We start from the raw sequence: 72,089 nt of genomic DNA, 5'->3' as shown, positions 1-72,089 counted from the left end.
GATCTACTTTCCAGATTTTCCTTTTTCCTATCCATTTCTCAGTTTTTGCATTTTTGACATCCTTGTTATTCCTCTCTTCACAATTTGCCCTTCCTAGTTTCAAAGAACAGCTCTATGATACAATTATATAATTATCATTTTATAAATCAAGATTAATTTCATATTATTACCCCATTCTTAAGGGTCTTTCACTTCATGTGGACTCTCTCTTGTACCAGTGGAATTAGCTCTATAGCCTAATAATTATTTCTCCTCTTTCCTGCCTCAAAATCAGGAAAATTAGGGAGATCTTATACTGATCAGTAAGACACAAGAGCTTCCATTTATGGTTCTCTGCTGCCCTCACTGGGCCCTGCCCACATTAGATGCTATGGCCTCTCTCTTTAATCCCAGATTCTCTTGGGATATGACACTATATTAAAATGTCTTGCCTAGGTGCTACTTGTCTCATTTCTTCTATTATATTTCTCTTAAACTGAGTCTTTGACCAATTCGTCCCACATCTTCCCTTCATTTTCACTCTATGTTCTTTTCTTCATAACCTTATCACTCTAATATCCTACTTCTAATTTGGACTTGATACATATGATGATTCCCAGTTTCATTCCATTCCTTCAGTCTCAGTCCTCTTTTCTTTTCTATGAGCCTTGCATTTATTTACCATATGTCTACATCTGCTGTAGCTAGAACCAAGTAATTTTATTCCTTTACAATAGCACCTTTATTATTATTATTCCTTGCCCTGAATCAGAAAATTATTCATTTGTAATCATGGGCAAGCTGCTGTGGTTTTCATAGACTGCTTTCCCTTCTACAAGTTGGAAATAATAATAGTTTCACTTGGGGTTATTATAAATCCAAATGAGGTATATTTAAATTGCCTTGCAAGCATTAAAGTTCTATATAAATGCCAATTATTGTCAATGTACTACAATTCATTTCTAGTAGAATATAATTTCCTTGGAGACAGGAACCATGTTTCATTTTGTTGTTATATCTCCAAGCACAGTGTTTTGCACATATTAGACTTCTTAAATTTAAGACTTTGAAAACAAGACCTTCCAGAGAGGGAAGATTTCTTCATTCAGCATGTTGCTTAGAGAAAGAAGACCCCAGTACATGTACTTTCCATTCACTAATCTACTTGAAGAGCATGAGGGAGGTCTCAGTTGGAATGTTCCAAGGGTCTGTGCTTGACCTTATACCTTTATTAATATTTGTAGCAATGACTTAGTTTATAAAGACATATATGATGTAAAAATGAAAGTGACAGCCCATATGTTGTATGACAGAGTTGGGACTGAAAAAGATCTTGGTCTTGTCAAGGTAGAATTTTGGGTTAAAGCTAATAAGATGAAATTAATAGGGATAAATATAAAATTTTACATTTGTGGTCAAGAAATCAATTTACAAATGTAATAAAGGATAGGTGTATATAAATAACAGTTTGATAAAGATCTAGTTGTTTTACTGGAAATAAGCTCAGAAGGAGTCAACAGGGTCATATGGCTAATATGATCTTGGGCTGCACTGAGAGGACTAGGAAGGTGATAGCTTCACTAATTCTGCCCTGTTGGAATACATAATGTTCATTTCAAGGTGCTACATTTTAGAAAGGACATTTACAAGCTAAAGAGTGTCATTTAATCTTGGTTTTTAGCTAGGATTGCATAATTAACCATTATGAACCATAATATCACTTACTTATATTTTCTCATCTTTCTTGGCTCCTAATGTAATTTTAACTAATTCATTCCAGGATTTTTAATCTTTTTGTGCTGATTTATTTTTTTAATAGTTGGGAAACATTTTTCAATGGATACATCATATTGATGTGGAAATTCCCTGCAATAAAGTACCTTGCAACTCATCTAAACTTACACATCCTATATAATTCTTCTTCATTAATTTTCCTTAAAGGATTTATCTAATGATAGAAGCACTAGGGTTGTCCATCTGTTATTCCTAGGTCTGCATCCTACTTCCACCCACAATTGGTTTTTGGATGACCTGCAATTTTAATTCTTGAAAGAGTATGGTTTTCTATATTTTGCAGTCATGGAGCATCCCCAGAAGAATATTGGAGTGAAAAGATGAAGATTATGTGTGTGTATGTGTCAGGAAGCAGCTTGGACCTGATAAAAATTCTGTCCAATTTACAAAATGCAATCCAGGCCTCCCTGTTCATTGAATTTAATTCTGAACTTTGTTTGTTTTCCCTCTGCAGTGCCAATCCAAAATACAGCCAGTAGTGTATTAACTCAATGAATTATATACCCAACTGAATATAATTGTCTGAATAATAGAGTAGACATTCTTCATTCTCTCAGTTTTTGCTTTATGGATTGTCTTTGTGGATTGCTTGGTCATTATTTTTTTCAGTGGTAGCAAATCCCTTTTAGAAGTTCCTATAATATTCTGGGGCTTGATAAAATTAGCACAATATTTTTTGCAAGCAATAGCATCTATAGAACCTTGCCATTTATAGTGGATCTTTCTTCCATTTGGACTCTGTACAGAAACTCCTTCATAACAAAGGTGAACAATCTTGTTGAGCAAATAAATTTTTAGAAAAACTATGACCCCTGAGCAGTTGTTTGCATTTAGGTAGTGTCTTCCAGTCTCATAGATTTGCGTAAATTACATTATAACAAAATTCAAAGTGTTAAATTTAGAAACAGATAAAATAATCTTCATAAAGAGGAAAATGAAGTCTTGACTAGATCAAAGAAAATATGCCAAGATGAATCCCCAAGCGAAAAATGATGGAATAGAAACCCTCTTTAGGCTTGGAAACCAATTTGCCAGTTGAATTTTTAAAGTATCCCATTAGGTAGCCTCATTTGGTAAGATAGTGTGGAGCTTGGAGGGGGAATTTGGCTGGCTTAAAAATAGGGATCTTTCTTCACCCTTTCAAAAAAGAATAAAAAGAATTTTCAGGAAAGTTTTACATTCTGCTCAAACAGACTTATAAAATGAGTGATTGAATGTATTCTGACCCTAGATTATAGCTTTCTTTTTTTAAAAGTAGATTGCAACTTAAAAAAAATTCTCCATTAAAAAGAGAAGTTTTGAAAATTAACCTTGTACAAGCTGAATCTTTAACCAGGGGAAACTGTGCTCAAGTTTAGATGGATCAATGACTTCCTTCATGCAAGCTAGCCATGTCTTCTCATTGGTATGGCTAATTCATGGCCCTCTCCCATAAATATTGTATAATGTATTCTTTCAACATGCTTCATCAGAGTAACTCAACATCACATGGGTATGTATGTATTAGTAATAATAGTTTACATTTGTATAGCACATGAAGGCTTGCAAATTACTTTATTTGATACAACACTGTGAGGTAGGTGCTACTAATATCCCAATTTTACAGACAAGGAAACTGAGGTTAAATGAGAGAGAGGTTAAATGATTTTCTGAAGCTCTCCTATCAGAGATAGGATTCAGATTCATGTCTTCCTTATTCCAAATTCATCAATCTATTGATTATACTACCTAACACTCAAGCCATCCATCCTCCTTAAGTTGCTTTTGTTACATGACTAGCCAAACTCCTTTTCCTATTATATAACTCTGGATAATATATTCTACACCACCACTTGCTCATAAGTCATTATTGTTAATATGTGTATTGTTAATATACCTACAATATCTTTCCATTGCTTTTTGCATCACCTAATGGTGGCTCAAGTTAGTATAGACTGTAAATTCAATGGTTATAGGTTCTCAGAACTCTCTTCTGTGAGTTTCTACTTAGTATCATTTACTTAGTAAAACTGCAAGTAAGGGCCCAATTGAATCTACTTTCTCTATTTATCTGTTGGGGTCCTACCAGTTTTGTCAAGTACTTCTTGGGAAGTACATAACTCCATGAGAACAAATGAACCCCAGAAAAAATGAAAGTGATATGCATATCCATAACTAACAATTTTTGTGCCCAGAACAAGAAGCAAAAACAAGGGGAAGTTCTGAGCAATGGGCTAGGGGTGGGGGTGACCTACGGTGATTATTCTTGCTAATTCACTGATAAGCTCAATTATTTCTAAGCTTCTGAAGTCCTGAAAGTGATTTCAGCTCCCTCAAAAATTTGGCACATGGGGACAAAGATTTGGATATGCTACTCTAGTTCGAACTCTGGTAATAGGCTTTTTAAAAAGGGCATTTAAGGGGCAGCTAGGTGGCGCAGTGGATAGAGCACCGGCCCTGGAGTCAGGAGTACCTGAGTTCAAATTCGGCCTCGGACACTTAACACTTACTAGCTGTGTGACCCTGGGCAAGTCACTTAACCCCAATTGCCTCAATAAAAAAAAGGGCATTTAACCCAAAAAGACACATCAAATGTAGAATCTATTTGTGCCTTCATGTTATTATTTCTTATGTAAATTAAATTATAAGAATCTAACTGCTTTTTACTAATAATCAGCTTATTTATCTTTATGATTATCCTTGACATGATAGGTAGTTGCTCTTGTGTAAAAATACATTTCTACATTACTATTTTCCTTTGTATATAGATGAGAAGTCAATGAATATAAATGAGTGATGTTACTTAGAAACAATTTTCAAGTGAAAAAAAGAACCTGAGGAGAAAAGTACTTAAAAGGGTTTCACTAACAAAAACATTTTGCAACTAACAAAAGGACTGATGCTCCCAACAAGATCAGTTTTTTCATGGTCTGAAAATATTAAAGGGAAAAGAAAGAACCTTATTTCTGTTTAAGTAGAGCAAAACTTAAATGAATAAAGCAATAGATATCTTTTGGGTTCAGAAAACCTAAATGAAGAAGCAAACTCAAAACAGGACCTTGTCCAGTGTCAGTTTGCAGGAACCTTTTCTATGTAATTAATATTTGTGTATAGGTTAAAAAGTGATAGGGAGCTCTCATTTCAATATATAGAAAACTCTTGATTATCCATGATAATGAGGAATAATATTCTAGATTCACAGAATATGAGAGTTGCAAGGGACCTCAGCAGTTATCTAGTCCAATCTATACACCAAAGGAATTCTCACTATAACATACCTGACAAATTGTGATCTAGTGTCATAGCTCATTCCACTTTTGGAAAACTCCAAGTAAGGAGTTTTTACTGACATCAAACCTAAAATTGATCTTTTCAAATTTCCACCCACTCCTGATTCACCTGTCTGGGACCAAACAGAATAAATTCACTATATGACATAACTCTTCTTCAAGTACTTGAAGACAGCTATTACATTCCTCCCTCTACCTCCCCCAAATCCCTCCAGTCATCTCTTCTCCAGACTAACCATGCCTAGTTTTTTTATTCTCATTTTAGTCAAGGTTTCAATCTTTTCCCAAATAAAACATCATTAGAACTACTAATCCATGCCCTAATACTCCAGGGGCTCTGTGATTTCATTGTTGTGGGTGGTCCCTAAAACAAGTAGATTGCTGCCCATCCATAATTGCTTGTACTGTGAGATGTTCATCCATATCCTCCTATAAGTTCAACACAAAAGGTTGAAGCAACATTCTGGGTGATTTTGCATTCTTTTTATATTGTGTGGAAGCCATTGGGACGTGTGTGTTATCTGTTATATAGCCATTGGACTCATTATGCAACTTGCCCATTTTTTTGTCTTTGATCACATCTTTTCATTATTTCTCCTGTGCAATTCCTTGTTTGTGATGTGCTAAAGCCTGCTTGCATCTACCATCTACCTCTCCATAGCACTTTGGTTCTGATTAACTTCAATTCTTTGAAGATTATAGTATTACATGACTTGAAGCTAAAAATCACTAGAGGAATTCTGGTGTTAAAAAGATAGCTCTGGATAAAGCACTGGCACTGAATTAAGGAGGACTTGAGTTCAAATCTGGCCTCAGACACTTGACACTTACTAGCTGTGTGACCCTGGGCAAGTCACTTAACCCTCATTGCCCCACAAAAATAAAATAAAATAAAAAGTTGGCTATTTGTTTCAGGAAGAAGTTTGAGGCTTTAAAAAAACTTGCAAATTTTCAAAGGCAATATTGTCTGCTCTCTTCTCCTCCTGTTCAATGCTAAGCCCAACTCATTGCTTATTCACAGTATCTATCCATAACAAACACAGACTTACACTCAGACTTTACTTCTAAACATACACACAGTAGGACAAGTACTATAGGTTGTCTGTCCATCCAATTGTATGTCATAGTCCAGACAATAAGCATTCTTAATCCTTTTAGCATTTCCTATATGGATGGTTGGGCCAGAATGTTTTCTATGATAATGGATATACTTTAGGAGGCTTTTCAATATTTCTGAACTTGATGCAATCAGTATAACATAAACAGAAGCATCTGAAGGCTGTCACCAATTATAGCAAGAGTTTTTCAACTTGGGGTGTGTAAACCTAAATGGGAAAAGTTGTTTTTATTTCAATATAATTGGTTTCCTTCATAATCCTATATATTTTATTTCATGAATTAAAAACAACAACACACTAACAAACCTCAATATCCTGAGAAGGGACCCATAGTCTTTACTAGATTGTGAAAGGGCTCTATTGCACAAAAAGGCTAATAACCCCTTGTTTACAACTTCTATGACTAGGAGTATGGGCTAGATTTTGACTGTGATGTCATGAACATCTTTGGCAATCAGATTTCTCATGGCTTTATATCTTGCTTGATACAAATAATCGGAGGCTTAGCTAACAAGTTCTAACCATATATCCATTTCCAAAACCCTACCTATCATCTAGCTTCTTTGTCCTTATCCACATTCTGCTGATGGTTGATAGAGGAAATGATACTATTTTGCTGACTAGGTCTACTACAGACCCAGTTAGGTAATCTTATCTGGCTCCTACAATAATGTTTCCAATAATGGTTGGGCTTTTGTCAACTCTCTGTTCTACTCCTTAGTGTCTGTTCTGTACTTTCTCTTTTCTTCTCAAGTCACCTAAAAATCCTTCTCCTTTTCCTCTCAGGAGAGGGTTTCACTGAAAAAAATTAAGGTCCTCCATTACAAGCTCCTCTCCCTTCTTTAGAATTTCACCTTTCAGTTGTCCCTGAGCCTTCTTAATTTTCAATTCTTCCAAAGCTACTGGCTCTTTGCTCACAAACATACCCATTTCTTACAAACATACTTAGGTCGCTTATCCTTAAAAATCATTTGATCCTACTCTCTTAAACCACTGTCCTATAATCTCTCTTCTCATTCACAGCTAAACTCCTAGAAAAATCTATTTATATTCATTGCCTCTGGTTCCTCATCGCCTATTCACTTCTCAGCCTTTTGCAGACCTGCATCTGGCTTCATTAGTCAGTTGAACCTGCTCTCTCTAAATGATCTGTTTTCAGTGATTTGTTAATCACCCAAACCTATGGTCTTTTCTAAGCCTTGATTTTCTTGATCCTTCTGTAGCATTTGACACTATTGTCCAACCCCCACTCTTACACAGTTTCCTTTTTAGGTTCTCTCTTGGTCCCATTCCTATCTGGTTGACTCCTCCTCTTCGTTCTCTTGTTATGGAATATCACCTACTCCATTCTCTATGTGTGAATATACTCCAGAATTCTGTCCTTGCTCTCTTCTCTTCATTTAAACTCTGTTCCTAGGTGATTTTATTTACTCCTATCAGTTCAACTACCGCCATTATTAACATAACTTGCAAGTCTTTACATCTAACCTCTGCCTCTCTTGAACTCCAGTCCCTTATCACCAGGTATTTATTAGCTATCTCCAACTGAATGTCCCATAGTTATCAAGAGAATGCTGGCCACCTGATGATGACTTATCTTTGCTCACAGGAATTCACACACACACACACACACACACACACAATACATATACATATATATTAAGTTGTGCAAAACTACCTATGTTTGTTGAGGAGGACCCAAATACTTGAAATCATGACCACTTTCATGTTTTGAAGTAAGATTTTTAAAAAGTCCAATCATTGACATTTATGAGAGGCATATGAATTGTTAATTTTACAAATTATATAACCAGATTCTAGGTAATTAAACATGTATACCTATTTCTGCCAGGATTAATTACATTTCCTAATGAGTCAGTCTTCATGTCCAAAGACCTTTATTCTTACTACACTATGTCCTTTTGTTCTTGATTGGTTATGCAAAAACTGTTTTCCTTCATAATCATCAAGACTGAGTCATATGTCTGGTCTCTTTTCAAAACAATTCCTTGATTCCCTTGAAATAGAACTGCCACATGTGCACCATTATTAGAAAACTTACTTTTGAGGGACAAAAATAATTACTCTAAATTAACTCTAATGTGACTTGCAAAATGTTCATTTCACTATCCACTTACCCCTAATCTAGACACTCTTTATTTTTATCCTGATTATTCTATTTTGATTCATTTTTGGTAATGTCTTTATCATTACCTTCTGGTGTTCTCCCCAAATAGTGTTCATTTGATCATACCTTTGCTTAACAATTTCATTGGATGTTGATTCCACTCAGCTACTCATCACCCACATAGCTACACCTTGATTCTTTCACCACTCACAATGAATCATAGGAAAATATTTACATCTGGAAGAGAAGTTAGAGGTAATGTAGTCCAGCTTCCCCTCTCATTTTATAGATGAAGAGACTGAAATTTAGAGTCAAATGATGTCAAACCAACATTATCTCATTTGATTCTCATAACTTCTCTAAGATGTGGGTGTTCTTATTACCCCTATTTTACAGTTGAGGAAACTGAGGCATATAGTGATTAAAGTGACTTGCTCGGCATGACACAGTTAGTAAGTGCCTAAGGTCAAATTTGAATTCAGGCCTTTCTGACTTCAGGGTCAGCCCTTTATCCATTCTGCCCCCTAGCTGTCATGACAAATATGCATTTTTAAACCCATACTTTGTCCCAGACACTCTGCAAAGTTCTAGGGATATAGAGAAAGGCAAATATTATCCATTCCTTTAAGGAGCTTGCCTTCTAATGGGGGAAACAATATGAAAAGAACTAAGTACATACAAGATAAATAGGAGGGGCACATCTGGAATATGACGTTAGGTTATCTGACTTAAAATGCTGTTTCCTCTACCCTGAGCCTGAGATCCCTAACTCAGGGATCTTTTTCTATGACTGCAATTTCCATCATTACAGTCTTCCTTTTTTTCATTCTCATTGAACCTGCAGTCCACCCTCTTTCCTACTTCTAATAATTCCCCCTTACTTGTCTATGCTATCAGTCCTCTTAGAGTTTCATATGTTTACCTAACCAGCCTGGTCCCATGGTTAGATGCTTAGATTTCAGTATCTTAGCAACCCAGACTTTAGATCTGGAAGGTGCTTTGGAGATCATCTGTTCTAATCCCTTTATTTAACAAATAAGGAGACTGAAGTGCAGAAAAGATCAGTGACTCACCCTGGGTCATATGGGTAGCAAAGCCAGGATTAGACCTTGGGGTCTTTTGATTCATCATCTAAGACTTGTTTTTTTGTCCTATGTTGGCTCGTCCCCTCAAACACCTTAGAATCCTTTGTATCCTTTATGTTTTGCCATTTCCACCTTGCCAAACTACAATTTTGTGTAAACTCCACCATATATTTTCTGTTACTCTTCTCAGGCTGCCAACTATATACATGGAGAAAGTCTATTGATTGGATCCAGTATAATAATATTAGTGATAATTATGGTAGTAACTAGTATTCATATAACATTTTAAGGCTTTCTATCCATACATTATTTCAATACATATGTAGGCATATACATACACATGCATATATATATATATATATTCATATTATTTAATCAGAGTTGGGTTTTTGCCATTACCTAGCAATCCTTCTAGTAAACTTTTTTTTGGCTGCCAACTACATTCTTTTTGTTTGTTTGTTTGTTTGTTTTTTGGTGAGGCAATTGGAGTTAAGTGACTTGCCCAGGGTCACACAGCTAGTAAGTGTTAAGTGTCTGAGGACTGATTTGAGCTCAGGTCCTCCTGACTCCAGGGCTGGTGCTCTATCTACTGCACCACCTAGCTGCCCCAAGCCAACTACTTTCTTGAGAGAGGCCATTGTAACCCTTTCCCATTCTTCTTGAGCTCCAAATATGCCTTTGCATTCCTTAATATCCCTCAACTAGAAAGAATTGAGGCTCTTTTTTTCTTCTTTGGTACCAGTGCTCTGTTTCCTGGGTGTTTGAACCTCTATAAACACTTAACATTTTCTTTTTTCCATTTTTCTCCAACATCAACCACTTCCAATCTGTTCCCCAGATGGAAATAGTTCTACCTATTGCCCTTTGTAATCTCTGTCTCTTGTTAATGATTCAAAGACTTAAGAATAACAATGTTATATGTTGGGTGGATAAAACTAAGATTTTAAAATGTACTAAGTGGCAACTCTTCAGTTTGGCTAATAGGGGAAAAAATCTACCAATGGCATTCCCTTCTCTCCCTCTTTCCCCATTGACTAGCATCTACCACTGAGAATTCATTTGCGGTCTATGTGCCTTGACCTAATAAGGATATTCCACAAGTATTTCATGAACTGTGTCAGCAAGTGGGTCAACTATAATATATTGGAGCCTTTGCACTAGCCCTGAAATGCATTCTTTCTTTAACTGTACCTCATGGAGTCTCTTTCTTCCTTTAAGATACAACTCAGTCTCCATATTCTCTATGAAGCCTTTCTTGATTCTCCCAACACTTAGCATAGATCCTTCCCAAACTACAAAGTATTTAATTGTCGTATATATTTATATTAAATAACTTTCTTTTTATGTTATGTATATTTTTATGTCTTTATATATAAGCTCATTGTGAATAAGGAGTGGTCTGGTCTTCATCCACCAGAGTTTGGGTGGAAATCAAGCTGAGAGTGCCAGGATGCCAGGGCAGGGGCACTGGGGGTGGGGGTGTTGTGTACAACTGATGACTTGGGAGTGGTCTAGCTAAAGGCGCTAAAAGGTGAGTCAAGGGATTGGTGGTGTGCCATATGGAGGAAACACACCTTCTGAGCTATTCTTTAGCTGCTGCTGCTAAGAAATATACAGACATAGACACAGACTGCTTTACTATAGACACATGCAAATGTATCTTTTGGGGTTCCTAATAAAAACTAAGGAAATTCATCCTTTGGGGTTGCTAATTAGGTAATGACACTACTGTGGTGGGGAAGGTGGCAGGGGTGATGGTTTAGAGATGAGATAGTGAATAAAATTGTTTTTAATTTGGGATGTTGGTAAGATATTTGACAAATAATTAGAAGTAGAAGGATCAAATGATAACTTATATAAAATAACTTGCAAACCTTAAAGTACTATGTAAATCGTAGTTGTAAGACTAGCAATAGGCTAAGTGGTCAGGCATAGATTATGGAATCATCTGAATAAAAATACTTAGGGGAAATATATAAGTGAAAGAGTTGTATAAGTGAGTATGTATATGTATGTATATGTATGTGTGTGTGTGTATGTGTGTGTGTGTGTGGAGAGAGAGAGAGAGAGAGAGAGAGAGAGAGAGAGAGAAGTCCTAGTTCTGTCCCTCTGTAACCACATGGAATGTATTTAATTCTTCTTTCTCATGACAATCTTCAAAAAATTTGAAGAAATTATGTCTTTTTCTGTCTTTTCTCCCTAGAAAAAGGCTAAGTGGTCAGACATAGATTTTGGAAATCATCTGGAGATTATACACACACATATATACATGCATATACATATATACATACACACACATATATACATATATATGGAGAGAGAGAAGAGAAGGGAAGGGAAGGGAAGGGAAGAGAAGAGGACACAAACGAGTTCTTAAGGGATTTCAGTTGTAAGTGATGGCCATATCATGGTGGCAGATGTCGACTGATAAAACCATAGGTTTATGGATTTAGAGTTGATAGGAACTTCAGAGATTACTTAGTACCTAAAATATTTACTAGGGTTCTTCCTCATCTCCCCCCAGAGTTAAGCTGGTTTTTCCCTCTAATGCTACTAAGGTCTTCTGAGAATTGTTAGCTTGGGGGATGAGGCTTAAACTGTACTTTCCTTGCTCCCAACTTCCAGGTAGCCTCAGGCCTATTGACAGTGACTACCTGGCAGGAATGTACTGCTCCAGAAAAACAAAATAAAATGTATATATACATATACACATATACCTACATCTAACATCTACATTTACACACACATACACATATACATATATACAAATGTATACACACATGCATGTATGTATATATATTCCCAATATACTATTAAGTTTAATCTGTATTATATACATTTTTATCACTTTTTTAAGTCTAAACAATCAGCAAAGCAATAAATCAAGCCTTGATTTGCAGCACTGGGGAAGTAAGGTGCCACTGAGCTTGGAATCAAGAAGATGCATTTTCCTGAGTTCAACTCTGGCCTCATACACTTACTCGCTATGTGACACTGGGCAAATAACTTAACCCCATTTGCCTCAGTTTCCTCATCTGCAAAACGAGCTAGAAGGAAATGGAAAGCCACTACAGTATCTTTGCCATAAAACCTCAAATGCAGCAATGAAGAGTCCAATATGACTGAAATGACTGAACAACACATTATAGCATTGGTAATTTCCAAGGTTTATGTAAATGTTCACAATGGAAAATTTAACCAAAAGTTCTCCATAGGAGCTGGCTCCCACACGTCCAAGGGCATAAACTAGCCTGCCATTTGAAGTCAGCACACATTAGACTTGGTATATTTTCTATTGTTGATTAGCCATTTCAGTCATGGCGGACTCTTCATTACTGCATTTGCAGTTTTCCTGCCAAAGATACTGGAGTAGTTTGCTATTTTCCTTCTACAGTTTATTCTACATATGAGGAAATTGTAGCAAACAAGGCAAAGTGACTTGCTTAGGGTTACGCAGCTAGTAAATGACTGAGGTTGAATTTGAAGTTAGGTCTTCCTGACTCCTGGCCCTGTGCTCTATCCACTGCACCAGCTAGCTGCCCTTCAGGTTTGCTTTAGACTGAGACAAAAAGAGAATAGTTAGAGATGCAAACCAAAAAGTGTTCTATTTTGAAGCACAAATTAGGTAGTGACTAGGAGAAGAATAGTCATTATGGCAAAGATGATGCCTTATTTTTCTTTGTGTTTTGTACATAGTTGGCACTCAACAAATGTCAACCAAATAAACAAAAGGTCCAAAAGACATTGAATAAATTATCAAAAACTCAGAAGATAGCCAAAGAAGACATGGAGATGGCCAGCAAGAGGGAGGTCACTGTATTGGGATATTATCAGGAAAGCATTGTATCGTGGCAATCACAGAAGTCAGATTCTGTGGGGGTATCAAAAATGGTGAGAAAATGGAGACCACAATTAAAGAACTTCAGAATAGTTTGAGTAGTATTTTGCATCATGGATCTCAAGACCTAAGGTTATGTATAGCTTTTAACAATATACTTGCTTTGGGGTCATCATTTAACCTTTCACTTCCTACAAACAACTCTCTGAGATGATGGTTCTTAAAAGTGAGGTCTGGGGAGTCTTGGGGATCCCTGAAAAGTTTCAGGCGTTCTGTGAGTTCAAAAATATTTTCATAATTATACTGTGATTTTAATTTCTAAAGTGGTGAATATTGATAGGTATAACACATAAACAAAGGTCTTTTGAGGGGTCCTCCTGAGAACAAAAAGTTTGAGAACCGAAGAATTACCAAAAGTAACAGATGAACTGCTTATCTATATCCATGGATGAAGTTTCCTTATCGGAGGTTCTCATCACAGTGATGGAGTTATAAGTCTAGACCGCAATGGATCACATTATTGTTGAGAAAGCATGTTCATCATAGCATCTGAGAACTGTTAGCCTGGGGGCTAATTTGTTTGGAGACAATAGGAGGCCCACAGACTAAATCAATATTGTACCAAACTAAGTGTTATGTAACCAATTAAAGGCATGTAGTGCTAAATGAGGCAGTGTTCATCATAATTGCTCTTGGGACTGTTTTATAATTCCCACTGTAAGCAGCAACCTTGAAAGCCATGGTTCTTGTTTGTCCTCGGGGAGATTTCTTTAGAATTATTAAATCAAAATAATCTATACATATTTTGCTTGTATGGGCTTCACTGTCCCTTTGCTTTCACCTTTTCATTTAAAATTTTGGACATGAAAGTAGACACACTCTTCCTAAATTCTAAGTACTGTTATTATTCCCAGAATTCATTCAGCAGAGTAACCAGAATCCTTCACTCTTCAACGATGTTATCTATAGGGAGTACAGATTTAGTGGAAATTAAAGTAAACCGGGACAGTGGATTTGGTTACTTTGCTTCTCTGTGAGGTTACAGAGCAGAGCTATGTGTCCTACTAAGAGCCAGCTTTGCTATCAAGGGAAAGCTATTTTTAGCAAACTCTCTTTTAATTGCTTAGAAAGATCTCCATGAGTAGTGGAGATCTTGTGGTTATTTGAAACTTTCACTTTTCACAGGTTCTAGTGCTTTCTGTAACAAGTTGATTTTACTTAAGAAAACAAAACACACTGATAACAAATGTTGCTACATGTTTAATTGCTGTGGCTATCAGAGTTTTAAGATTGCCTTTGGAAAAATGAAAGATAATTGGAAATAATTTAGTAAGATGAATGTATTTTCACTTTCAATCTTACCTGTAAGACTATGAGGGCAGGAACTACGTCTGTATTTTGAACACCCTTGGGAATGATAACCATAAGGTCATGTGAATGAATAAATATTTCTTATTGATTGATGGTGATAATAATAATAATAAAACCATAAACTATTATTATTTTAGTATATTGTAATACCACAGAGAGGCACTATGGTGTAGTGGAAAGAACACTGGACTTGGAATCAGAGAAGATGGAAAATTCTACATATAGTTTCATTATGACCTTAGACATATAGCCTTATCCCTTTAAGCCTCAGTTTTCTTATTGGTAACATGTTAGATTTGCTGATTTCTAATTCAATAAACATTCAAAAGCACTTATGTGTAGGGCATTGTTAAGTACTTAATGTGTACTCAACACTAGGGAATCATGATTGTCCATGACCTCAAGGAGTTTACGTTCTAGTAGTGGGGAAACAACATTTTTAAGGAGGATTGTCCAGGGATAAGCAATTTAGTTTGGAAAGTTACAGGAACAGATTGGAGTCATATGGGAGTACATTGATACATTCCTTCTAATAGCAATTACACTATTCTTTTGAATGTGGTTCCAAGACTGGAATGGGGGGAAAGGGTACTGGCAACTGGTACAAAATATATGGAGTGTAAAGGGAAGTATAGTTGGGGCCACCTAGACATATAGGGCCATACAAGACACTCAAAAATAAGTACAGTGAGGTGGGGTAAAGAAGACAATGGTGAGCACTGGGGACATAAAAATGAAATAATCTTCATCCTCAGAGAGATTAGATGCTACTGGAAGAGCATATGTTCAATATTTATTCATTTGAAATCCCTGCCCCCAAAGGCCATTGAATCTGGTGAATAAGATGTCATTTGTGACATAAAGAGAAACAATTTCAATAAATTGGTAGAGATCAATGTCAGGTTGCAAGAAGTTGAAGTAATTAGTGAGTAAGTGAAGTCACTGGGCATCAATTGCTTTATCAAGGAATTTAGCAGCGAAGAGGAGGAGAAATATAGGATATCTCCTGGAAAGAGTAGAAAGGTCAAGGTAAGACTTCAAGGAAAAGGGAAAAATGGAGGTGTTTGAGACTTCTGAGAAATTATCCAGCTTAGTTGAATATCTTCAGTGACAGTTCACTATACTAAAAATAAAGCAGTTTCATTGTTAGACTTCCTCATTGTGATGGTCTTCCTAATATTAGACTGAATTCTTCCCCCCTCCAACTCTCATCCATTGAACCTAGTTCTGCCCCTCTATAGCCACATAGATTGTGTGTAATCCTTCTTTCTCATGACAATCTTCCAAAAATTTGAAAAAATTATGTGTTATTCTGTCTTCTCTCCCTAGATTCCCCATCTCTTCTCATGTGAACTGATTCAAGCCCAAGCTAATTCTCTGTCATTTAATAGCATCACATAATTTCAAAATTGGAAGGAACTTCAGAAATCAACTAGTCCACCAGATCCCTAAACCAGAATCTCTTGCTACAACATACCTGACAAGTGGTCATCCAACTTTTGCTTGAAGACCTCCAGGGAGAGGCAGCTCACTACTGGCCAAGGTAGCACATTCTGCTTTTGGATAGCTCGAACAATTAAAAAAGTTTTTCTTCAAATTGTAATGATTGGAATGACGCCACCTGCTGGAGACTTACTGTAGAAGAGTTCTGCCCATGACATGAAGGTCTTTGAGGGCAAGACCAGGAGTCTTTTCTTTGGCTTTAGGAAGTGATGTTGACTAGTGGGAGGAAGGAGGAAGAGACTGGCACTCTGTCTTGGTTTTTTTTCCTGAGGACTCTGGTGGAGAAGGGAGCTAGAAATGCACTCTACCTTTAATAAATAGATGAATGTAGGCCTTTCTCTCTCGCTCTCGGCACACATACGCCGACTCAGGTTTGACAGTGGGTTTGGGGGATCGGCCCTAGTCCTTGGTGGCAGCATGTGCTTGATGCTGTTCTCAGCCTGAGAGGTAGCTTTGGGATTCGGTGAGTTTTATAAAAGAATATAGACTAAGCTTAGATCTAAGACTCTTTATTTGTATTTCTACTTTCTTATTTCCCTAATTAATATCACCTGTTTGTTGGCTAATTAATTCCCAAACAATAAAAACTAAGTAATCCATCTCTAATTAAAGCTCAGAGGTTTCTTTCTCTTACTGGTCCAGGGTATCTATAAGGGAAAGGTTAAAGGGGAGTTTAATGCTCTTATATCCAATTTTAAATCTCATAAAATCAAGCATCAAATTGTCTCCTACAATATCCATCTAGTTCCTAGGTCTATCTTCTGGGGACAAGCAGACCAAGAGTCCCTCTTCCACATGACAGCTCCTCAAGATCTTGAAGACAGCAATCCCATTTCACCTTAGGTATTGTCTTGTATAGACCTAAGCACCTCTAGTTTCTTCCAGCTGTCTTCATGTGGCATGACATAGAGGCCTTTCCTTCATCATTCTGGTTGCCTTCCTTTGGATGCCCTCCAATTTTATCAATATCCTCCATAAAATGTGCTGCCCAGCACTGAATACAATACTCTAGATGTGATCTGGTAACTCATGTTGAGCTTTCAGTCTACTAAAAAAACCCTAATAATTGTTTTTGTTTTTTGTTTTGGTTTTGGTGAGGCAATTGGGGTTAATTGACTTACCCAGGGTCACACAACTAGTAAGTGTCAAGTGTCTGAAGCCAGATTTGAACTCAGTTCCTCCTGAATCCAGGGCCAGTGCCTTATCCACTGCTACCTAGCTGCCCCCCTAATATCTTTTTAATACAGACACATGTAACTTGATCTAGGTCTGGTGATTTTTTAAAAACTCAAGCCTAAGAATTTACATTAGTTGCTATTACATTTCATTTAGCTTAATTGGCTACCATTTTAGAGCATCTCAAGATCTTTTTGAATTCTGAGTCATTTGGCATGTTCATTCTCCTTTTAGACTTTTGTCAATCTGATAAATATGCCAGTTATGACTTTATATAAATTATTAATAAGAATATTAAATAGTACCTGGTTAAGCATAGATCTTTGGAGCTGACAGGAAATCACAAGTGGCCAAATGCAATTGGACCTACCCTTTTAAACCAGCTCTGAAAGCACTTATTAGATGATCATTTAGCTACATTTCCTCACCGTTTTTGCAAGAATAGCAAACATCAACATATGTTCATTCATTGCATCTTACCTACTTGTACAAGATTAAGGTCTTGCAGAGATCCTCAGGATCAATGAGCCCCCAGTTTCTTTATTTTGCTGATGAAAAAACTGAGACCTAGGGAAGTGGAGTGACTTGCCTAAACTTACATGATTACCTGGTCTGGGAGCAGATCAGAATGGAAAGCAAAAAGGAAGTAATCCAAAAAGCAGAGTTTTGATTTTCCAGATTCTCTGACTCTGTCCCTATTAGGTTCAGCAAAGACCCCAGGGAAATTAAAAGGGGAGAGCCACAGGGATTGGTTTCACAGCAGAGAGAGGAGGTTTGTCAGGCACTAAACCAGCTTTTACCACATTTAGCTGAACAAAATGGTAGCCTAGCTCAAGGAAATGATTCAGCAGAAAGACAGTGAAAAGGGACCAGATTTGGCTCAGCTTTGAGAAGAAGCTCATTTAGGACAAACATTACTTAGAAGACTAAAACCTCAGCCTGTTTTGCACCATCTATATGGTGTGGTCAGAAAGGACCTTAAGGGAATCTGGAATCCTCAAAATTTTTGTCATTGAGCTTGACCTGGGGGGGGGGGGGAGAGAGAGAGAGAGAGAGAGAGAGAGAGAGAGAGAGAGAGAGAGAGAGAGAGAGAGAGAAGGAGAAGGAGAATTGGTGCTATGGGTGCATGGGGTGGGATGCTGTCATTGGGCCTTTCATCTCACTTTTCTCTTGCTCTTAGGGTGTGATAGGTAAAGGGTCAGGACTTGAAAACTATGTTGAGGATTTGACGATAGGTTGCTGCTTGGCTATTGCCTAACCCCTGCCTTTTTTTGTTGGGGAATGAGGGTTAAGTGACTTGCCCAGGGTCACACAGTTAGTAAGTGTCAAGTGTCTGAGGCTGGATTTGAACTCAGGTCCTCCTGAATCTAGAGCTGGTGCTTTATCCACTGCACCACCTAGCTGTCCCTAACTCCTGCCTTTCGATCTAAGCTTTGACTTTTCTTCAGGGTACTGTATTTTTACCTAGAAAAACTACTTACCTTGATTGTCTGGATCTAGAAGTCAGTAATGAAGGTCAATAAAACAGAAAACAAAAGCAAAGAGAACTGCCCCCCCCCATTCCCCCAATCAACAAGTATTCATTACTATGCACCAGGCACTGTGATATGTCCTGAGGTGTCAAGAATTAAAAATGAAGCAATCCCTGTTCTCAAGGAGTTTACATTCTTAGTTGAGATAAGATGATTATACAAATACATACAGAATACATACAAGATAAGTAGAAGATAGTTTAGCTAAAGAGGGTATTAATTGGTGAGGTATCAGAAAAAGTATCTTTTAGGAAATAGTCTTGAATTCCTTAGAGTGAAGAACTCTTTGAAGTAGAGGTAAGAAACCAATGTTTTTCAGGAATGGGGGCCAGTGCATAGGTATGGAAATAGAGTTTGAGAATTATTTATCAGGGACAGAGAGGTCAGTTTGGTTGTACACGTAGGAAGGGGAGTAATTTATAATGAGACTTGAAAGATAGGTTGGTGTCAGCTAGTGAAGGGTTTTAAAAGCCACACAAAGTATTGTATTTTAATCAGAAAGCAATGGGGAGTCACTGGAGTTTATTGAATTTGAAAGTGACATGATCAGATCTGCCCTGAAAGAAAATCCATTTGGCAGCAGGGTGAAGGATAGATTGAAATGAGTAGAGACCTGAGGCAGGAAAACCAGAAGCGTAGGGAACTTTTTTAACTGAGTTGCCAAAATCTAGGGTAACTAGATCTATAGGATTTCTCTGATTTACTGGTCTTGTAAGTCCTTTACAGAAGGACATAAAGTTGATCTGGAATATCCTGTTCTTGATTAAACCATGCTATATTTTTGTAGTCACTATTTCCTTTTCTAAATGTCTATTAACTATTGCTTTAATAATACATTCTAATTTTTTTCCAGGAATCAAAGGCAAACTCATTGGCCTACATTCTGTAGTTTGTAGATTCCATTCTTTCTCTTTCTCCTTTTCTCTGTCTCTCTCACCTCTGTTCGGCTCTGTCTCTGTCTCTCTGTCTGTCTCTGTCTCTCTCATTAGGACATTTGGTTTGTTTAACCCTGTATCCTCTCTCTCATTCTTGTAGATTTTTCAAATATCGCTCACTGTGGTCATATCTGGTACTTCTTGGAGCATTTAGGATATTTGTTTCAGTCGGACCTAAATAACTTGAACATATCAAGGGTAACTAGGTCTTCTCTTAGTATTTCCTGACTTATACTAGGTAACAACTCTTAGCCATTTTGCTCTGTCTTTTCTACTCCAAATGCCACTATTGTTGACAGAGGAAAAAGAAGGAAAAAAAAGAAGTTGAGGATTACTGTCTTCCTCTGTCACAAATTGCCATTGATACATCCATCCCAAGCAATAGTTCTCTCATCTTCAAGCTTCCTCTTGTCTCCAATATAGAAAACAAACAAACCCAAACTGTTTCTTTGTGCTATCTTTAATGCTTTTGTCAGGCTCTTCTCATTTTCAGATTTAGTACTTCTTAAACCATTTTATAGCATGATGCTATGATTTTATATTCAATCTCTAGTATCTATTCTTCTTTCCTTTTTCTATGACCTTTAAAGAACAGTTAAGTTGTTAGCAAAATTCCTGTGTATTCACATCAGGGTTTTTTTTTTTTTTAAAGACAAATCTCTTTTCTTCCTCAATGGGGTTTGTTTTTCTAGAGTTTCAGTTTTGAAACCTTCCTATATCTAGGGTCTGGATGCCAATATGGAATTTTAATCCATGGGATTCTCCAAATCCTTTGAAATCTACTTGCCCCAAGTCAAGAGTACATGTCAGATGGTTTCTTCTGCTCTATCACAAAATTTCAAATGGACTGACCACTTCTCTTCGAGATTCTTATAATATTTACTCTAACAACTAGGTTTTTTTCTATTGGAGATTATCAGACCCAGACTACAATTTCTTTTTACTGGTTCCTCCACTTTTTAAAAGAATGCCTTAAAGTTATTATCAATATTCCTTTTAACATAGAAAATTCCCAGTATTAAACAATATATTCTGACCATTTCAGAGTACATTGGAGCTAGTATTTCTCTTTGTATATCTTTATTAATGGAGCCTAAAATAAATTTGTTCTTCTTTTAGTTGTTGCTTCATGTTTTTTAATTGATGTGAATTTATTTTATATCCTTCAGCTTTTCTGAAGTTTTCAATTATTTCAATTAATTTTAGTTATTGAGGGTTCTCGGGACATATTTCATCCACAAAAAAGGTAATAATTGGTGTTTTACATTTAACCATATTAAATTTTGATTTCAAGTGTTGTTGATTTAACCTTTGTAACATCTCTCAAATGCACCAGCTTTTTTCCCTACTTCTTCTTTGGTGTAGGCTTCATCACTTTATGCCTGGACTATTGCAATAACCTTCTGGCTCATCTCTCTGCCTCATCTTTTCCCACTGCAATTCATCCTCTACTCAACTGCCAAACTGATATTCCTAAAGCTCAGATCTGACCATGTCACTCCCCTCCATCTCCCTGCTTTGTTCCATTCAATAATCTCCACTTGCTCCCTAATACTTACATGATCAAATATAAAATCATCAGTTTGACATTCAAAGCCCTTCCCAATCTGGCCTCCTCCTACCTTTTCAGTTTTAAACTTTATCTTATTCCCACATACTCTGCCAACTAGTGACATTGGCTTCCTTTGCTATTCCTCACACAAGACACTTCTATCTTCCAACTCTGGGTATTTTAATTCACCGTTTTCCATGTCTGGAATTCTCTCTCCTCATCTCCAACTCCTGAATTCACTGGCTTCTTTCAAGTCCCATTTGAAATACCATCTTCTTCTAGAAGCCTTTCCTATTCTTTCTTAATTCTTCATTATCTCCAATTTATCCAACATATGTTTTGTTTGTACATACCTGTTTGCAGGTCTCTACCAACATTTTGTAAGTGCCTTGGAAACAGGAACTTTTATTTTGCCTTTTTTTAAAATAACCCTAGAACTTAGCACAATGCCTGACACCTCATAAGCACTTAGCATGGTTATTGACTCACTGTTAGTTTTGGTCCACCTTTCCTAGTTGTCAAGATTTTTTTTTTAAGTTTGACTATGTTGCTGAGAATAATAACTATTCATCTTATCTTTCTTTTATCTGTGCATATAAGATTGACTTCTATATCTTCATTAAAATAAATTTAAATTCCTGATTTTTAAAATGCCTAGTATGTGCAAGAACTCCAGCTCACTGATAACAATGTTGATATGTACTGGACAGAGAATACAGCTTTACAATAAGTCACTAGAGCTAGAATTCTTAATCTGGAATCTCTGAATTTGTTTCTCTTTTTTTGGTAGTGACAGGAGATTTCAATATTCCTCTCTCAGTTTTAATGTCTACCAGAAAGATAAACAAAAGGGAAAATCATGGAACTGAACAAATTTTTGGAGAAGCTGTCGTTAAAAGAATTATGGCATCTTCTAAATGGGAAAGCAAAAAAAAAAATTATACATATTCCTCAGCACCACATGGAACTTTTACAAAAATGACCATAACTAAGACACAGAGATGTTGCAAACAAATGCAAAAAGGCAAAAATAAGTAATATATCCTTTATAGGCTATCATACAATAAAAATAGCAATTTGTTCAGGGATCACAAATAAAAGATATAGACACCAATGGAGAATTAACAATGAAATCTTAAATAAAGAGTGGGTCAAAGAACATATAGAAACAATTATTAACTATGTAAGAGAAAATGATAATGGTGAAAGACATCATCAGAAAATAACAAAACTTCTGGGATGCAGTTAAAGTAGTCCTTGGTTGGGGGGTGTGTGTAATCATATCCTTACAAACATATTTTAATAGAAAAAAGAGAGGATTAATGAATTGAATATATGTTAAAAATTAGAAACCCAACAAATAAATAAAACTAAAATAAGCAAAAAAGAGGAGATATTTTAAAAAGAGGAGAATAATTAAATTGAAAAAACACAAAATGAACAAATAAAACTAAAAGTTAGTTCTTTAAAAAACACTAATAGAATTGATAAATCCTTAGCTAATTTGATCAAAAAGTAGAGAACAGAAAATCAAATAAATAAAATAGCAAATGGACAAGGTGAAATCAAAGCAACAACAACAGAAGAAAAAAAGAATAATCAGAACATGTTGTGCATGATTTTATGCTAATAAATGCAGGACACAAAATAAATAAGAGAATACTTTAAAAAATATATATCCCCCCCTGAAATTATGAAGTACAGATAGAGAACTGAAATATTTCAATTTTAGAAAAGGTAATAGATCTAGCTGTAAAGAACTACAAAAAAATCCTGGCCCTGGTTGGTTCACAAAAGAATTCCATTAATTTTTAAAGAACAATTAGCATCCATACTTTACAAATTATTCTAAAAAACTGAAAAGAAAATACTCTATCAGAATCCTTTTATGAGATAAATATATTCCTAATACCAAAAGCAGAAAAACATAGAACAATGAAAGGAAACTCTAGGCCAATATCATTAATGAACAGTGACTTTAAAACTTTTAATAAAATCTTGTCAAATTACAATGATTTTTTCAAGAAAGTATTCATTATGAACAAGTGGGACTTATACTAGGGATACTAGGATAGTTGAACTTTAGGAAATAGTCAATGTGATCACATAAAAAACCAAAAGATCCAAAACCATATGGGTATCTCAATAGATGCTGAAGCATCTATTTGACAAAATATAACATTCTTTTATAATAAAAGCTCTACTATATAAAGGCATATACTAGAACTAATTTTTAAAATAAAAAGCAACTATCTAAAACCAAAAGAGAATGTTAAATGCAATGAATAGACTATAGAATCTTTTCCAAGAAATGTGAAACAAGGATGACAACTGTCCCTACTATTATTAGTTATAGTTCTGGAAATGCTAGCAACAACAATAAGATAAAAGAAAGAAATTAATGGCATAAAGATAGGTAAATAGGAGATAAAATTACTATTTGCTGATGATGTGATGGTTTACTTGGAAAATCCTGGGGAATAACTAGAGATACTAATTGAAATACTTAATAGTTTCAGGAAAGTTTACAAATAAACCTTCAAAAATCAAAATTTCTATATAACAATAACAAAACACAAGAGAGTATAATAGAAAGGGAAATTCCATTTAAAAACCCATTAAATATTTGGGATGAACCAATGAAAGCACACAAAAATCTTGTATTGCTTCAATTACAAATTCCAAGAAATAAATAACAACTTAAATTTTTGGAGGCATATTCAGTGCTCAATGCTAAGCCAATTTAATAAAAATAGAAAAATTACTAAAATGAATTAAAACTTTTAACACTACACCAATAAAATTACCAAGGGGATACTTTCATACAGTAATAACACAAATTATTTGGAAAATAAAAATCTAGAATATCAAGGGAAATTATGGAAAGAAGTGGGAAGAGAGGGAAACCAGTACTTACATACTTCAAACTGTATTAGTCAGCAGCAGCCATCAAAATCATCTGGTATTTATCTATGGATAAGGAAAGAATTTGTGACCAAACAAGAAATAGAAAGCATTATAGGATGTAAAACAGATAATTTTCATTACATTAAATGAAAAGAGTTTGGCACAAACAAAACCAATGCATCCAAGATTAGAAGGAAAGCAGGAAATGGGAAAAATTTTACAGGATTTTTCTCTGATGAAGATATCAAATATACAATCAAATTACACTCAAATATACAGAGAACTGACTCAAAAAGTATAAGAATAAGTCATTGCCCAAATGATAAGTGGTCAAAGGATATGGACAGGCTTTTTCCAAAAGAAGAAATAAAATCTATCTATAGTAATATGAAAAAAAATGGTCGAAATCACTATTGATTAGAGAAAGGCAAATTAAAACCACCCTGAGGTACCACCTCATGCCTATCAGACTGACTAGTATGGAAGAAAAGGAAAATAACAAATGTCGGAGTGTGGAAATGGGGAAAAATTGGGAAACTGATGCATTGTTGGTGTTCTTGTGAACTGGCCCAACCATTCTGGAGACCAATTTGGAGCCATCTCCAAATAAAAATGTTCATTTCCTTTGACCCAACAACATCACTACTAAGTCTTTATACCAAAGGGATATTAAAAGGGGAAAGGACCTATATGTACAAAATATTTATAGTAGTTCTTTTTTAAATTTGGTGACAAAGAAGTGGAGTTTGAGGGAAGACCCATCAATTAGAGAATGGTTGAACAAGTTGTAGTATATAGTTATAATTAAATACTATTGTTCTATAAGAAAAGATGAGCAGGATGATTTCAGAAAAACCTGGGAAGACTTATATGAACTTATAAAAAGTGAAGTGAGTACCACCAGAACATTGTACACAGTAACAACAATATTGTATAAACATCGACTATGAGTGATTTTAGCTATTCTGAGCAATATGATGATCCAGGACAACTCCAAAGGACTTATGATGAAAAATGCTACCCACCTACAAAGAAATAACTAAAGGAAATGGAATACAAATCAAAGCATGTTTTATTTTTTACTTTTTCTTATTTTTATTCTGTCTTCTTTTGAAAAATGGCTAATACGGAAATATATTTCATAGGACTTCACATGTATAATATAAAATTGCTTTCCTTCTCAAGGAGAGGGGAGAGAAGAAAGGAGAGAATTTGGAATTCAAAATTTTAAAAAATAACATTAAAATTTTTTACATGTAATTGAGAAATAAATCATCTGGCATAGAGAGTTAGATCAATGGAAAAGACTAGACAAGGGAGAATAAGAAATAATAGAACTCAATAGCCCAATGTTTAATAAAGTGGAAAACAACTTTCCTAGGGGAAAAAAACTCCTTCTCTGATTAAAAACTACTGGGATAACTGGAAAGCAATCTGGCAGAAATTAGGCATAAACCAAGCTTTTGCATCACAACAGATTCTAAATGGATTTGTTGTTGTTCAGTTGTTTTCAATCTTGTCTGATTAAGAGCCCATTTGGAGTTTTCTTGGCAGAGATATGAGAGTGGTTTGCTGTTTCCTTTTCCAGGTAATTTTATGGATGAATAAACTAAGGCAAACAGGGTTAAGTGACTTGTCCAGGGTCACACAGTTAGTAAGTTTCTGAAGTGCCTGAGGCCATATTTGAACTCAGGAAGACAAGTATTCCTGACTCCAGGCCCAGCACACTATTCACTGCGTCACTCATCTGCCTTTTCTAAATGGATAATCAACCTTAACATTAAAGACCATACTATTAAAAAAAAAAACAGATCATTTACCTCATACAGTGGTATTGTGAGTTATATTCTTAACCAAACAAGAGACAGAGGCAATTGCAAAAGAGAAAATAAATAAATTTTATTATTGAAAGGGAAAACCTTCTGTGAATACAAAATTAACACACTTAAATTAAGAAAGGAAGTGATCAAATGGGAAAAAATTGTATCCAATTTCTCTGACAGGGGTTTGGCCTTCAAGATATGTCAACTATATATGTATACACACACAAATACATAATCAATAGCCATTCCCCAACAGATAAATGGTCAAAGGGTATGAAAAAATCATTCCTAAAAAAGAATTGCAAAGAATTCACAACTACATAAAATAATGCTTAAAGTCACTAATTATAAGAGAAACACAAATCAAAACATCCCTGAGATTTTACCTCACATCCTCCAAATGGACAAAAATATAATATTGGCAAAAGTCAATGTTGGAGAGGTTGTGGAATGATCGACACTTTATTATATTGTTTGTGGAGATGTGAAAGTGCACAAACCTTTTGGAAAGCAATTTGTAATTCTGGAAATAAAATGGCTAAAATGTGCATACACCCCAAAATAGCCATCAATAAGAAGAAAATGATAACTAAGAATTGGAGACAAAATAGATGCCCATTAATTTGGTAATGACTAAACAAATTGTGGTACATAAATGTAATGAAATATTACTGTGCTACAAGAAATCATGTGTGTGATGACTATAGAGAAGCATGAAAAGATTTATATGAACTGATACAAAATGAAGTAAGAAGAACTAAGAAAACAAAAAATACAGTAAATACAATAATGTAAATGGGGAAAAACAGTGATATACCAAAAAATGAAATGTAAATGTGACAAAATTATAAATATCAAGCAGAACTGGAATGGGGAGATATGAGAAAACACCCAAAATCAACCCCTTCATGGAGGTGGGAGGTCCATAGTTGTTATACAGTGCAAATGTTGTCAGACTTTTTAAATATATTGATCAGTTGTGTTCATTTTTTCCCTCCCTAAAAAAATATGTGGGATGGCTCTCTGGGAAGGGGAGGAGAGAGATACTTAGAATAACTATAAGGATGTAAGAAACAGAATATATCAACAAAAATTTATTTTTCTTTTAAAAAGTGTTTTACTTTTAATCAAGAAACATTTTATGTATAATTGTCTCCCAATTCCAGGGTATAGAAAATGAAGTGAGGTTATTTTAAGCATGATTCATTTTTAGTGATCCTTTGCTCAGAATCATCAGAACAAAATTGTCAAAGTCTAAATGGTACCTTTTAATGAGATAATTGTTTTTGTTATGCTGAGGTATTGTGACAGAAATTCAATTGATCTATAATGGCCCTAAATAATAGAATCTATATTTGGACAGGGCTAATTGGTCATTCAAAGATAAGCAGGTCTATGTATAAGTAGACAGATTTCCGTGTATGGGCCTGGCACATACATAATGTTTTTCTTTCTTTGTATGGAAGGCAAACTTTCATGATTCTACTGAGAGTCACGAAATTCTCCAAAGTAGTAGGCTTACAAAGATTCAGTGACTTGTGAGAAATGATGCTCATTGCAAGAGAGAGAAGGAACTTGATGGTGTCCTTTGTTTCTTCCTTCCAGCACTGAAAAATTTAGTTTATCCCTGAGACTACTGATCTTAATGTCCTCTGGGAATATTTGACCCTGGTCTGAATGTAATTGTTTCAAGAGGACAGGGGAAAAGAAGGTGGCAGTGTCTGTTAAAATGGTAGAAGAATACAATTCTTTCATCAAGATATTCTATAGTCCTATTGACAGGCTTTATATTTCTTTATTGATGGACTATAAATTTTCCTTGTGAGATTCTGAAAAGTTTTTCTATAAGTAGTTCCATTGATTCATTCCTAAAGCAGTAGAATCTATCTCAGAGAAAAGATATCTAAATATCTAAACTCTTAGGACACTCAGTTAATTTATCTGGATAGTATAGGGTATTTTAAATGTGAGAAACTGTTGAAGAATATAGCCTTTACTCTGTCTTGATTTTATTTTTACTGCAAGAGATTTCATTTTTTTTTAATATAATTCAGGAACTGTGAACTTTTAACTGTGGGTTCCCTTTTTTCTCTTTATCTTGGAAGAGGCAATTGCCAAGTTCTTATTATAGTGTTCTGCATTGAAAGCAGACCTCTATTGTATATGCCTCCTTTCACAAACTTCTAATATTATGAAATTTAAAAAACTGAGTTCATAGTTTGAGGTAAAAGATTTTTTTTGCTTGAGAAAAATCTTCACATATTTCAGATATAAAACCAAACAAAATAATTTCTCTTTAGAAAAAAATAGCTTTTTAATATTTGGGGATTATAGAATTTAAAATTAGTTGATGTTCAAAATAAGAAATTATTAGTCTGGGAAAAATAAAAATCAGGAAAGGAAAAACCCCAGAAAGTCATTTATTCTCAGGAATAGAAAGTAATACCTATACAACCAGGCTAATTTTTTCCCCTGTAAAATGTAATCAATGCTTGTTTTATTCCATAAATTAAAACAAAATAATTTTTTTACGAAGGTAATCAAAGTGTCTTCAAGACTTAATGGATTTAGGGGGCTAATGATTGAACTGTATACATAAGTTTCTGGTTGGCTGAGTAAAAAAGGCAGTGAATGAGGAGTAAGAGACTTTTGTAAAGCTTGATATATACTTCTGACCAGGTGTACAAGTTGCTCCCAACCCAAACAATGTTGTATCCTTGCTGAATATTCCTTCCTTGCTCTGGTTAAGTATAATTCTTCTTGTTTACTGTTAGATGGTCTTATTTAATTTCAGTCTCAAACTTCCACCACTGGACTAGCCTCAGTTAGGCCTGGCCTATAACACACTCTCTGGTATAATTTTGAAAAGCAAAAGTATGTGAGAGCAGAAGCTTTTTTCTCCTTTGGTTATTGTCACACTGTATGATCCAAATTTGACTTCTATCTCTCCACCTGCTCCTTTTCTACTATGTTTGCTATTTTTTCCTACCTGTCTAGTTGATGTCTCTGCCTCAGGGATGATCTATTCAAAGGATTACAAATTGGAGCTGGAAGGACCTCATAGATCATCTAATCCTAACTCCTCATTTCATATATGAGGAAATTGTGGCCCTTGAGAGAGGAAATGAGTTGCCCAATGTCCCCTACATAGCAAGTAAAGGAGTTGAAATCATAACCTTAATAAGAATCATAATCTTCTGGTTCTAAAAGCTAGTTCTCTTTAGGCTCCACCATGTTGCTAGTTTCAATTATCACCTTTATGGTGATGGCTCCTAAAATCTGTATCTCCAGTACTAGGTTTTTGCTTGTTCCTTTTTCTCAGATTTATTTCCATCTACTCAAATACCTCCTGGGAATTTCTATTTGGACATCTTACATAATTGAGTCTCAAAATGAGCTCCTCTTCTTCTTCTTCTTCTTCTTCTTCTCCTTCTTCTTCTTCTTCTTCTTCTTCTTCTTCTTCTTCTTCTGGTGAGGCAATTGGGGTTAAGGGACTTGCACAGGGTCACGCAGCTAGTAAGTGTTAAGTGTCTGAGGCTGGATTTGAACTCAGGTCCTCCTGACTCCTGGGCCAGTGCTCTATCTACTGAGCCACCTAGCTGCCCCTCACCATCTTCTTGAACCAACAAGTTTTTTCTCTTTCTGTCCTCACTCTGCCCCCATTCACTACCAACTTATCTGCCTCTGTCAGTAACAGAGAGTATTGGGTCTATAAGAGACAGCACCTAGAATCATTAGATCATAGTTTTAGAGCTAATTGAGGTGTCAGAGGTCATCTAGACCCACCCACTCATTTTACATGTGAGGAAACTGTACACAATAAAGGCAAAATCACATGTCTAAAATCACATAGGTGGTTAGTGGGAGAGATGAGATCTGAATCCAGTTCCTCTGACTTCAATATGAGTGTTCCTTCTCCTAGAACAAGCTGACTCAAACCCACCACACATTTTTAATGCTTTTTAATTCCTTCCCTTCCTTTAGTCATCAAATTAATTTTTCTTTAAAATATTTGTTATAAACATTCATGTCTCTCTGTTCCCACTGATGCCAACCTAATTTAGGCCATTTTTCACCTCACATCTAGATTATTATGATGACCTCTTGGTTGACCTGACTGGCTTCGGAATCTCTGAGCTCTAATCTGTCCAATATATTGATGCCAAATTAATCTTCCTAAAACACTAGCCTGTTGCTTAAAGATCATTTAATGCTTACCCTCTGATTTCATTCGATTCTATTCAATTCAACACACATTTATTAAGCATGTTGTAGTATACCATGCTAGGTTCTTGAGATACAATGACAAAAATGGATCAGTCTCTGTTATCAACGAGCCTACAGAGGCAAGAGTAAACTCCTCCTGTCTATGAGAGACCTGTTAAACTAACACAGAGAGTCTATGGCAAGAAGCAGTAGTGAGTAATTTGCAGCCAAAAAAATGGTAGGCCTGTGGCTGCAAATTACTCACTACTGCTTCTTGCCATAGACTCTCTATATTAGTTCAGCAGGTCTCTCACAGACAGGCCATGATAATTCCAACTTCTGTAGCTTTACTCAAATTCCTTTTCTTCTCTCAACTATTGACTCCCTTCCTCTCAACAGTACAAGTCCTACCCATCCTTCAAACACTAGTTTTACCTCCTCCATGAAGCCTTTTTAGATTTGTTTGAGGCTTATCTCTTTCTTCTCTTAACTTTTTCAGCATTTAGAGTCTGTAGTACAATAATAAGTCCTTATTTAGATAATATTTGTAAGGGATTTTATAAACTTTAAGATGCTATATAGATGTCAATGATTAGTTTGATAATAACAATGATGATGATTTCCTGTCTTTTCAGTATTTGTTCTTATTTTGTGTGTAGTATCTCCTTTGCTAGATGTTTTCAGCTTTTTGGTAGCAGGGACCACATCTTATATCTTTTCTGGTTCCTCTGCAGCACTTAACACGGTCCAGAGTAAATAGCAAGATCTCAGAAAACAATTGGTGATTGACTGGTTTCTTTACAATTTCCATGGCCCATGGTCCCGGGATAATCAACAGTGATCTCTTACTACGAACGCCAGTTGGATTTATTATTACACCTTCCTTCCTCTGGTCCCTATTCCTTTCTAAAGGGACCCTGCATCAATATTTTGGCTTTCTCTTTATTTTTCTGACCTTTATTCCTCTGGCAATGTTATTTTAGCAATTTCCCCTTCCAAATGCCAGTCCAACTGGTGAGTATATTTCTTTGCTTTACTTCTCATGCTTAAGCATCTTATAATTCTGTCTAGGCTGAAACACATAGAAAAGGGCATAGAGCTTTGGTGTTGTGTCTCACTCAGGGGTATGTTAAAGTCAACCCCAGAGCTCACAAGAGATAATGGTTACATTTTCAGTGTGAGCATTTAAAACTTTGTAATCAGCAAATTCTACAAATTAGGATTTGATTTATAGTTTTATTGATTTGAAGAGTTAATAAAGTGATGGAGAAATGATTTTCAATGCATGTTAAATACAAAAAGTGTGTCCTGCATACATTTTTTCCTTCAGAGAGCTTATTGTTAAACATTTGCTAGTCCCAAATTAGAAAGCACTAATATTTGTGCAAAATCCCCCTCTGTAATAGATTGAAGATGAGTATTTGAAAACTTCAAATGTTTGACTTGAAATGAGTGATTATTTGAGGTTCATGGTGAAAGGGAATTTTATAGGTTTTTTTGCTTAATTCCTCTAATTCTAATTGTTATCCTTACTTAAACTGCTATTGAGAACTCTTGTATTAAAAAGGGCATCAATTTATATGTAAAGGGGAAATATTGATGTTTGAACAAGAAAATTATACTAGTGCCTTCCCTGAATCTTGGTCAAATTGAGGCATAGAAATCCATACCCTTGAATGCCAAGTAGAAAATTGGCTTCCTAATTCTGAATTAAGTGCATTATAAATATCTATAAGATGGTTACTAAGGATAATTACTGACTATAATTATACTTAATTTTTAGGTAAAGTTCTCATGATAAAAAGTATCCAATTAGGAGAGGCCAATTAAATCACATATTTGCTAATATTAGATGGAAACCTAAAACAACTGAGTATGGTTTTTAGCACTTCTTTCCACCCCAAAACTCTTGATTTAAAAGAAACAAGAGCATTTTAAAATTGTATTCTCTTCTCTCTGAGCTAGCTGACATCAACGCATTACCATTTGGATTGTTACTGCAATGAGACTGTAGCTGTGGCAACAGAATTCTGATGAACCAGCTTCTTCCATAAAGAATGTTTTTCAAAATTTCCCATGAGTCTATGGAAGCTCTGTAAGTCATGGGGGGAACTTATTTTAAATTAATTGTTCTCATTTCAAGTAAAAAAATCCAGGCTCCTCTGTGACACTCTGGCATCATTGTTCTAGGAATGAAACTACACATTTAATTGACAAGTGACAGTTCCTTGCTGTTCCCTTCCCTTAGCCATTCATTATATTATTAGTGGGTGTCTCCTGTGATGAGAAGGCTTAGTGTAGTAGGGCAGGGATGTTGATGATTTTTAGAAAGATTGCCTGAAGAGGCTACAGCAGCAAGGTAGTCAATACTGAACTTGGGTCTCTTGTGTTTCACAATGATTATATTCTTGAAAAGTTATTTGATAATTGAATTTTTAAAAAAAGAATCCTAGTTTAAATGTACCAAGAGAGCTCAATGTGACCTTTTGTGAAGTATTCTTTCTTATAATGAATAATTGTGTGAAATCAAAAGAGGAATTTGACTGGAGACAGAAGATTTATGGGTCAGAAAAGTCATATAACTATGGCAGGGCAATAAGAGTTTTGTTCCAGGCCGCCAACATTTAAAGGACACCCAAAAATCATTACTCAGTCCCTTGATTCACCCCACCTTCCTGCAGTAATCAATACTTCACAAGTTTAGAAAATTCACAGGGAAGTGGGGTACATTTTATCTACTCCAATATCTGTACATGAGGCACACTTTTATGACTTCCCTCTATTTCTAGAACCAAAAATAAAACTTCCTAGTTATACCTCAGTGTCAGAGGACTTGAATTCTTGACTGAGTTATTTGATTAATGGGATAGGTGACTTTGGGGAAGTCATATAACCTCTTTAAGCTTCAGCTTATCCATCTGCAAAGTTGGAGATGGAATTTCATGAAATGAATTAATCACTAAGGTTCATTCTAGTGTAATATTATTTACTTCCTCACACATATCATCTATAATTTTGGATTTTCTTATTTTGGGATTTCTTATGGTAGTGATGTATTTATAATATCCTACTTAGAGAAACCAATGACAGAGGTGAAACATATCATTCTGAGATCCAAAGTAGTTCCTGGACTTTTTTCGAGATCAGAAATAAACAAATTCTTTAGATGAAGAAGTATTCTGTGTGTATGTGTGTGTGAAACATAAATGAATACTGACAGATAGTTGAATGTCTCCTATGTTGAGGGCCCTTAATGGGGAAGGACAAACCATGTTGATATTTAGAATAATAGGTGAAGCAACATGGCATAATGGATAGAGGGCTGGTCTTGGAATGAGAGGAATCTCAGCCTCAGACACTGACTAGAAGACAACAGACAAGTCATTTAACCTCTCATTCTTCTTAGTGGTATATGAATTATTGAAGACAAACTCAAAGAAATAAACATATTGATATACAATAAATCTAACAATTATTTTACAATTAAAAACATTTCATAGGAAATAGGTCCTTTTCTCCTGCATTCACTTTGGCATTGAGTTTACAACACATTAGCCCATATTCTTTAATTCTTCATCTTGAAATCAAACCATATGATAATTAAGGTACCTTCGAGGGAAAAGATATATATTGAATTAAAAGTATTTTCCCATGGTATAGCCCATAGTTATTCAATAACTGAGTTCCAAACCTATTGAAGTGTTTTTCTCTATCATTAGATGAATTTCTTAACTTTTATGATGTGTGTTATAGAGCAAAGTATGTTGGAATAGTCCATCTATATTTGAGAATTTGCAATCCTGCCTCTCAGCATATCAGTATATTTATAAGAGCTCATCATCTACTCAAGAGAGTCAAGACTTTCAGATCCATTGAAAGAAAAATATCTCTAAAACACTTTTCAAGTGTATGTTTTATAGTCTAATGAAAGTGTCTAGCTCTTAAGGACTTATCTAGACTTCTTTGGACAATGGTTTTATTGGAACTCTGAATGAAAAAAGTGAATTGCATGAGTAGAAATTGTTTTTCCCACTTCACTAATACAGTCTTTTTGTTTTCTTGTCAATGATGAACATTTTTACTTACTACCAATTTCACAGTTGTTTTATTGTTGTTGTTGTTGTTGCTGCTAACTGGTCTTCTAATGTTTGAGGAATCCTGTAGATTCTACCATGTGCCTTGAAGTTGTATACAAGCATAAATAACAACTCGTATAGCTGCCAGGCCCCTCTGAAAGTCTGTGCTTATTTTCAGGGGACTTACGCTGTTTCATCATAGTAGGTTTTCAGTTCTTGGAACTGTTCTTCATTTTTTCACTTTTTTGTTTCATTTTTCCCATTTTTTCCTGTGTTCATCAGTGTGGTAGATTCTGTATCACTGTGTGTTTGAAAGATCCTTGAAACAATTGACTTTCTAACACAAAACAGCATCCGCAATATCGCTAGCAGTCATTGAAGTATGCTTATTAAAAACTACTACTCATATATTTCCTTGGAGTAATATCCATTTGTTAAAACTTTGGTAATAAAAACACCACAGCGAACAATGAAATACATCTGCATATGTGATCCAGGTCTATTTCTTCTTCCCTCTCCCCTACCACATACACTGTGACTGATTTGGAAGTCATCTTCCACATTAGTGGAATTTGTCTCATGAAATGATAGACTATTGTGATTTTTAATACCCTCACACAATGGGTTCCCTCCAAAGCTTCTCAATGAATGTTCAATGAACCTATTCCAAGTCTGAAGAGGACTATGATTATTGACAGGCCTGAGACGCTCAAACACAGTTTTATATTCTAGTGGTCATCTATTCTATCCACAATTGGGGAAGTAATTTTTTTCTGTGTGTGATACTCTTCTTTCCAGAGCTCTATTTTAGAAGCAGCTAGATGGTATAGTGGATGAAATGCTGAGTTAGACTTGATCTGAATTGGCACAGTGGAAAGAATGTTGAATCATATTTGATCTGAGTTCAAATCTAACTTCAAATACTAACTCTGTAACCCTTGGTAAATCCCTTAACCTCTGTCTGCCTAAAATGGGGATAATAATAGCATTTATGTCCTAGGATTATTGTTAGGGTCAAATGAAATAACATTTGTAATATATGTATAGTGCCTAGCACACAGTAAGTATTTAATAAATACTTGTTTCATTTATCTATTTACTACTTGGCTTCTTTCTCTGTTGTGATCCTTTTTGGTTGACTTGCATGAGTGAAGGGATATCTTGCTGGTAGAGGGTCTCAAAATCACCTCCAGATTTTGCTGGCTGACTTCAAGTTGAAGCACTGTTAAAAGTTGAGAGGGCAGCTAGGTGGCACAGTAGATAAAGCACCAGCCCTGGATTCAGGAGTACCTGAGTTCAAATCCGGCCTCAGACACTTGACACTTACTAGCTGTGTGACCCTGGGCAAGTCACTTAACCATCATTGCCCAGCCAAAAAAAAAAAGAGTAAAAAAAAAAAAAGTTGAGGCTTTAAAAAAAAAGTTGAAGCTTTGTATAAAGTATATGACCTTCAGAGCCCCAACCTAAATGACAAGATAAAACTCAACATCTATGGGAAGGAAAGTGACAAAAATCATGGGATGGGAAATGACCTGCTGGTGTGATTTGATGGCTTTGTGGTGGTCGTTTTTTGGCTTTGTGTTTTTTAAACTATGGGTTTTGGAGAAATATTATGGGTATGGTAAATTAAAATTATTGTCATTTTGGATATTTATCCATAATATGATTCTTCTTTTGTTTTTTTTGTTTGTTTGTTAGTTTGTTTTTGTGGGGCAATGGGGGTTAAGTGACTTGCCCAGGGTCACACAGCTAGTAAGTGTCAAGGGTCTGAGGCCGGATTTGAACTCAGGTACTCCTGAATCCAGGGCCAGCTCTTTATCCACTGCACCACCTAGCTGCCCCCCTGATTCTTCTTTTAATAGTCAAAAGGAAGTTAACTACTGCTTTCCCCATGAGATTATTTCCAATTGATCCTGTATCTACCTCTATATGCAAAAACACATGCATACTCATAGATATCTATGTATATACGTATCAATGTGTGTGTGTATGTACAAACTACATTTGCTTAATTTCCCCCCTGTAAGATTCCGAACTCCCAGAGGGACACTTTTTGAGGCCTATCTTTGTACTAGCACAATTCCTGACTTGAATTGAAATCCAACATTCAACTAACAGAAAATTACTAAAGGTGGGGAAACCTGCACAAACCTGTTCCATCTGGTCAAGATCAGATGTTCTGAATGAACCTAATATCAGTGAGGCACACACACGTAACCACTGCTGTCACAAAATGAAACTATATCAAAATTATTATTTGTCCCAAGTAATTCTCACAGCACCCTAAATTGCAGATGAGTTTGCCAATCAGTGTCAATGAATAGAGTTTCTTCACTGGAAGTTACCCTATGCTGGTGAAATCACACAAACACACCAACTTCCATATTTATCCTCTTTCCACTTCCATTTTTGTTTAGTGTTCACAGAGCTCACAGTGATGCATGTGTCTTTTGAGACTAAAAATAAATATTCCCCTGAATCGTCCTACTCTTTTCCCAAGCTGCATTCTCACTGTCCTTTGAAATATTACCTCTCAGTAAATGACTTGCCAGTTTGTCTTTCTATATAACTATATCTAGTTATTCATTCTTTTCCTTTCCCTCTTGCCTGCCCTGCCTCCATCTAGCAAATAGTGGTCATGTAGGTACTGTTCATTTGCAGCAAGAAAGAAGGTTTTGTGTGTTGCATTTTGGGCTTAGAATAATTCAATGGGTACAGTCTCTGACTCCAAGTGTGTCTGATGTTTGGATACAAAAAGACACTTAGGCATGACTACAACATCCCTCCACTCTTCCTTTTCTTAATGTTAATTTAAAAATAATTTATAATGTCTACATATCCAGCAGTTAGGAACATCAGTCATTTTCATTGATGCAATATAAGCACTGGTCTGTCATCGTCTAGAAATTTTTCTCTGCCTTATATTTCATATAAATAACATTAAGGTGACCCAGAAGATATTTCAAAGAGATATGTTTAATGACAATCATTATCCTTTTCCTCCCAGTATTTAAATTGGTAAAAAAATAAAAGTGCTTGAATATGCCATTTTTATTTTGCCATGAAGAGCATTTGGAAACTTAAAATCCTTCCCTTTTTATTCTCATGCTTTTCTTCCCTTTTTTTCTTGCTAGAGGAATACAATAAATCTAAAATATATAGATATAATAAAATGTAAAATATGATATATAATTATATATCTGTATATAATTACATAATATTATAATAAATAATAAAAAGTATATAAAAGTTGCATGTACTTTTATGTATTTATTTTCCTTTTCCCCCACTAATTTTCTTTTTTTCCTTCTTTTTGTTTGTTTTGTTTTTGTTTTTGTTTTTTGTGGAGCAATGAGGGTTAAGTGACTTGCCCAAGGTCACACAGCTAGTAAGTGTCAGGTGTCTGAGGCCAGAACTCAGGTCCTCCTGAATCCAGGGCTGGTGCTTTATCTACTGAACCACCTAGCTTCCCCCAATTTTCTTTTTATGATTATTGTAAATATCAACTTGTATTGGTATCTTTTGTTTTTCCATCACCTACATTTACCAGTATATCTTTCCTTCCTTTCCTTCCAGAGAATCATAAGTTATAACAAAGAATAAAAAAGAAAACAATTCAGCAAAACTAACCAAAAAAATCTGGCATCAATGTAAATTCCCTCCTTTTCTCTTTGTTCCATGAGGGGATAGGCTTTGGGGAGATGGAATAGAAAATGAGATGGTGTTATGAGGGGTACTGACTCTGGATGACTTGCTCTGTATGTTTAGTTTCATCAGTGCATGAAACATTTATGGTACCATTTTAACTTTAATGCAGACAGGCTTTGTAGAATAAATCATTTGGATTTGCATCACAGATGTCCTATATGATGGAATGGGAAAAGTACTGGCCTTAGAATCAGAAGATTACTCTGTGAACTTCAGTTTCCTAATTTACAAAATGGGACAGTAATACTTTCATTATGAATTTCACAAGCTTTCGATGAGAATCACATGGACCAATGCCTTTGGTAACACTTCATGACTCTAAATCACTATATAAACTATTATAATGCTATTCTTTGTCATGGCACACATTTCTAATATTGTTCTTATGTTGTTTTTTTGCTATCTTACCTTTAACTCTTTTTTTGCTATTTAGCATCACCTTTTCCATCTTATATCTATTTTGAGAAAACAACTACTCTGGAATTTCCTAGAAGGCTTTGTTAGTATTTTAGAATGTCACAACAGCCTGGTCCAAGGACTTAGACTATGTATAGGGACAAATAATTGCTAACACCTTTCATCTTGGAAACTCAGAAGCAATTTTATGTGCATAGAACAACTCTAACCTATGTTTTCAGGCTCATTTCCCACTATCCCTCATGTCCTCTACCCTCTAGCCAACCAAACTGGTGTCATCCCTTGAGCACATTCAATATCCAATACTTTTTGACCTCTGTGACTTTGCTCACCCTGTTCCATCTGCCTGAAATGCTCCTCTCCATCTCCCCCTCTATCTCTACCTATTGACATCCTACCCATCCTTCTTTGTCCATCTCAAATTCTACTTCTCTAATGAAACCTTCCCTGATTCCCAAGCTGAATGTATTTTCTCTTTAATCTAATAGCGTTTTGTATTCTCTTTTGCTCGTTTCATCTTCTCATCTGTATCATGTTTATCAGCATAAATCATTTAACTTTTTTGTAAACAAGCTGTGTCTTGTGTTTCATTGGAACCTCGTCAGTGTCTAAGTACTACACTGCACATGGTGATTAATTAATGTTTATTGAATTAATAGTAATAATATGAATAGCTTGTATTTACATAGTGTTTTAAGTTTTGCAAAGTGCTTGCTCATATCTCTTGATTCTTGTGAGTAAAACTGCAGCATGCATTCAGAGATGGAAATTACAGAGCATATTGAGAAATAATAATGATGGTTTTAAAAAACACCCAAACAAATAAATGAGGATTTGCTTTTATCCATCAAGATCAGGAAGAAATATCAATAACACAATAAATAGTATCAATAAACCTCAGAAAGAACAAATGAAAACACTACCTCCTAAGGAGTGAGACTGAGAGCTCTTACATCTCTGGGAAGAGCAATAAACAAGGGACATTGTGTTTATTAAGATGCATAAAACATTTTGAGGTAATTTTTATTCAATTCCATTAACATTTTTGAATGCCTACAGTAGAGTCAGTCATTCCTTGGTGCTGAGATAATTGTCATTGTTCAGTCGCATCTGAGTTTTTGTGAAACCATTTGGGGTTATCTTGGCAAAGATACTGGAGTGGTTTGCCATTTCTTCCTCCAGCTCATTTTATACAGATGAGGAAACTGAGACAAAAAGGATTAAGTGACTTGTTTAGGGTCACACAGCTAGTAAGTGTCTGAGGCCAGATTTGAACTCAGATCTTCCAGACTCCAGGCCAGATGCTCTATCCACTGCATCACCTAGCTGCCTGCTGAGATAGATACAATAATAAATAAAATTGAGCATCTGGCCTTAAGGAGTAGGAGATATAAGATTTAAATATTAATAAAACAAACAATATTTACATGTAGATTTAGTTCTAGATCATCTATTCAGACAAAAACCCCTACAAAATTCCCAACCAGTAAGTACTATGCATTTATCATATTTCAATTTGGACTATTTTCATTTTAAAGAGATGCAGGGTCCATGAAGCAGGCACTATGGAGAGCTTACAGCTTGGTCAGGTATCAAATATGTCAAGGTCATCACTATATCACAGACCATTGCCAGTCATTGTGATTTTTGTCCTGCCACTGGATGACAGTGACTCTTGAAGAGGGAACAATGCTGATGGTTTTGTGCAACTCTGCTTCACTTAAATCCAATTCACATTGGAGTCAAGATATCACCTATGATGTTATTGGTCCTCTGAAAATGAAGGAAGAACAATAACCACATTACCAAGGGTGTAATAATGGATAAGGAATTGTTCTTAGAATCAGGAATATTTGGGTTTAAGTCCTTCCTCTGACACATACTAACTAAATAACCTTTGTTCAATCATGTAACTTCTTGAAGTTCTCTAAGATCATTAGTTTTAGCAGTTGTTGATCTTCACTGATAGAATGGATTCTCTCATTGTGAGTCCTCTTCATCAATGAAATCACAGGTCTGAACATCGAGCCCCAAATGCTTATAATTGGTGATCTTGTTTCGTTTCTCCTATAAATTTATACATTCAATTAGAGGAAAAGATTGTCTTATTCATCTTTTTTTTTGGGGGGGGGTGAGGCAATTGGGGTTAAGTGACTTACCCAGGGTCACACAGCTGGCAAGTGTCAAGGGTCTGAGGCCGGATTTGAACTCAGGTCCTCCAGAATCCAGGTCTGGTGCTCTATCCACTGTGCCACCTAGCTGCCCCAGTCTTATTCATCTTTGCCATTTATTCATATTTCCTTAGCATAGTGTTTAACAAATGTTAATTAAATTAGATTTAATATGAACCTGAATCCAAGTAGAGGAGAGCCTGTCAAATCAGTTGCCAAGTTGTGCCAACTGCACCTATCCAACTTCTTCAGTAGTTGTCCCTGTCTGTTCACCCTAGCCTCATCACTGCTAGCCTGGACTATTGTTGTAGATTCATAATTAGTTCCCCTCAGTCAATCCCTATTACAATCTACTCTACGCTCATCTGCCAAAATAATATTAAGGCATAGTCAACCACAGTGGTTCCCTGTTTAAAAAAAACCAAAAACTTCAGTAAAATGCAGATTCCTCTATTATGGCATCAGAAGCACTTTATAGTCTGTCTCTAATCTACATTTACAGATTTGCGTCAAATTAGTCCTTCTTTACACAATATATGTTACAAAAAATTCAGACTACTAGTTGTTCCCCAAACTTGATGTAGTAACATTTATATTAGTTCCTCATGAGTGGCAGGTAATAATTTTCTTCCCCCTGCACTTTCTGTTAGATATCAAAGAGATGCATTTGGAAGGGGGAAAATATAAGATAAAGTAAGAGACTAAATCAGAGGGTCACATGAGGTCCCAAGCTCTGGAGATAATTTTTAAATAGGAAGGAAGTGATTATACACACAGATATACATACATACACATGTACAGACAGGTAGACAGGCAGACAGATAGACAGATGATAGATAGATAGATAGATAGATAGATAGATAGATAGATAGATAGATAGATAGATAGATAGATAGATAGATATAGATAGATAATGTGTCTCACTCTGACAGTCCTGGGAAATTCTCTCCTCTCCACCAACCAAGGGCACTTGTAACTTCAAGAAGAAACTCATAGAAGCAGGAGACATGTGCTTTCCTAGGAGAGCCTAAGACTAGACAGGAGTTTCCTTTTCTGAGTACAGATCAGTGACTAGCAATCCTAAGAAATGTACATCTCCAACCTTGTTGATTACCTCGTGGGTAGTCAGTTCCTAGGGATTTAGAAATCCAAGAATTGCCCACCCCCAGTACCTTGTTGGAAATGAAAGTACAGAAAGTCCTAGAAGAGTCCAAAGGCAGAAAACTCTCCAAATAATAATAGCTAGTATATATATATATATATATATATATATATATATATATATATATATATATATATATATATATATATATATACATACATACACCAATTTTATATATGATGCAACTGAGGCAGACAGGTTGAGTGTCTAGGGTCATACAGTTAGTATCTGAGGCTGGATTTGAACTTAGGTCTTCCTGATTCCCAAGTCTAGCTTTCTATCCACTATACCACTAGTTTCTTACTCAGTATCCCCAGTTGTTAGCAAACAGTAGGTATTTAATAAAAATTGTGAACTTAAATGAAATGGAAGGATGTTGAGTAATAAGGTAAGTAATATAATCTGAATTGTGTATTAGGAAAATTAATTCAGTGGTAACATGTAGGATAGATTGAAGGAGGATAGGATGCAGAGCTGAAGGTAGGGAGACTGGTTTGAGGACTATTGAAGTTGTCCATATGAAACCTAAAATAAGGCAGTGGTAGTAAGAACAGAAAGAAAGGAATGAATGCAAGAGATAATGATGGAGGAAGTCAACAAGACTTGGTAAATGATGGTAAGTTAGTGGAGAGAGGAAAGTTAAAGATAACTCTGAGGTTTTGAGTATTTCTTAAGACTGGCAAAATAGTGTTGGCATGAATGGAAAGTTGGGATTTAGGAAATGAAAAAGTAAGTTTTGACAGAGGTGAGTTTTGAGCTTAGGAGAGAGGATGGGGCTTGAGATTTATGTATAAATACATACAAACACATATATGTATATATACGTACAGGTTATATGTATAAGCAAGTATATATGTTTTATATACATATATGTATTCACATGTTAAATACATGCATGTGTATAAATATATAAATATTTCAGTCCTATATTTTAGGTATTTTAACTAGACTATACCATTATACTTTAAATTTGGTATTTTAAATAGAAACTTCATAAAACTTATAATTTTATTAATATTTAATCATTTCTTCAGCAACATTTTCCCATATATATTCTGGAAACATCTGTCAAAAAGATGTCATATAAAAACTATAATATGCAAAAGCAATCATCTTCTAGTCGTAGTTAAGCAATAGAACAGGCGATTAACGAAATCACTAATTTACTTGTATTGTTAGGCCAAGGCCCTTGTAAGCAATATGAAATGGAAAATTTAGACAATTATCCAAGTAATTCAGGAAAATTACATTTACTTTTCTGTGAATTAAGCAAAGATGCAGAATTTCAGATATTCTTTTGATGAAATGACCTTTTCCATTTATGACTTTGGACTTTATCAGAATCAGTAACTTGTAAATCTCATACCAAATTACATGCCTTTTTCTTCAAATGACCTAAGAATTTCAGTATTATTAAGTCAGAATAAAGGTTATGCTATTACATTTTCTATGAAAGGAAATAATGAAATATTAATAAACAATAAAACTGAGATATTATTTAGAGAATGCAAAGTTCTTCAAGAAATATACATTCACTCTCTCTCCCGCCCTGCCCCCCCCACCCCAAACCACACCAAAACAAGACAGGCCTCTTTAAATTGACACCCTCATAAAAATCATTCTGGCCGTCATTCAATCTGGCCATACGCCATCCATCTGGCTATGCATCCTGCTTGACTTACTCAGTAATTTGACTCATTTAAGCAGGGTGCATATATAGCCTAATACTGGGGAGGGAGAGCTCTTAAGAACAGAAATAAAAACTCTCTGCAGATGTGACTCCAGCTGATGAAAAGCAAGGAAGTTTCTGGCTTTAAATTTGTTGCCAACTCCCTCTTACACCATCTGAACTGATAATGCCAGAAAGGAAAACTTTCATGTTCACTAATAAGAGAAATATTTCTTCTTGAGGAATTCAGTCTTCTGTAAAATGACTATGAGATACCAAAGATAAGCCTGAGTCACCCAAACTCCATCCCTTGCTTATCTTACTGTACCAGCAACTTGGAATTTCAGTTGCAAAAGTAAGTCATAATAAAGCATCAGCAGCCAAATTACAACTAGTAATGGGAAACACCAAATGCTGTTCTGATTTCATTTAAGAAAGCTTTCCAAGAGGGATTTTTTTTGTATACAGTTAGGTGAAAAGTTGGCATAAAATTACTGTATGACTTTAATTCCTCATTAGCTCTGAAATGCCCTTTGCTATTCATCTCTAATTTTGTCATTCTGCAGTTGGCACCTATTGTCTTGGCTGAAGAATAGAGTTGGTGGACAGTAGGACCAAGATATCCTCTTTCTGTGGCTATAGTCCCTTTCACCAATAACTTAAATGAAAATGTCGAGGGATGGACAAAAGCTCAGGAATTTAATCCCTAAAGATGTTCCCAAGATGAAACAATGGTAGGCTATTTATGGGATGTGGTGAGGAGGATTACAATAGGAATTTCATTCTTCCCTTCTTGACTTTCCCTCATCTTCCTTTCTATAGGTTCCCAGAATGCTCTGGTATAATTAGAAGTTTGAGAGGAGAGTTATGAAGGGCTCCCAAGGGGATCACAAGCCAATTTGCTTAAATAGCCCAAGAAATCCTTAAAAATAACAGTGGCAAATATTGTCACCAATATTATTAATAATGCCACTGATGCTATCAAATTCCATATTCCACAGCATGGTATAAAAGAAATGCACCTTTCTGTATCTTACCATGCCAGGATTGTGGCACATTTACTCACCTTCAATGTTATACACAGTTCGGCCAAACTGACCTTTCTTTTCTCACTCGTGACATTCCATTTCCCATCTCCGTACCTTTGAACAGGCTATATTCCATGCTTGGAGTACACTTCCTCCTCACCTTCAACTTTTGGAATCCCTGGCTTCCTCCAGTGCTTAGTTCAAGTGCCACATCCTACACGAAGCTTTTTCTGATCCCTTTGTCTGCTATTAATTCCTTCTCATTCCTTAAATTTATGTTTGGATTTCTGCATATTTTGTATATATTGGCATATGTACATGTTGTTTCCTGGGGCAGTTAGGTGGCTCAGTAAATAGAGTACTGACCCTGGAGTTCAAATCTAGCCTCAGACATTTACTATCTGTGTCATCCTGCGTAAATTGCCTAATTCTGTTTGCCTCAGTTTCCTCATCTGTAAATCATCTGGAGAAGAAAGTGGCAAACCTCTCCAGTATCTTTGCCAAGAAAACCTCAAATGGGAACACAAAGAGTTGGACATTACAGAAAAACCACTGAACAGCAATTTTGTTTCCCCTTCTCTTGATGGAATATAACTTTGATAGTTTCATATTTGTCCTTGCCCAATGCCTATCACAGTTGTTGATGTATAGGAGGCAATTTCTAATAGATCAGAAATATCATTAACTTGGGGTAATAGGATCTGAGGTCTAATTCTAGTTTGATCACTTACTACCAGGTTGACTTTTGACAAGTCAGTTAAATTATCTGAGTCTGAGCTCCCTCATCGAAAAAACAAAAGAGATATTCTAGATGGCATATAAAGCACCCCCAGCTTTAGCCTGATGATCTTCAGATAAAAGATAATAACCCCTCTCCATCCAGTTAGTTACCAGTTCTTATTAGTTCTATTTCTTCAACATATTTCACATGTTCCATTCTCTCTACTTATACCATAACCATCTAAAGTGGTCTCTCATCACCTCTTGCCTAAACTATTAAGATAGCTTCCTAATTATTCTCCCTGCTTCCAGTCTATGACCTTTCCAATTCATCCTCTACACTTCTAGCATATTGTTTTTACAGTACAGATTTGACCATGTTATTCCACTACTCTAGAAACTTCCCTGGTTCCCTGTTGCCTTGAGAGGAAGAGAGGAAGGGAACAAGCACTTTTTCATCTATTGTGTGCCAAGAACTATGCTAAGAGTTTTACAAATATGGTCTCATTTTATCCTCACAACAACTCTGTGAAATACATGTTGTTTTTGTTGACATTTTACATTTGAGGAAACTGAGGCAGGCACCTAAATGACTTGGTTAGGATTACACAGCTAGTAACTATCTGAAGTCAAATTTGAACTCAGCTCTTCCTGACTCCAGGGCTACTGTTCCATTTACTGTTTTGCCTAGATGCCTAAATAAATATAAACTCCTTTGTTTGGAATTTAAAGAAATTCAAAATCTGTCTGAAGCCTACCTTTCCAGACTATTGTTTATTATTTTCCCCTCACAATTCTATATCCTATATATAGAGAAAAATTCTATCCTCTTTATCTTCCATGCTTGCTGCTTTTTAAAAAGTCATTGCAGTTATTAAGTATTTACTATGTGTCAGGTCTTGTGTTAGATGCTGGGGATACAAACACAAAAATGAAATAGTGCCTGCATTCAAGGAGTTTATGTCCTGCTGGAAGAAATCAACATGTATGATACATACTACATAGACATCAAAAAGTAATTTCAATGTGACAGGAAAGGGTTGACATTTGAAGTCAGGGAAGAAAGTGTTGGAGGTAGCATTTCAGCTGAGCCTTGACTCTCCAATTTATTAGGACCTACCTAACCTTATGCTTTACTGGCATAATCTTGGAGCATCAACCATCAACCTTAACATCAAAATCAGACATTGGAGTGGGACTCAAATTTAAATTTGCTGGAATTGACCAGACAAATATTACTGTCATGGAAGAATGTACATGTGCCACTGATTATAGAATCTAGTGATTAGGGAAAACATTGCTCAATTTGAGTTTCTTAATTAAGCTAGTGCAATTATAGGTCATGGATCTTGGAAAGAAAGGAGCAACTCCCATGGAAATATATTAATGCACTAGTCTTTATTGAGAGACAGTAATTTGCTGGAGTTGCACAGAGAACTCCTGATTGGCACCTAGTGACTAGGGGCAGTGTCAAAAAGAAATTGTGACAGAGCAATAGAGGAAACAATCTCTTGTTGGAGGAACCTCACTACTTACCTTGTAGTCTACGAGAGTGATGAAACTGATAGTAAAGTGGATAGAATGCTCTATTTGGGACTCAAGAAGAAAGTTCAAATCCAGATTCAGATACTTCCTAATTGTGTGACCTTAGATATGTTACTCAACCCTTGCCTGCCTCAGTTTCCTCATCTATAAAATGGGGCTAATAATAACACTCATCTCCTAAGGTTGTTGTGAAGATAAAATGGGACAATATTTGTAAAGCACTTTGAAAATCTTAAAGTACTATATAAACACTAGTTATCATTGTTTTGGGTATTTTCTGCCTTTTGACTATTTTCTAGGACTTTAATTTTCCAACAAGGTGCTGCAGGTAGCATTTCTCTGGTTTCTAGATACCCAGGAACTTACCACCCATAATATAACTAACAAAGTTGGAGATACACATTTCTCAGAATTACTAGGCACTGATCTGTTAGAAAATGATGCCAAGTACTGCTGTCCAGTCTCAGGCTCTCCTAGGAAAACACATGTCTCCATGTCTCCTGTTGCCATATGCTTCTGGAAGTCACAATTGACACTGGTTGGTGGGAAGAATAGGTTTCCATTTCTTCCTTTCCCCCTTGCTAGAAATCAATAGGAGAGAAGATTGAAGAGTTCCAAGAAAGAAAGCTCCCAAAAGAGAATGAAGGATAATTATTAAAGTTTAAGGGTGGGTGAAAGGGTTTTTCCAGACTGACACTGGATCACCAATCATTTTTATGCAGCCACGAGTTGCTGGGGTCCACTAACGTACCATATCTGGTCCATCACCATTTGATGAACTTCTATAGAGAGGTATACTAAAGGAGGTAGGAATAGTAGTAGGAAAAAGGAAGGGAGTAGTCAATTTCTTTACATTTGCAGTATGATTGGGATATTCCTTAGCTAGCTGACTAAGAATCAGTACTTATTTATAATTAGCCAAGCACTCTGATGTTACACTATTTCAAATAACTATGAGCCAACATTCTTATTAGGAAGCAAATAACAATTAGTATAGCACTGAGAGCTATATTTGATCATCCCTTAGAGTTTTAGCACTCAGGAATCTAGATACGTAGCATACAATTCTGAAGGAAAATTATTAAAGCAAGAATCCAGAGAATGAATGAGGGTTGCTGGTATTCTCTTACCAAATAATTAGATGAACAATATGATGGTATGTTGCAAAACAATGGTGCCATTAATGTCTTTTTTTATTCACAGTGTATGAATTATGGAATGATAGTCTTCATAGTAAATAACTTCAGGATGCAAGTATAAATGAATATTAATTTAAATGTGAAGCTACAGAAAGGAAGAATCCACACACATCTTGTGCTTTTCTTCTATTGCTGGATACAGCATGTCACCTGAGGGAAGGCTTCAGGGGGTTATGTTGGGGGCGGTATTCCATCTGTCCTAAAGGACTTCTCCCTGCAGAGGAAATCTAGAACTTCCTGCTACTGCCTCATGAGCAGCCTCTTCAGATGAGAAGAAGATCTAAAGCTCCCTAGACCAGGATAGTGCCTTGTAAGGGGTGACATGATCACATCCGAGCTTTAGGAAATTCACTTAAGTAGAGGAGGGATTGGAGCAGGAACAGACTTGAGGCAGGCTTATTTTCAACATCTCCCTTTCTATTGGCTAATTCTCTACTATTTACAAACATGCCCATGTTTCTGGCATGCTGAATAAAAATCCTCACTTGATTTCTGTTGTCACCCTGTATTTCTTTTGCCCTTTGTAGCTAAATTCCTCATAAAGGCTGTCTCCAATAGGTGTCTCCACTTTATCTCCTCTCACTCTTCTTTAACCTCTTACCATCTAGCTTCTAACCTTATAATTCCACTGAAACAGCTCTTTTCAATGATCTTTCAGTTGCCAAATCCAATGACCTTTTCTCAGTACTCATTCTATCTGATCTTTCTGAAGTCTTTGGCACTGTTGACCCCTCTCTTCTCCTTGATACTCTCTTCTTTCTTGGTTCTTGGGACACCACTCTCCTAGGTTCTCATCCTACCTATATCACCATTCCTTCCTGTATCCTTTGTTGAATCCTCTTCAAGATCATACACTCTAATGGGAGATGTCCCTCAGAGTCCCCTTCTCCCTATATACAACTTCACTTCATTTTCTCATCAACTCCCACAGATTGAACTACTGTTTCTATGCTGATGATAATCAAATCTACCTATCTTGTCCCCAAATCTCTGCTGACCTCTGATCACTCATCTCCCACTGACTTTCAGACATCTCAAACTGGATGCTCAGTAGACATCTAAAACTCAATTCATTCAAAATAGAACTCACAATATTTCCCCCTTAATCCTCCTCTCCTCCTACTTTCCCCATGACTGTAGAGAGCAACATTTCCCCAGTCTTTTAGCCTCATAACTTTGTCATCCTGTACTTTTAATTATCTCTTCTCCCTCATTCCCCTCCTTATTCAAGCTATTCCCAAGCCTACCAATTTCACTTTATAACATCTCTGGAATATGTCCCCTTCGTTCTTCAGACATTGCCCTCTTTCTAGTGAAGTCCTTTATCACTTCATGCCTTTACTATTGTTCTGCTGGGGCATCAGCCTGCCTCAAGTCTGTTCCTGCTCCAATCCCTCCTCTACTAAAGTGAATTTCCTAATGCTCAGATGTGATCATGTCACCCCCTACTCAATAAGCTCCAGTGACTTCTTGTTGGTTTTGGGATAAAATACAAAATTCTCTTGGCATTCAAAGCCCTTCATAATCAAGCTCCCTCCTACCTTTCCAGTGCTCTTATACCTTACTTCCTGACAAAAACTCTTAAATACAGTGCCAATGGCCTCAAACAAGACATCCCATCTCTCAGCTCTGGGAATTTTCTCTGTCTGTTCCACAATACCTGAAATATTCTATCTCCTTTGCTCAACCTTGACTTCCCTGGCTTCCTTTACATCCCAACTAAAATCCCATCTTTCTGGAAGTTTTCCTCAACCCTTCTTAATTCTAAGGCCTTCCCTCTATTAATTATTCCCTTCTGATGTGAGATATAGCTTGTTTTCTATATATTTATTTGCATGTGGCCTCCCCCATTAGACTGTAAGTTCATTGAGGGCAAGGTCTATCTTTTGCCTCTTTTTGTATACTCACAGTGCCTGGTACAGAGTAAACACTCCACAAATAACTATGAATGAGTCATAAGTAAAAGAGAATATTAGGTAATATAAAAAAGTGCAACTATTCATGCCACCCAATTAGGGTAAGTCAGGATGCCATGATAGAGTCTAATAGTTATGCAGCAATTATTCTTTGACCCACTGTTCCAGAACCAGACTATGAATTTCCTCCCCTCGTTTCTAGAAATAGCCCTCAGTTCTTGAGATGTCTCTCATCTAATGATGTCAGCTCGAGCCCCTCACTAATTGTGTTCCCCTCCCATTATTTAACTAGTAACCCATTTCCATTTTTATCAATTAGCATCAATTAGATTTTACAAAGATTCATTTACTTTAAAGATATGGGCAGAACAGCATTATAAACATTTTTTTCATTATCTTGGAGGCTCTAATAGCACAGTTTTTACACATTGGTCCAATCAAGTCCATCTCTAAATATGGCATGATTGCCGATTGAGTGTTTGTCTTAGCTACCAATTGGAATGATTCGCCAAGGTCATTCCTTGTCCATCAGTGCAATAGATTCTGGACTGGCCGCAAAAGTTGTCTTGGACTCTTAGACTCCTAGACTTCTGGAGGCTTACTCTCCTGAACTTTTTAAACTTACAAGATGGGAATCTACAGATTCATCTCCTTCACCTAAATCAAAAGGATAAATAGCCAGGCCAATTACCAAGGCCATTTTTACCTGGTCACAAGGTGGCCTAAGAAAAAGGATTCAAGGTCTCTCCTTTACAAATCATCTCTCATTAGATGCCATCAACAAAGGAATCAAAATCAAGAGAAGTTATCCAAATAAGAGAGAGGAGAAGAAGTCAATGAATGCCCTATGGAATGCCTCCATAGCCATTTAAAGAGTTCCCATTCACCATGTGTCTAAGTGACGAGGTCAAGTTACAGACAGGACAGTTACTAAGACAGTTTTCAAGACTGTTCCAAACTTACCCCAAGTCACTGCCAATAAACATTCTCATAATTTTCCTAAGTATAGGCTCCAAACCTCTTCTGCGTGGGAAATTTTTATCCAAAGCACTTTGCATTTATGGCAGGTCCTTCTTTCCCACATTTGAAAATTTTGTGGCCTTCAGCAAATTGGTAGGGATGTTTTGAATATATTTTCCATGGTCCCAATCTAGAATATTCCCATGGGGTCCCAGATGGTCATACACATTGTCTTTTTATTTGTTTCCCTAGTGCAATATGATCCAAAGCATCAAGGCAGTCAATGTGCTATGATCTTATACAGTCTCACAAATACTGCAGAAAATTGCATCTGTACTGATCTGCTCTCTCTTGGTGGATCTCTGCTCTTGACGTGAATTTTGGGCTGATATTATCTAGTAAGACCCATTGCTGAAAGAAGAGGAGAGCCCTAGGCCCTCTTCCCTCTGAAAACAACTTGTAGGCCTCAGTCCTTTGCCTTAGAGGTTTATTCTTTTGTTTTAGGTGAAGGAGATTAATTTGGAAGGTCTGACCTTGCGAGTTTCAAAAAGTCAGGAGAGTAAGCCTCTGGAAGTCAGGGAGTCTGGGAAGCAATTCCATGTTGCCTTTTGTAGCCGGTGTGACCTGAGGACTGAGAAGAACAGTCAAGTCGCTGGTCAGCTGGGGCCCTTTCAAGGCACATCCAGTTCTGGCTACATAACAAATCAAAGAGGATGCCATTTGTCATGTGTTTAGAACACTTGTTAAGTAAAAAGAGCTTGCCCATTGAACTGGATACCCTTGAAGGAGGTGGCAGGAGGGAGCTGCTGGAGAAGCAATGGGCTGATACTTTTTCTATGTGGAGCCATTGGAATTATTTTTTCTGTCAAGAGGTAGACACCCTTTATCTTTTCCGTTCGCAAGGCAGAGGACTTTGGAGGTGAAGTTTGCTTCCTGCGATCCTCACTGGCTCACTGTGTGACCTAAATTTCTTCATCTGTACCAGGGCTCCCAAATAACACTGATACAGTCAGTGCTTCAGATGAAAGATGCCTCTAGATGTGAAGGACACAAGCCCTGAAATGTACTTAGGCCTTTTTGAGGGCTATAAAAATAAGCCTTTTATTTATCCATGAAAAACTGCCTTAAGTGCAAACTGGGCCAGATGAGGCATTAGAATGCATTTTTCTTTATTTAAAAACATGACCAGTACTTTGAAGATCATGTGAACTCCCTCAGCGAGTTTGATGCCTAAGCCCCTTTCACTGTTAAGTAAGGATAATGAAAAAGAATACAACTATATAAAGTAATACTTAAAGATACCTTCATTGGTTTGACAAATAATGAGTTATTTTGGAAAATATCTATATTTCAGAAAACATTACCTCTTAACTTACAGCAATTACCATCTCTTTCAGATGATAGACCATGGGACAAATTTAAGTCCTGTATAGAAGGAAGGGCTAATGATCTAAGCTGACCTAAGGAAAGAAACTCAGGGGATGTCTTAGAATCCTCAGAATTATTAATCTTGACTTCAGAATCACCGAATCATGCAAGTTGGCAGCTGGATCAACTTTATGGGCCATGCCTGGCCAAGTATTTTCTCTACAACATCCAGAATGAATAATCCTACTTTTAGGATGCTATTGGAAGTAGTGGATTCCCCCTCATTGCTACAGCTACTCATAGAAGGGGAAGGGAATAGGTGTTTATATAGCATCTACTTTGTGGTAGGCATTATTCTAAGCCCTTTACAAATATCTCATTTGATCCAAACAATAGCACCATGAGGTAGGTATTGTTATTATCCTCATTTTACAGGTGAGGAAATTGAAGCAAGTAGGCTCTGTGATTTGCACAGCTAGAATAACTGTTTGAGGCTGGATTTGAACTCAGGCCTTCCTAACTTCAGGCTTCAGTGCTTAACCACTGTGCCACCTAGCTGTCCCAATATCTCCAGTGAATGTCAAATCCTGCCTCACCCACCTCCCATGTTTCCACAAAATAAGCTATAGCAGACAAAGCTTCATTTCAGGTAGTCAACCTGGCAGATGTTTCTGCCATAGAGCAGAGTATTTCACAACACATGAAGCAATTCTTTTAGACAATAATTTTACCACATAAGGTTCATATTCACCGAATTCCTTCTGTTGTAGCATGTATTTATCCTTCCCTAAATATACATATGTAGTTATACATATATAATAGCTTGCAACCCATCATTGATGCAGAACTATTCTTTGGCTAGAATAAGACCAAGAAGGAACACATTAAGATTCCCTCTGTAGGAATCTTAGCACCTTTTCTTAAGGTTGCTCACTGTCTGACAGAGATTTAAGTAGAACTTATAAATAAAAAAATATTCCAGGCAATCTGGTTCTTAGGCCTTCCATCAATTTCCTTTTCAATCAGTCAATAAATACTGGACACCTACCACATGTTTTACACATAGTCTTTCCTAATGAGCAAGAAGAACACTATCCTCCTACATATGCTTTGTTGTCCATTGTTTACAAAGATAATGCCATTGGACTGATGTTATTAGCTTACCTGCTTTGAGTTTCTTCTTCACTAATGCTAATAGGGTTACATCAAACCTTCTCACTCCATCTCTCCTGTGACCAATGGCACACATCAAACAATCAATCAACAATCATTTATCATGTACTGATTGTATGTCAGACACTGTGTTAAGCAATGGAGACAAAAAACAAAAGTGAAATGGTCCCTGCCCTCAAGGCGCTTACATTCTATTATGGAAGACAACATGTACATATATTAGTATATGCAAAATATATTCAAAATGAATACAAAGTAGTTTTAGAAAGGAGAGCATTATCAGCTAGAGGGAATCAGGAAAAACTGTATATAGAAGCAAGGGACTATATAAATCCCGAAAAAAACCCCAGAGATTCCAAGAGACAAAGATGAAGAGAAAGAACATTTCAGGATTGGGCTGCAATAAATACAAAGCCACAGAGATGAGGAGATATAACATGATGAAGAATCAATAGGCCAAGATGACTGGACCTTAAATTATCTGGAGGAAAGTAAGGTATAAGAAAACTGGAAAGGTAAGAAAGGACCAGGTTGGAAAGACTTTTAAATGTCAAGCAGAAGAGCTTATATTTGATACCAGAAGTAATAGGGAGACATTTGAATTTATTGATTGTGTGTGTGTGTGTGTGTGTGTGTGAGGGGGGTGATGTTGTTGTGACTATGTGAAGGATAGATTGAAGTATGGAGATTTGAGATAGGGAGACAAAAATAGGAGGGAGTTTTAATTAATGGATGGCTTCATGAGTGGACAGAAAGGGAGATATAGAGACAGAAACAATACAATTTGTCAACTAATTGTATATGTAAGTTGGGTAAGGGATTAAGAATGACATTGTAGTTGTGAATATGAGTTATTGGAAAGATGGTAGGCTGACACAGTGATGAAAAATGATCCTTTTTTGTGGGGGGAGGCAGTGTTGGAAAATCCAATGGCATATGCCTCATGATTAAGAGAGGAAAGTTGAAGCTCTTCTCTACGTAAAACAGGTAAGACTTCTAGAACATAACTACTTTCAGATTTTAAGCAAGAATTAGAATAATTCTTACCAAATGTGGGGACCACTTTTTAATCAGGGAGTGTTAGCTAAGCGGCTCTCGAAATATTGGGGCAAGGAAGAAGACTGGCAGCTTCCCTCAAAATAGAACAGGATTTATTTTAACAAGAACAAACTTAAAAAAAAAAACACAAACAGGATTAGTAGGATCAAGGGAAAGGAAATAAAATGGGGAAAGGGAAATTATACAACCTGAAAAGATACCACCGCCCAGGAATCTCCTGAGAATACTCAGCAGAACTCCTGTCATTCCAGCATCCAGCTAGAATGCCCCATTCTCCTCCCCCAATCCCAGAAAAATCCCACACAGCCCCAGCCAATGGGATGGCTGCTCTCACCGTCACATGACTGCCCTCACTAGGCTTCCAATCATTATAATTTTGCTAGGCCCACGTAGGCATCTGCGAGTGGTGATGACGTAAAGTGCCAGCGCCATGGCAACAGCTACAAGTGGGTGGAGCACCCTGCTGTTTGTGGAGCCCCAGGCCAGTGCGTGCTGAGGCATAAAAACCTCAAATAACAATTCTTTACACAAAAAATTTCTAAAAAGATTTACATATACTTAAAATCTAAAAGATTATCATTATTTTGGTTTTTTCTATAATGAGTAGATTGGTAAATGAGCTTAGATATCAGGTGGTTTGCTATATAGTATATTAGACTTGATATCAGGAACACATGAATTCATAAGCATTCCTCAAAAACCAAACTGACCTTGAGCAAGTCACTTAACCTTTCTCAACCTCAGTTTCCTCAGCTGTAATGTTTGCAAAGCATTTAGCACAGTGTTTGGCACCTAGTAGGTGCTTAATAAATGCTTGTTCCCTTCCTCCTCCATTGAGCCTAACTCTAATCTCTGCAACTTTCATCCATCACTCCTAGTTTCTTATTCAAGGGCCAGGGAAAACAAATCAAATTTCTCTTCCATGTGGCAGACTCCTTAATAGCTATTTGAAGACAGCTCTCATAGGCCCAGTATTTCCAAGCCATTTCTCTTCTCTGGGGTTAGCATTGATAGAAAAAAGGATTAAATACTATGGAACTCATATAGCACTTGATCTTATACCTCTCCAATTGTTGTTGTTCATCCGTCATTCTTGAAGAGGACCAATGACATCAGGAGGGTGATGTCTTGACTTGCAAGTGAATTTGCAAGGCAGAGCTGTGCAAAGTCATTAGCCTCACTCTCTCCTCCAGAGTCACTGGAGTCCAGTGGCAAGACATAGATAGGTCAGTACAACTGGTGATAGACCTGGATGCAAAAGGAGACCTTGGCCTTTTTTTTACCTCTCCAATAGAATAATTCCTTTAGTTTCTAGTATTCATGTCATCCTAGATGTCTTTCTTTAAAAAATTTTTTTTTGGTGAGGCAATAGGGGTTAAGTGACTTACCCAGGGTCACACAGCTAGCAAGTGTCAAGGGTCTGAAGTTGGATTTGAACTCACGTCCTCCTGAATCCAGGGCTGGTGCTCTTATCCACTGCGCCACCTAGCTGCCCCTAGACATCTTTCTTTAGAACCTCTTCATTCAGTCAATGTTGTCCCTAAACCTTAATGCCCAGAACCTTTCACAATATTCCAGAGGAAGTTTGACTAGGACAGAATGTAATGTCATTAAAGAATGTGATCAATTACTGCAGCTTGACTTTACAGTAACTTTTGGTTCCTTATATCACCTTGATAATTCATATTGAGCTTTCAGTCCTATTGAAATCCTTAAGTCTTTTTCATATGGACTGCTTTCTAGAGGCAGCTATGTCATACAGTAGATGGATATTGACTAGCTGTGTGATTATGGGTTCATGGAGTGTTCAGGGAGGACTAGCACCTTTGGTATGAGGGCTTTCTGAGCCTTTTTTAGGGCTGATCATTTACCTTTGGTGTCTACCTACTGTCACCCAATTCTCACTTGTGAGAAGCTATAGCATGATCAGTAGCCACACCCCAGTAAAACTGTCTTGGCAGATGTGGTCAAACAGCTTGAGAGTAACCAAGAGGCCTCAGACCCATTACTGAGTTAAGGGGATGTCTCCTCCAAGCATAAGAAGCCTTCCTCTGATGGAATGGATAGATGAGAACAATTTGTTCCAATGGTTAGAAAGGTGGATGAAGCAAGAGCTGTGAAGTACTTAGAACTTGGTCAGACATTGAAGATGCCATGGTTATCTATTGCATCTTGGACCATCACCAGACATCTTGATTTTTGTCATGCCACTGGACTTCAATGACAGCTCTGGAAGAGAGAATGAGGCTGATGACTGCCTACAACTTTGCCTCACTTAAATCCAAATCATGCATAAGTCAAAACATCACCCAATGCTGTCATTGGTCTTTTGAAAATAAAAGATGAACTACTGTGTGACCCTGGGCAAGTCACTTAGCTTCTAACTGCCTCAGTTTTTCATTTGTAAAATGGGGATAATACCCATTTCCCAGGGTTGTTGGGAGATAATATTTATAAAATTGTTTTGCAAACCTTAAAGCACCATATAAATGCTATTATTATTATTCATAGCTTTGAGAGCCTACACTTGGGAAATTGAATTTTTGAATCTCAGTACCAGACTGCATATTTTCCCTATTAAATTTCTTCTTATTTTTTAAATAATATTTTTATTTAAAATTTTTAGTTTCAAATGAAAGGAATTAGAATAGGCAATGAGAAAACAAAACTATCAGTCTTTGGATTTGATGTTATATTTAGAAAATCCTAGAGATTCAATTTAAAAAGCTACTTGAAATTATCAAGAACTTTAGCAAAGTTGCAGGATATGAAATAAATCCACACAAATCATCAGCATTTCTATATATTACCAACAAAGTTCAGCAACAACAGACAAATTCCATTTAAAATAACTGTGGCCAATATAAAATACTTGGGAGTCTACCTGCTAAGACAAACACAGGAACTATATGACCGGAACTTCAAAACACTTTTCACACAAAGTCAGATCTAAACAATTGGAAAAACATTAGTTGCTCATGGGTAGGCCAAGCCAATCTAATGAAAATGACAGTCCTACCTAAGTTAATTGATTTATTTAGTGCTATATCAATCAAACTATCAAAAAACCATTTTATTGGGGCAGCTAGGTGGCACAGTGGATATAGCACCGGCCCTGGAGTCAGGAGTACCTGAGTTCAAATCTGACCTCAGACACTTAACACTTACTAGCTGTGTGACCCTGGGCAAGTCACTTTACCCCAATTGCCTCACTAAAACAAACAAACAAACAAACAAACATTTTATAGGTCTAGAAAAAATAATAAAATTCATCTGGAAAAACAAAAGTTCACTTTTTATTGTCCCTAAATTTAGCTCAATAAATGTAAAATTAGCCACATTTATAAGAGGCAGATCCAAAAGCTGCTTGTAAACTATATCACCAAAATGTGCTTCATGTGTATTTTAAAGTGTGAGAAATTGTGAAGCAAGGTATAATCTCTGCCTATTCTAGACTAATAATGGTGCTTGTGGGGTGCTATAGTTTTGTGGTTTTTAAAAAAATTCTTGGATATTTGAGAGCCTGTTTAAACATTTTTATTAACACATCAAGCTTTTTGACACAGTTTAGCACTCTGTGAAACTCTTGTAAAGACACTCCTATTCTGTTGCTTTTTTAGGTATTTAAAAAACAAAACTTTTGTCAGTTACCAATGATTTCTAGAAATTGTCTTTACCACTATGTAATACTTCCTGTAGACCATGGGTCTTTGGAAGCAGAACTGTTCTACAGTGAGTAATATAATTCAGTTAAAACACCTTAGGATACTATAAGTGATCATTACTTTGCTGTGGAGGATTCACTTGATGTCCACAGTTATTGCACTTTGTTGATAATGCCTTTGTAGTATTCAGTTTTCAAGCTTTTTTTTTTCTATAGTGAGTTCATCTAATGTAAACAACTTAAATGGAAGTATGGATAATACACAGTAGTCCTATACAGAACTTAATCCTATTTTGTTACATACATATTTAAAAAGTAAACCTCGTTAGATGTTAAAATAGTCTCATACTGATTCATGTATCTTGGGCTTATTAATATATTTATGAATAGGTAAGTTAGGTTAATTTCTTGGACTGCCAGTATTGGTGTCCCCTGCTCTACTGCAAAGAGATTTTTTTAATGACCTCTCCTTTTTAGAACTGTAGTCTTAGGGCTATTTGAGACCGAATATTGTAAAAGAATATCTATTGTTCTATGTTAAGCTATCCCACTAATTGTCTCAATATAACTATCTTAATTAAATAAACTTATTTCTTTAGGTCTGTTTAAAAAATAAATAAAAACCCAAAAAAACACAAACAAAAAAGCCCCCACAAAAGTTCAAGGATATCATAGGAATCAATGAAAAAAATATGAAAGAAGGTGGTATAGCAGTACCAGGTCTCAAACTGTATTATAAAGTGGTAATTATAAAAAATAATTGGTACTGACGAAGAAATAGAGAGGTGGATCAGTGGAATAGAATAGGTACAAATTACACTATAGTAAATGACTATAATAATCTAGTATATGATCAACCCAAAGATCCAAGCTTTTGAGACAAAAACTCATTATTTTAGAAAAACTGCTGGGAAAACTGGAAGACAGTATGGCAAAAACTAGGTATAGACCAACATCTCACACCATATATTAAAGTAAGGTCAAAATGGGTACATGATTTACATATTACAGGTGATACCATAAGCAAATTAAGAGTATGGAATCAATCTGTCAGATTTATAGGCAGAGGAAGAATGTAGGACCAAAGAAGATATAAAGAGTAAAATAAAATGTAACAGATAATTTTGATTATATAAAATTAAGAAGTTTTTGCACAAAGAATGCTATTGTAATCAAGATTACAAGGGAAGCAGAAAACTGGGAAAGAATTTTTCTTTTTCTTTTTTTTTTTCTTTTTTTTTTTTAGTGAGGCAATTGGGGTTAAGTGACTTGCCCAGGGTCACACAGCTAGTAAGTGTTAAGTGTCTAAGGCCAGATTTGAACTCAGGTACTCCTGACTCCAGGGCCGGTGCTCTATCCACTGTGCCACCTAGCTGCCCCGAAAGAATTTTTGAAACAAATATATCTGATAAAGGCCTCATTTCTCAAATATGTAGAGAACTGCACCAAACTTATAAAAATACAAGCCGTTCCCCAATTGGTAAATGGTCAAAGATATGAACACGCAATTTTCAGATAAAGAAATCAAAGCTATCTATAATCATATGAAAAAAATGCTCTAGATCACTATTGATCAGCGATATGCAAATTAAAACAATTTTGAGGTATCACCTCACACCTATCAGAGTGGCAAATATAACAAAAATGGAAAATATTGGATGTTGGAGGATATGTGGGAAAGCTGGGACATTAATCCACTGTTGGTGGAGTTGTAAAAAGATCTAACCATTCTGGAGAGCAATTTGGAACTATGCCCAAAGGGCTATAGAACTGTGTATACCCTTTGATCCAGCATTACAACTGATAGGTTTATATCCCCAAGACATCCCCCAAAAGAGAAAAAGACCTATTTGTACAAAAATATTTATAGGAACTCTTTTTGTGGTGGCTAAGAATTGGAAATCAAGGGAATGCCCATCAATTGGGGAATGACTAAGCAAGCTGTGGTGATGGAATATTATTGTGCTGTAAGAAATGACAAGCAGGATGATTTCAGAAAGGCCTAGAAAGATTTGTATGAACTGATGTATAGTGAAGTGAGGAGAACCAAGAGAACATAGTGCACAGAGACAGTAATATTGTTTGGTGAAGAACTGTGGATGACAACTATTCTCAACAATAAAATGATCCTAGACAATTTCAAAAAACTATTGATGAAACATACTATCCATCTCCAAATAAAGAAATGATATTGGGGGGTGGCTAAGGTGGCGCAGTGTATAAAGCACCGGCCCTGGATTCAGGAGTACCTGAGTTCAAATCTGACCTCATACACTTGACACTTGCTAGCTGTGTGACCCTGGGCAAGTCACCTAACTCCCATTGCCCCACAAAAAAAAGAAAGAAAATTTTAAAAAAAGAAATGATATTGATGGAACACAGATTGAAGCATGCTATTTTTCACTTTCTTTCATTTTTTCTTTTATTCATGTTTTCATTTACAAAATGACTAATATGGTAATGTTTTACATGTAAAAAAAAGTAAAATTTTGAGTTCAAATTCTATCCTCCCTGTTTCCCTCCTTCCTCTATGTCCTCCCTGAGGCAGTAAACAGTAAGATATAAGTTATACATGTATGATTATATAAAACATTTCCTTATAAGTCATTTTGTATAAGAAGACTCAAAAGAAAAAAAAAAGAAAGTGCAAAATAGTTTGCTTCATTCTGTATTCAAGCAATACCAGCTCTTTTTCTGGAGGCAGATAGTATGCTTCATCATTAGTCTTTTTGGGATTGTCTTGGAATATTGCATTGCTAAGAGAATAGCTAAGTCATTCACAATTATTCATCAAATAATATTGCTGTTACTCGTTCTCCTAGTCCTGTTCACTTCAATATACATCAGTTCATGTAAATCTTTCCAGGTTTTTCTGAAATCATCCTGCTTGTCATTTCTTATAGCAAAATTATATTTTATTACAATTATGTTACACAGCTTGTTTAGACATTCCCCAGTTGATGGGCATCCCTTTGCCAATTCTTAGCCACCACAAAAATTGCTGCTATAAATATTTTTGTACAAATAATTCATTTTCTCTTTCTTGTATGTCTTTCGGATATAGACCTAGCATTGATATTGTTGTATTTGGGGGGGTGTACAGTTTTATAGCTGTTTGGGCATAGTTCCAAATTGTTCTCCAGAATGGTAGGATCTTTTCACAACTCCAACAGTGGATTAACATCCCAGTTTTCCCATTTTACCCTCAAACACCAAACATTTTCCTTTTTTGTCAAATTAGCCACTCTAATAGGTGTGAGGTGGTACCTCAGAATTGTTTTAATTTGCATTTCTCTGATCAGTAGTGATTTAGAGCATTTTTTCATATGACTATAGATACCTTTGATTTTTTTTTGAAAACTCTTCAGATCCTTTAACCATTAATCAATTGGGGAATGACTTGTATTCTTATAAATTTGACTTAGTTCTCTATATATTTGAGAAATAAGGCTTTTATAGGAAATACTTGTTACAAAATCCCCCCTCCCCCAGTTTTCTGCTTTCCTTATAATCTTGTTTGCACTGGGTTTGTTTGTGCAAAATCTTTTAAATTTTATATAATCATAATTATCTGTTTTACATTTTATAATGCTCTCTATATCTTCTTTGATTCTAAATTCTTCCCCATCCATAAATCTTACAGATGAACTATTTCATGCTCTCTTAAGTTGCTTATGGTATCACCATTTATGGGTAAATCAAGGGCCCTTTTTGACCTTCTTTTGGTATGTGGTTATAAGATGTTGGTCTATACCTAGTTTCTGCCATACTGTTTTCTGGTTTTCCCAGCAGCTTTTGTCAAATAATGAGTTTTTGTTCCAAAAAGTTGGATCTCTGTGTTTATCATAAAATAGATTACTATAGCCATTTACTATATTGCAATTCTTACCTATTCTATTCCACTGATCCACCACTCTATTTTTTAGCTAGTACAAGATTGTTTTGATAATTACTGCTTAAAATACAGTTTGAGATCCTTTATGGCCAGACCACCTTCTTTTATGTTTTCTTTTATTGATTCTCTTGACATTCTTGAGTTTTTGTTCTTCCAGATGAATTTTGTTATTATTTTTTCGAGATCTATAAAATGTTTTTAATAGTTTGATTGGCATGGCACTAAATAGATTAATTTAGGTAGGACTATCATGAGCAATTAATATCTTTTCAATTGTTTAGATTTGACTTTATTTGTGTGAGAATTGTTTTATAGTTTTGTTGATATAGTTCCTGGGTTTGTCTTGACAGGTAGATTCCCAAGTATTTTATACTGTCTACAGTTTTTTTAAATGAGATTTCTGTTCCTATCTATTGCTGTGAGACTGTGCTGGTAATACGTAAAAATGCTGATGATTTATGTGGATTTATTTTGTATCCTGAAACTTTGCTAAAGGTAATAATTTCAAGTCATTTTTAGTTGATTCTCTAGGAATTTCTAAGTATAACATTATCATCTATAAAGAATAATATTTTTGTTTCCTCATTTCCTATTCTAATTATTTTAATTTCATTTTCTTCCCTTTAGTTTCTTTTTCTTCTCTATAGCTAACATTTCCAGTACAATATTAAACAATAGAGATGATTATGAGCATCCTTGGTTCACCTCTGATCATATTGGGAATGCTTCTAGCTTATCCCCATTATAGATAATGAGCGCAGATTGTTTTAGATAAATATTACTTATCATTTTAAGGTAAGCTCCATTTATTCATATTCTCTGTAATGTTTTAATATGAATGGGTGCTCTATTTTGTCAAAAGCTTTTTCTGCATCTGTTGAGATGATCATATGATTTCTGTTGATTTTGTTATTGATATGGTCATTTGTTAATTTCTTCTTATTAGCAGTAGGTTGACAGATTAGCATCCTTGTCTATTTTGAATCCCAATTCTATTAATGTAATAGTCATTTATATTAGTTTTGCCAAACAAGTCAATGAACATTTATTTTGTTAAGTCATTTTTCAGTTGTGTCCAACTCCCTGTGATCTCATTTAGGGTTTTCTTGGCAGAAATACTGAAGTGGTTGGTTATTTCTTTTTCCAACTTATTTTACATCTGAGGAAACTGAGGCTAACAGGCTTAAGTGACTTGCCCAGGGCCACACAGCTAGTAAACGTCTAAGGCAGGATTTGAAGTCATAAAGATGAGTCTTCCTGACTCTAGGCCCAGTGCTCTATCCCCTGCGCCACTTAACTGCTCTGAACATTTATTAGATGCATGATTTGTGTAAGGCACTGGACTTGAATCTAGGAGCTAAAAGTAGAAAAACACAACACCTGCTGTTAAGGAGCTTAATTTCTAGACTAGGATAAGATGGGCATACATTATAAAATTGTTAAGTGCTTAGGATAAATCATGCAGAATGGCCTGGAAGTCTTAAGGAGAAAGAAACTCCTATCTGGAGGAATCAGAGAAGATTGTCTTATCCTTCTCAGTAACTGGCTCTTGTTTTCTTCTCTTGAAGATGACTTTAAATCCTGATTTCAATGGGAAGTTCTCTGTGGAGCCACATCAAGGAATTTTTTTTTTTTGGCAGGGCAATGACCTCCCATTGGCAGGGTCACACAGCTAGTAAATGTCAAGTGTCTGAGTTCAGATTTGAACTAAGGTCCTTCTGAATCCAGGGCTGGTGCTTTATCCACTGTGCCACCTAGCTGCCCCCCACATCAAGCAATTTTTATATTCTCTCCTTTACTTCTTAATTGAATTAAATGTGGCTAGGCTGCTAGAATTTTTCTCCCTTTCTAATACTTTTTGAGATAATTTCCCTCATGGAGCTTAAGCAATAAGATGTTACTTATAATATGTCTGAATTCTTTGATATCTGTTTGCCTCAGATATATGATCTTGGAGGTGGGTTCCCTTTTCATGAATCATAATCTAAGACAGCATGGTAACTTCCATGTTTCTTGTTGTTTCCACTTTATTCACTAGTTTTTCCTCTTTAGATCCCTTAATACCAATGTTGGGTTTATCCCTCAAAGAGATCAAAGAAGGAGGAAAAGAATCTGTATGCAAAAAATTAATAGCTTTGTTTCCTCCTTGCCTATTCTAATTATTTTAATTTCTAATTATTTTTAATTTCTATTTAATCTTGTGGTGGTAAAGAAATGGAAACTAAAAGGGTTTTTCCCATCAATTAAAGAATAGCTGAACAAATTATGGTAAATGAATATATAGGAATACTGTTGACCCACAATAATGAAGTGAATGATTTCACAGAGGTCTTAGAAGACATAAATGAATACTGAGAGAAATAAGCAGAAACAGGAGAACAGTTTGTACATGAATAACAACATTGTACAGACAAGCAACTTTAAAAGACTTAAGAACTCTGATCAATGCAACATCCAACCAGAATTCCAAAGGATTCATGATGAAACATGTTACTCATCTCCTGACAGAGAGGTGATTGATGTAGAGTACAGATTGAGAAAATTTTTGTATGTTACTTATGCAGGAATTTGTTTGTTATAGAAGTTTTGTTTTTCTTTTTTCCTTAATGAGAGAAGGAAGATGGGTTAATTGTAAAACATTCAATTTAATTTTAAAAAGTATTAAGTCCAGAGTGGAAGTCCTGCTCATATCTTTTTCCACTTTCTGAGAGATCAATTAATTGAACAGGCAAGTCAATAATTTGCCAAATACTCTGATTTTCTTTTTACTCTGTTTCTGGGTGCCTTGAAGAGATGACTACAACATGTCTGCCCACAGATATCCTTCAAGGCCTAGCTCACACAAAGACCGTGTCCTCTATAAAGTTTTTCATGACTTCTCCCATTGGAAGATACTTCACTCATCTTAAATATTTTTCATTCATACTAGTTCCTTCTCTATTGCCTACAAATGTTCTTAGGCCATTTATTGTTATTCAGTTGTTTTCAGGCATGTCCTATTTTTCATGACCCCATTTGGGGTTTTCTTGTGTAAAAAAATTATAACTAACTAATCTAACCTGGAAAAATTATATAATTGGACTTATGAAAAATTATAAGTATATGAAAATTATAAATTTATGAAAAATTATAATTGGGCTGTAGGTCCTATCTCGGTCAATTCAAATGTTAAAATATTTTAAATGACTGGGGCTAATTTAGGGGGATTAATCTGACTGGAGGACTAATCTGGGGACTTTTGACTAACTGGCTATCTGACTGCTATTAACTTAGTATGGGCCATATATAAAGTTCCACCACACTGCTCCCAAATTGATAAGCAAAATATTAAGGAGCCTCTTAACTAAATAATCAAAGCAGAGTTTATTTGAGATACAATTTAGAAGAATACAGGGAAATACAATGTACAACCAGACTGCATTCAGGTGCTTCCACCTGCTGCCCCTGGAACTTTTTTAATACAATAAGGGCTAAGGGCCATAGCTGCCTCTTGCCTTACAGTATGTTCCACTTTCACTACTCAGGTCCTTTATTCTAACTCCAAGCCCCTTTCACTCTGTCTATCCCCCTGCTTCTAACTTTCCTCTCCTTACTGTTCTTTTAATCTTTGCTTTCTCCAACCTGTACCCTGTGCTGACCGCTTCTGTGCTCTCCACTGCCTCCTGTTCTGTCTGTCTGCTCCGTCAGTCTTGTCCTTCTGCCTCTTAGTGCTCCAGCCTTTCTGCTCTCTTAATCTTGTCAGCCCCCCTCAGTCTTGTCTGCCATTCTCCCTTTCTTGTCCTTCGGGCATCCCCCTCTTCTGTCTAATTCCAAGACATATATATATATATATATATATATATATATATATATATATATATATATATATATATATATATATATATATATATATATATACATACAGACCAAGCTAATCCTCCAGCCAGAGCTGTGGCTGGGGCTTGGGGGATGCTCGAGCATCATGTGCCTCAGCATAGGCTATGCCAGAGCCTGGCCTGGACAAGCCCAGGATCTCTGGGATAGATCCGCTCAGGTCGGAGGGAGCTAGGGGCTTTTTTCCCCCAGCTGTCTGACCTGGAGTCTCATACAGCCCACGGGGCTTTTTGGCTCAGCTGAAGCAGAGGGGGAGGGGCACCAGCACCTGCCACACAGAAGAGACCCTGAGGGCCTAAGGCTTTCTAATCTCAGCCCAAAGGTAGGGTCCCCAAATCAAAATAAATTTCCATACTTGGCAGAGAGGTGAAGTGACTTTCCCAGAGTCACAGAACTACTGTCTGAGGCCAGATTTAAAGTCAGGAAGATTAATTTATATACTTCACCTAGCTGCCATAGTCGACCTTAAAAAATTCTTCATTTGGTCCTGTTATCTTCTTGTTCTAGACTCCTTCTCTTTTTCTGTCAAACTTCCAGAAAGTAATCTACACTTACTTCCTCTCCTTTGCTATCCTTTCTTCACTCCCCACCAATCTGAACCTGTTCTCTCAAGATATCTCTTTCATTCTTCCATCCATTCACCATGCAAGTAACTTGGTGATCTGAATTCTAATTTTCAAACTTTATTTCACAAATCTATCCTCCAGCATCTCAAGTTAGAGCTCCTAACCTTCCTCTTTGCATCATGATGATTTCTTTCTTTCTTCCTTTAGTAGAAATACCTTCAGGCCTTGTTTATTGGATATTTTCAGGCAACACCTACATAGAAGAGTAACATCTTTGTGACTCAAGTACACCTTGAATCCTCTTGTCTGAGACAAATTATACAGGATAACTTCAGCTCCAAATATGAAGGTTTATAAGAAACTCAACCTTATTGTGCACCATGGTTAAAAAGCTAGAGCCTTTAAAATGTCTCAGGGTGGTACAAAGTGCCACTGAGTTTTACAGGGAGAAAATAACAGCCTTTAGAAAAAAGGCAATCTCGATTTCAAAAAAAGGAAGAAAAGGATTATTACTATAACAAAGAAATGGGTCATTAAATCTGAGAAAGACTTGAGAGATACCAAAGGATTCACAATTTTGCATTAGTTTACTTTAACTTGTATTTTAGCACCTTTCTGTTACTGAATTGGCAGCTAGGCGGCATAGTGGATAGCATACTGAGCCTGGAGACAGGAAGACTCATCTTCCTGACTTCAAATCTGGCCTCAGACACTTATTAGCTGGGTGACCCTGGGCAAGTCACTTAACCCCATTTACCTCAGTTTCCTTATCTGTAAAATGAGCTGGAGAAACCACTCCAGTATCTTTGCCTAGAAAACTTCAAATAGGGTCATGAAGAATTGGACATGGCTGAAAAATGAACAAGACTTGCTGAATTAAAGAACTGTGGATGTTTACCTTGGTGAAGAAAAAGCCTGGGGGAAGGGAGAAAGACGTGATTGTAATCTTCAGATATATGAAGGATTGCTGTATGAAAGAGGGATTAGATGTATTTTGCTTAGTCCCAAGGGGCAGAAGTGGGATCAATGAGGGAAAGTTATAGGAAGGCATAAAACAACATAAGGGGAGGGGGGGGTTGCTCCTTAACAATTAGAAGCATCAAAAAATTAAGTGGATTCACTCAAAAGGTAGTGAGTTCATATAGTTACACATATAGAAGAAGAGATTTGTTTTTTTCAGGTTTAGTGAGAAGTAGAGAAATTTAGGTACCCTGAGCCTATTATTCCTCAGTTGGGGTGGGGGTTGGGGTGGTAAATTTTATATAGTACTTCACAAACTTAAATTATCTTATTTGATCCTCACAGCAGCCCTGCTAGAGACATACTGTATACATAATCACTCCCATTTTACACATAATGAAAGTGTGGCTTATGGAGATTAAGTGATCTGTCCATTGCCACACAGCTGGTAGGTATTAAAGTTATATACCTATTGACTCTGAGTCTGGCAGGTTTTCTGCTTAGTCATACCTCTTAAAGTATGTTTAATCCTGGAATTATAAATCATATCACAATGCAGTGCAGTATATGCATTTTCAAATGATAGAAGCACTGAGGAAGCAAAAGGAAATTAGCTTGACCAAGAGCCAGAGTTGGTCAATAAGCATTTATTAAGTATGTACTTGTACCAGGCATTATGCTAAACACAAAGAAAGGGAAAAGACAGTTCCTGCACTCAAGGAATTTACAATCTAATTAATGGGAGAGACCACAAGCAAACAAATTTGTAAAACAATGTATGGGGTAAATAGGAAATACTTAATGAAAAGATACTAGAATTAGAGATTGTTGAAGGCTTTCTATGGAAGGTAGAGTATTAGATGGGACTTGAAACCAAAGATGCCTGGAAGCAGAAATGAGGAGAGAGAACATTCCATCCATGGGGGACAGAGAAAAATGCCTGGAGTGGAAAGATGTCATTTGTGGAACAGCAAAGAGGCCAGTGTCACTGGATTGAGAAGTATGTTGGGGAAGGGGGGTAATATAAAATGTAAGAAGACTGAAAGGTTTAGGTTATGAAGGGTTTTGAATGCCAAACAAAAGATTTCATACTTTTTCCTGGCAGTGATAGGGAACCACTGGAGTTTATTGAGAGTGGGTGGGTTGGTGTGTGTGTGTGTGTGTGTGTGTGTGTGTGTGTGTGTGTGTGTGTGTGTGTGACACATAGGACCTGGGTTTGGGAAAATCACTTTGGTTGCTAAATGGAGCATAGGTTGGAGTTGGGAGAGACTTGTGGCAGGCAGACTAACCAAAAGGCTACTGGAATAATTTAGGAATGAAGTCTGATGAGGGCCTGCACTAGGGTGGTGGCAGTGTCACACAAGAGAAGGGGGTATATTTGAGACAAGTTGCAAAAGTAAAATTGACAGGCCTTGGCAACAAATTGGATGTGTGTGTGTGTGTGGGGGGCTAGTTGGGGTTGTGAGAGAGAGTGAGCAGATGAAGATGACACCTAGGTTAATAGCCTGCCTGGAGGACAGTGATTCCCTTGGCAGTAATAGGAAATTTGAATGGGGGGAGGGGTTTAGAGGGAAAGATAATGAGCTCAGTTTTGGACATTTTGAGTTCTTCTGCCACCCATTAAGAAGGCAAGCAATATGGTAACAATTAAGTTATATCAGAACACGAAACATATTTCCCTATTAACCAAGTTGCAAAACCAAAACAATAAAAAAGAAGAAACATTTTTTAAAAAGTTTAAAGTATGCTTCAATCTTTACTCAATTCTTCAGTTCTCTCTAGAGGTGGAGAGCATTTGTCATCAAGGTTCCTTTGGAATTGTTTTTGATTGTCTCGGATTGTCTTTGGACTGTCTCAATCAGAGTAACTAAATCTTTCACAGTTGATTATAGTTATTATATTTCTATTACTGCCCATCATTTAGAGAATGGCTAAAAAAGTTGTAGCATATGATTGTCATGGGATACTATTGTAATATAAGAAATGACAAGGAGGATGACTTCAGAAAAACCTAGAAACACTTATATAAATTGATGCTGAGTGAAATGAACAGAACCAGGAGAACATCGTACACACCAACAACAATATTGTAACCAGATTGTTTTCGTGATTACTTCTTTGTAATATAGTTTGAAATCTGGTATTACTAGACTGTTTCCTTTAGTATTTTTTTCCATTGATTCCCTTGATATCTTGATCTTTTTTTCTTTCTAGCTCTATAAGAAAATTCTTTGGGTAGTTTGGCATGGCACTGAATAAGGAAATTAATTTAGGGAAAATTTTCATTTTTATTAGATTTTCTCAGCCTACCCATGAGCAATTGATATTTCTCCCATTGTTTAGATCTATCTTTATTTGTGTGAAAAGTGTCTTATAATTGTATTTATGTCTCATAATAGTTTGTATGTCCTGGGTTTGTCTTTGCTGGTAGATCCCCAACTGTTTTATAATGTTTGCAATTATTTTAAATGGACTTTTTCTTTCTATCTTTTCCTGCTGTTTTTTTTTTTTGGGGGGGGGATATATATATACTGATTACTTGTGTGGATTTATTTTATATCCTGCAACTTTGCTAAAGATGTTGATAGTTTAAACTATTTTTTTAGTTAATTCTTAAGATTTCTTTAAGTATAACATCATATTATCTACAAAGAGTAATAGTTTTGGTTCTGCATTGCCTGTTTTTATTCCTTGAACTATTTTTGTCTTATTGCTATATCTACTATAATATTTTATTTTATTTTATTTTTTGAGGCAATTGGGGTTAAGTGACTTGCCCTGGGTCACACAGCTAGTTAAGTGTTAAGTGTCTGAGGCCGGATTTGAACTCAGGTCCTCCTGAATCCAGGGCAGGTGTTCTATCCACTGTGCCACCTAGCTGCCCCTTATCTAATATAATATTAAATAATAGTGATAATGAACAATCTTCCTTCACCCCTGATCTTATTGGGAAGGCTTCTAGCTTAACCCCATTATAGATAAAATTTGTTTTTGGTTTTAAATAGATACTAGTTATCATTTTAAGAAAGGCTCCATTTTTGCCTATGCTTGCTTGTGGGGTTTTTTTTTGTTTGTTTGTTTGTTTTTGGTTTTGGTTTTTTTTGCGGGGCAAAGGGGGTTAAGTGACTTGCCCAGGGTCACACAGCTAGTAAGTGTCAAGTGTCTGAGGCTGGATTTGAACTCAGGTCCTCCTGAATCCAGGGCCGGTGCTTTATCCACTGCACCACCTAGCTGCTCCCCGTGTTTTTTTTTTTTTTAAATAGAAGTGAGTATTGTATTTTCTCAAAAGCTTTTTCTGTATATGTTGATGCAATCATATGATATCTATTGTTTTTATTTTTGATATGGTCAATTGCATTTATAGTTTTCCTGATATTGAACCAGTCCTGCATTCCTGATATAAATTCCACTTGGTTATACAGTATGATGTTTGTGATATAGTACTGTAACTTCATTGCTGGCATTTTATTTAAAAATTATGCAGCAATGTTCATTAGGGAAATTGGCTTTTAGTTTTCTTTCACTGTTTTTGCTTTAGAAACCATATTTCTTTATCTTTTTAAACCCTTTTTTCTTTACCTTGTTTTTTCAAGTAGTTTATATTATATTGGGATTAGTTATTTCTTAAACGTTTGGTAAAGTTCACTTGTAAATGCTTGTGGTCCTTTAGATTTTTTTCTTAGGGAGATCATTTATGACTTGTTCAATTTCTTTTTCTCAAATGGGATTATTTAAGTATCATATTAGCTCTTTTGTAAATCTGTACAATTCATATTTTTGTAATGTTCTTCTTTTTCACTTCTATTGTGAATTGTACTCAGATGTAACTGGGAAAAATAACTCCTAGTAATTGTTTTAATTTCCTCTTCATTGGTGTTGCATTCACCCTTGCATTTTTGATACTGATAATTTGGTTTTCTTCTTTAATTTTTTATTTTATTAAAAAAAAATTTGCAGGGCAATGAGGGTTAAGTGACTTGCCCAGGGTCACACAGCTAGTAAGTGTCAAGGGTCTGAGGCCAGATTTGAACACAGGTATTCCTGACTCCAGGACCAATGCTTTCATCCACTGTGCCACCTAGCTGCCCCTCTTTTTTACTTTTTTTAAAAATAAAATTAACCAATAGCTTATCTATTTTATTTGTTTCCCCACATAAAATCATTTCTAAGTTTCATTTATTAGTTCAGTGGATATTTTACCTTCAATTTTATTAATATCTCCTTTAGGATTTCTGTTTTAGCATTTAATTAGAGATTTTTAATTTGTTCTTTTTCTAGTTTTCTTAGTTGCATGCTTAGCTCATTGATTTGCTCTTTGTCTCTTTTATTGATGCATGCATTTAGAGATATAAATTTTCACCTAAGTAATGTTCTGGCTGCATTCCACAAATTTTGCCTTGTTGTCTCATTGTTGTCATTATCCTTAATGAAATTATTGATTGTTTCTACCATTTGCTCCTTTATCCACTAATTCTTTAGGATTAGATTTTTTAGTTTCCAATTAATTTTTAATCTAAGATTCCATGTCCCTTTATTTAATGTAATTTTATTGCATAATTATATTCTGAAAAATTACATTGAATATTTCTGCTTTTCTGAATTTCATTGTGAAGTTTTTATGCCGTAATGCATGGTCAAGTTTTGTCAAGGTGCCATGTACAACTGACAAAAAGATATACTCCTTTTTATTCCCATTTGATTTTTCTCTAGGGGTCTATCATATTTAACTTTTCTATAATTATAT

This window comes from Dromiciops gliroides, chromosome 1 (assembly GCF_019393635.1).
Source record: "Dromiciops gliroides isolate mDroGli1 chromosome 1, mDroGli1.pri, whole genome shotgun sequence".
NCBI lineage: Eukaryota > Metazoa > Chordata > Mammalia > Microbiotheria > Microbiotheriidae > Dromiciops > Dromiciops gliroides.
This window is presented reverse-complemented; position numbering follows the sequence as displayed.